General features: G+C 46.1%; 1 protein-coding gene across 1 annotated transcript; it reads right to left on the reverse strand.

Moving 5' to 3' along the window:
- Positions 1-36,403: 36,403 nt before the first annotated feature.
- On the reverse strand, positions 36,404-41,371 carry IRX1 (iroquois homeobox 1). Its single transcript, XM_090278923.1, has 4 exons — positions 41,029-41,371; positions 37,195-38,230; positions 36,778-36,850; positions 36,404-36,484 (listed from the first exon to the last, which is right to left on the reverse strand). The coding sequence occupies exons 1-4, from the start codon at positions 41,302-41,304 to the stop codon at positions 36,427-36,429; spliced, it is 1,443 nt and encodes a 480-aa protein (XP_090135049.1). The 5' UTR covers positions 41,305-41,371; the 3' UTR covers positions 36,404-36,426.
- Positions 41,372-72,089: the final 30,718 nt, after the last annotated feature.

A 72,089-nucleotide genomic window follows, 5' to 3' on the forward strand; every position in this document is an offset into this window, starting at 1 on the left:
GCTGAGGCTCAGACTGGGTTGGATGCACAGATCTCCACTTCTGAGTAACAGCAGCTCACAAACAGCAGACATAGAGCAACCCTGACTCCAGACACTGCTGAATTAGATCCCTTAGATCTCCATGGCTGCACCAAACTGCAGCCCCGAGAACAGGTGGAAATGCCCAGGCCATTGTGGCTGACACGAATTTAACTCATCTGCACTCATACACCCACCATAGAAATGTGCAGTACACTTGGGCATGTTAGAAGCTCTGAGAAGTCCTACAGAAAAGATATACTTACCTAATTTAACCAAATGTTTCCCAAACTCACAATATTTCCTAGTGATCAGGTGCTGTTTAAAACATTTCTGAAGTCAGGGAGCATGTGGGAAGTCTGTTAGCATTAAATGTCAGATGATTTCCAGAAAAACTGTTATTAAGTTAATGGTGCATATTACAGTTGTCAGCACCTTAGAATTAAGGAGATGTGTTATTTAATTATCCCCTGTTCTACCCTATTTCCTTCACACACTAAGAACAATGTTTAAGAGAAGCAGTCTGCATGAAGAAGTGAGCTGAAACAGAACACCATGACCATGTTGACAAGGGAGGAAGAAACTAGTGCAGAAACGCAGTGTTGGATAAGTGGGCTGGTGCCTGAAAGCTCCTCCTCACACACTGAACTTGGGAGCTGTGCCCCAAAGAGCCAGGATGTCTCCCAGGGCCCACCCCTGCCTTCCACACTGCTGCTATATCTTCTGCTTCTGAGTCCCAGGTCTCCCTGGGCAGCAGCCCCTTCACATGGATGTATTGGTGCTGAGACCCATAGTACTTACCGCGTTTGGCTCTGGGCTCAGTCTAACCCTAAGTCACTGTGGTTTAATGACCTCAGAAAAATGACTAGTAAGACCTTAACTTCAGCCCAATATAGGAATCCCAGCCTCCTAGGCCACTGTCGTAGGCTCCTGCCGGGCCATGTTCCTCAGAGATTTGCTCCAATTCTACCAGGGTCTATTTTGACAGGTAAGTGGGCAAATCCTCTCTGGAATTGTCACACCTTGATCCTCCCAAGCACACTGGAAAGCTTAAGGGACCCTAGAACCTGCTCACTGTGCCAGGAACATGTAAGGAATCACTTCCCACCACTAAAATAGAGTGTTTCTCACTTTTTATCTGAACCACTTAAAAATAAACTAGAGACATAAGGACTTTTTGTCCCTAAACCTTTCATCAAAGATGTCCCCTTATATATACCAAATTATTATCACACCGAGGACTTTAACATTGATTTAATAGCATTGTTTAGGATAAAATTCATGTTCATATTTCCTCAGTTGTCCCCCAAAACATCATTTAGAGCTGTTTCATTTTCAGTTCATCCAGTGAAGTCCCAACCATGGAACTTGGCTGCTTCTGTGTCTTTACTTCCCTGGGCTCCCACTGTCTCTTTTTATTGTTTTCTGTTACCTGGTCTGGACATTTTGGAAGAATATTTGACAGTCTGATTCATCTTTGTGTTTCCTCCTGATTTGAAACAGGTTCAAGATTTTCAGCAAGCATCATTCATGGATAATGTCCTATCCTTCCCACTGCATCTCCACAAGCAGGTGCTGATTTGATCTCTTGGTTGAGGTGAAATGACACAGGTACAAATTCTCAGGTGGCAGGTTGACTAAGCGCTTGTACAGCCCCGCAATGGAGTGTTACACAGGAAGACAAATCAGGAAGATCTCTGTGAGTAGATGTGATTTCCAGATTTGTCTTTAAGCAACTTGCAAAAAAGTGTAGATAGTATAAATGAATGTCTGAGTATATTTGCCAATTTTTTCCAAAAGTAGCACAAGAACAATACCTGAGAATGAAAATGACCTATAATAAGAGACAGATGGGATGGGTGGAAGACATAGGAATAATGCTAAGATTTCTTTAAGAATTCTTCGGCATGTGGCATAAAATGTTGATATGCAAGTGTTTTCCATAGTCAAAATAGTAAAATTTAATTTTAAAGGGATTAAAAAGTGAACTCTTACATTGCCTTTGCCAAGAAATAAATCTAACTGATTCAATGAATAGCATAACTACAAAAAAAGAAATAGAAAAAAGAAAAGAAATACAGCTGATTTAATGGATAGCATAACTACAATAAGAAAAAAAAAAAAAAAAAAAAGATGAATGGCAAGCTCAGGGCCAGCAGAGGACTACTGTGTAAGGAAAGAGCCATGGCTCACAGAGACAGAAAGAGCAGAACTGGGAATGTTGGAAAGGGAAGCCTCTTTCGAGTGTGTCAGCTGGTGTTTTGATAGACATTCTCATTTCTTTGTCAGGATGTACCTCATGGCATGACAATCAGATTTTCAGACCACACTGATCAAATTGGGAAGGGCACAGGGTTTTGTCTCAGGAAAAAAATATATTGACTGTGAATCCAATTAGCATGAATTGTCTGGGAGCAGACTGGTCCTGGGAGGCAGACAGACTGGGTCCGCAGTAGCTTGCACCCCAACGGGCAGCAGGCAGGGCTGTTTCATGCTCTATGTAGAAGGAGGGCCCCTGCAAAGAACTGAGACAGAGCCCGCTTCACATTGCCCTGACACTTCCACATTCTGTAACAACTGTGCAGACGCAACGTGGCCAAATGTCCCGGGAATAGCATTTCATCTCAACAGATGTGGCTTAGAAGCATATAAGTGGCACCTACTGAGAAGGTAATGGACTTATTTCCTGGGCTCTAAATCTTGACATAGCATTTACTATCTGGATTCAGATGAAGACCATGAAAACGTACAAACTCAGACATCTCTGTCAGACAGGCCATAAAAGGCTCATGTTGAAGAGCTTTTCAATATTCCCAACCTCCTTTCCCCACTTTGAGAATTAAGCGACACTGTTAGGACTGGCAGGGCGATGGGAGAGCATATCAGCATTATCACTGAGTTCTGACTGTGGTTTAATGAAGAGTGAGAGGCAGGCACAAAACGTACAAATTCTGACATTTTCATAACTACAGGCGATATTTCACAGTGGGTTGTGCATTAGCGTCTGGTCAGATGTGCAATGCAATGGAAGAAAATGCCATTTTCAGACTCTAACACACCTGGGTGTAATTTCGGGTCTGCCATATCTTCAGTGACACCTCGACTGTGCGTGAGGTGCTTAAATGTTCTGAACCTCAGTTTTCTCATCTATGAATGGGTTATTCTTTTATTTCCCTCATGGGGTTTTGTGAAGGTTGAATGAGATGATAATTAATGTGATTAGTGAACGCCTGATACCTAAGAAGTATTTGACAATTGTTAACTCCTTTCCTTCTGTTTCCTAAGCCAGTCCTTTCGCAAGGCAGCCAGCCACACTCCAAAGCAGAGCAAGCAGGGCAACACAGACAAAAGAGGAATAATAATTCCTAAATCATAACTTATCAAACACTAAAAAAATCAGTCTTCACTTCTAAGTTCATAAAACAAATCTCGAACACTATGTAAGTTCCCCAAATAAAACTACTTCTCCTTTCAACTTAGTCTTGTTGTCATATTTTCCCCACTCTAAATTTTCACCAACAAAATACACGGAATTAACCAGAATGTTTTATTATAGTGCAAAGTAGGCCTGATGTGGCAAACTACATTTCAGGTATTTTATAGTTCTGAGGTAGCAGTCGTATGGCATGCCATCTATTTATCTGGCGTAAAATGTGGGCACCTAAACATAATTATTAAGTGAGTAGTTCTAATCTATGGCCGTGTCATCTAAACCTGGGCCAACACAAAGGCTCTTTCTGCATCCACACCTCCCACTGCACATAGTGGGAAGCACCTCCCTGTGCTCTGGTGTGGTTTCTATGAGGTAAGCAGTCCTCACAACCCATGTCCCAATTTTCTGCCCACTGCTTCCATCTTTGGTCATCAGCCCTGACCAATACCACAAGATTTTGTTGGGGGGAAAACAAAGCAGACTCTGGGGAAAATATTCACTCTAAGATTACACATTACAGAAAACCTTCAATTAAGGTAAAAATGGTTGAAAATTCAGGGTCTGAGGTGACTTATGATGCTTGACACTGACAAAGAAATATGGGGCTGGAAGTTACAGATGGCAATGTTAACATGTTTTGTCCCTTCAGGGAACTCTTGGGACACCAATCAATGACTGCTTTCCATGCTTTCATGTCCTACCTACTGGAATCATTTCAGGGGTGAATTTCCCAAGTGAAATAACAAAAAGCAGTAACTATGAGTCTTTTGTCAGGTATGGTAACAACTCGAAAGGGAACATTTGAGGATAATAATACTAGCAATGGAAGGTAGTGCTGCCATCTTTTCAAGGACATCCCAAATATTAAAATGCTGAATTCTATTGCTGCTGCAAGTCCTGGCATGGGGGCTGCCATATACTGTTATAAAACAAAAACAATTGCAGTATGAATCAGTTGCCTAGTTGGTTTACTTGCTTAAAAAGTGCATTTACAATAAATGCCAAGGCTAATTAAAGAGTGAGGTTTGAGGTCTGTGTCCACACCCCATGATGCAGAAATCATGCTACACAGCTATAAATATATCAACAAGTTTAGAATGCAGCCGAGATGAGATCCAGATAAAGACAGATGGGCATCGTTGTTTGGCAGCCTCCCCCAGGGACCTCAGAGTCCAGTGGCCTTGTTAAGGGAGACTGAAGTAAACCTGACATGGAATGGATGGCTCCTTATATGTGTGCTCTGCTTAGACACCATAGCACCATGCAGGACACAGCGAGGGCCACACAAGTGTGTCCCTGTCCTGTCATTTCCTAGCTGTATGGTTGGAGCAGACTCCTTATCTCCATCCTTCTCAGTTTGCACAACTCTCAGATGGGTTCATACCACCTGCAGAGTTGCTGTAAACAGTCAACTACATTTTGTCCACAATGGACTGGGTAGCACATCTGAAACATGGGACACCCCCCTTTGAGGTGGCCCCCAAATTCAATATCAAGGGACATCTTGATCTTCCCACCATTTGTTGTCCTGACCACTCTCCTCCCAGGACCTTGTTTCAAACGTACATGCACACTGGGTCATTACCGGGACTGAGGGGTTTTCATGGATATCCTGGACATGGAGTATTCATAAGAAGCAATGAGCAGAAGACCCACATGTGCCGGCAGCATATGAGCTATTCGGGATCCTGACCCCCTCCACTTCCTACTGCAATGCATCTTCTTTGCAAGGGCTGAAGTTGTCCTGTATGTACTCCCTATCTGAAGTGTAGCTCCGCATAGACTTCTGAGGGCAAATAAATACCTGGGGGATCAAGTTCACCATTCTTGGAAGGTTCTGAAGGGCTGCAGTGATGTATATTTAGGTGTAACCACCAACTGAAAGCACAGTGGGCCTAGAATATAATCCTGGTTTTCTCTAAGAAAACGGTGAGGAAGGACAGCAAGGCTGGTTGCATCATCCAGACATAGAACAGTAACCTGTACCCATCTGCTCCATCAGGCCAGCTGTCAGGAAGGAGAAGTATTGTCAACAAGCAGAGCTGTAAATAACACTAAGTGTCCATGTATACAGAGGGGGAAAAATCCAGAGGAAATTTCAACCATTCCAAAAATTAAGCTCGTAAAATATTTTTGAGCAAATGACTGCTTTTAACAGTTATTTACTGGATTTTATAGCCCAGTGTTAACCAAAATCATAAAAACATAATGACTTAGACTGTGCAAAAGTAGCAGTGTTTTTTAATTTTCATTCCCAGAATAGCAATGTATGACTTGAATGTTTAGTTGGGATTATTTGAATGCCCCCAAAATGTGTAATGAATTGTTGTAGAAATTAGAATTAATTCAATAGAAAAATAAAAACCATTACTTCTCTCCCCTCTTTCCCACCCTCAATTGACAACAGTGTCCTTTGTCCTCTCTCCCCCAAGCACCAACCCAGTTAATGAGGCTGGTCCCAGGCAGGAGGCACAAACTGGAATGACTATCCTGGAATCACCTAACATCCAAAGCAGCCATTTATGTGACAGATCTTCTCATGGAAGAGGTTTCTGTTTTTGCTAGCTTCCTGGCAGATTTGACTCTTACAGCTAAGACAGGCATAAGATAAGGTTATTCTCCAGCTAGGGCAGCATCAGCTCCTGAAAGGTAGAAAATGCCCTCAGAGGGCAAGGAATTCTGTGCCTTGCCTGGAACAGGAAGCAGGAAGTGATGTTCCTGCAGGGGCCTGTGGAGCCATCCCAGCTCCAGGTAAAGGGAGGAGGGGTTCTGACAATTCAGCTGGATACTCCCAGACTAACAACTCCAACATAGCCCTCTTTGATCCCCACCAGTTACCCTTGGACACCACCTAGTTCCTTTCACTCTAATTTCTTCCTTTCTCACTGCAGACCTAACTCCCAGACCCCTGTAGGCATGGCTCATGGTGACAGATGGTGTATGGTCCTGAATGCTCTGTTCCCAAAAAGACAGATGTAAGAGGAAGAAAGAAGAAAGGAACATACAGGTGGAAAACAAACTCCCCACTAACCCTGAAGGCGAGATGAGGGTTTAGCTAGCATCCTCTTGGGACCCCAAATCTTGAGGGAGGCAACAGAAAACAGCCAAATTTTGCAAAGGCGCTGATGACCTGTTAGAACACACAATAGTCCTTACCATGAAGACTTTTCCAGGACCTCTCCCTCCACCCCAAGGAGAGCAAAGTGCAGAAAGAAACCAACATTTGTCAAGCACCTACTGTGCTCCAGGGGCTGTGCTAAGAGCTGCCCGCTGCTCCTTCCCTTGCAGTCTCCCCTTGGGTGTTCAAAGAGATAGAAGTCCCCAACACTCAGAAATGCTGACCATTAGGTCACCTAAGAGGGAACAGCTGAGATTCTTACTCATGTCTTTCTGGTTTCTGGTTCCTTCTGCCCTATGGCATGAGTTCTCCAGAGGAGAACACACCTTCATGATAACTGTGGCTGAGGGGTACAATGTTCGACCCTGGTCTGCACACAGGGAGCAGGAAGAAGAGAGCAATTTAAGTCTTAAGGTTGAGCCCCATCTGTATTTCTGAAGTTGTTGCGTATTTAAAAGGGTAAACTGAAAAGCAGTTAAACCCACAGGAATCACACTCATTTTCCCAGGACATGAAAGAAATAGCCTATCCTGGGATCTTCTCTGTCACAGATGCAGGTGGATACTGAGCTATTCTTGCCGTCAAACAAATCATTTGTGTCCACAACAAATGGCTACATCCAGACTAAGAAAAAGACCTTCCAAGGTTTCATGAAAATAAAAAATCCCCACTAATATATATATATTTATTTTTATTATTATTTTTTTTTGTACACAAAATATCTATCACAAAACAGCAGGTCACACATTGCTTGTTGTGGGTTGAGAGCTCTCTGATCTCCCACTTATAAACTGAAGGCTGCAGAAGAGCTGTCACCTCTCATCATGGACACAGCACTCACTTTGACACCCTTCCTTAGTGCTCCTGGATCAGGTGCAGAAGAGCACTGGGTGCTTCAGCTAGAGAGGACCTCAGGAGTCATCTGGAGGGCAAAGAGAGGAACCCTTCCAGGGCTGCCCCTGGCCGAGGTGAGGACTTTGGCCTGCAGGAACCTAACTCTGAACACTTCTTATATTACAAAAGTAAAATTATAAAGGCAAAAACATAGGCATCAAATTTTAAGAGTGTTAAGCCTCTCCAGCTAAGATAGTAGTCTTTTTTTTATAATCCAGATTCTAATGTAACAGTGTAATTTAGACAAACAGTGGGCAATTGTCATCCTTTTCCTTGTTGGACCATTAATCTATAAATGGAAAAGATCACCTTTGAGGACTATACTTTTATGACATTAACAAACAGATTAATAGATGTGGAGCTCATCGGAGCCCCTCACTCCTGGTACCAGTGTAAAGAGGCATCATTTGGGCCCCCAGAATCCACTGCTAGCTGCAGGATTTCTAAAATCCTGACAGGATGCCTGTGACACCCACTGCAGAAATCATTGAGGTATCTCCTGGGTGCCTGGTGCTGGCCTGAAGCTTCCTGGGACAGAGACCATATATTCAATCACAGTTGAACATATAATGAGCAGCTGTTGAGGTATTTGATTGGCAGATGATAGATGGATTGGCGCAGTGGATGAATGAGTGAGGGAGTTAATCATCCTTTTTGGGTACCAGTATGGATGTCTGCTTCTCCTTGGTGAAAATGACAAAGACAACAATAAGAATGCCTGGCCCTCCCATGTCCATGTCTATGGCCAACACATCACTATGGGGCTTACTGAGAGGAAGCTGTGTGGACCAGAACTGGTCTGAAAAATCCAGAACTATCCAGGCTCCATCCATGCCCATCCTGAGGAATCCAAGATGTCTGGATGGAAAAGAAGGAGAACAACCCAAATCTTAAATAGCCTCTGGACCAGGGTGAAGAAGAAAGAGCAAAATGAACACATTTTATTAATACCAGGAAGGTCATAGGGCGACAGTGGTTCCACCTGTTCATGTAAGCGGGACCTAGAGGAATGAACAGTGCTCAGCCATCAAGTACCTCACCATCCATAGCAATGACAGTGGACTTCTAATCCTCAACCTTCTACTATGCTGTCTGCTTTAAACTTCACAGGAACTTAAAGTCTTGGCATCTTAACAACACTGACTGCCTTAAGGAGAACCTGACCTCCAGTGGCAAAAGGCCCTTTCTCCATCACCACGTGACTGACCAGGGCCCAAATTGGTGGCCCCAAGGAGATTGTAGTCAATCCTAGATACTCCTCGAAGGTCTCACATTACAAACACACGAAGAAACATTGGCCATGGAATGGTTAAGGAGGGCAGGAAAGGCCAGAAGATGGCAAGATGGCTCTCCACCAAGGTGGCCCTTCCAGTTCAGAGGGCTCCAACTTCAGCCCAAGAAACAGGAGGAGACAAAGACAGTGCACCCAGATTAATCAGCCCAGCTAGTTTGTGCAAGATGGTACCACTTAAAAGCAACATATTGAAGAGAAATTTGACTAAATCCCTTCCTTCATCATTGTTTTTATCACCCTTCATGAAAGATCTACATCAGTCGTGAAACTTGCAGGGTCTGCACTCTACAAGGGCCAGTCTTGATCCTGGAATGGAAGCACTCGAACCTGAAGAGGAAAGGGAGAGGCAAGAGGCAAAAACTAGACAGAAGTAGCCCTCTCCCCTCCCATGGTCCCCTCAAGATCACTCCTTTCCCCTTCCACAGACCCCCAATAAGAGTGACCCTCCCTTCACAAGATCAGGCCCCTCCCTTCACAAGATCAGGCCCCTCCCCTTCCACAGCCCCAGACTCATGGCCTGACTCCTTTCTGGAGCAGACAGGGCCTAATGCTCTCTCAGTTTCTTTCTTCTCTTTTCTTGTTGCCCTTTTCTCAGCTCCACAAGCCCTGGGGACAGCTCTACATGTCCTAGAATCCAGGGAGAGGATAAGCCCTCTGCTCCTGACCTGCAAACCCAGGCCCATTCAAGACTCCATATCTGATTCCAGGTGTTGCCAGGAAGAGTGCTGCTGAGTGTCAGAGGGAACATCCAGACTTGCTCCAGGCTGGCCAACAGCTAATTTTTGCTTTCTTCTTTCTCTTCTTCCATTGTGAGTGGTTGAATATGGGATTAGTTTAGAAACTGGCTCCCTCCAAAAAAGACCTTTTATGAGAGCATAAAGTGTCTTCCTCTTGGCATCTCCCGGAGCAGCACGAATTCCACCATATGGGAACATAGGTGGCCCCAGGGAGGTTTGTTGAGTGAATCATGGTTGTGTAGAGGGAAGGGACAGGGGTCAGTTCTACTCTTTCTCCCACTTGGCTCTAGACCCTGTCCAGCTCATATTAGGCCCAGAGGTTTGTTTCCTTCAACAAGGTGGTACCAACAGACCCTCTGTACTCCTTCCATAGGGCGAGAGTGGAATGGGGGGTGTCTAAATGCAAGTTCCTGGGACATAGGACAGACCTACAAATCAGACTCTCTGATGGTGGGGGCACAGAAGTCTGCATTTCAAGAAGCTTCCTAGGTGGTTCTTCTCCAGCTCTGAGTCTGAGAACTGCCATCTTTCACTCAGCTAAGAGGGCAAGACTGGGAACCTGGGGAGGGAGGATTTTTGCAAAAAAAAAAAAAAATGGATCAATGACATGTGAAACTACACAATAAGAGCCTCATCTCTGTCTATGAAGCAAACTCCTCCGAGAAGACCACCTTCCCTCATACCTCGGTGTGAATGAGGACAACAGCTCTTGGTAGGATGTGACTTACATGGCAGGCATAGACTGTCCTGAGATTCAAGAGGCAGCCTGAAACAGAGAAGGAGAACTCAGGAACAGGGGGCTCTGGAGCTACAGGAAAGATCTGCCCAGGACCAAAGGATCACCTTGGACAACAGTTACAGTCCTGAGGTTTTATGAGTGAAAAGACTCAGCAAATGGCTCCTGACTGAAGCTGCTCCTCCCCTGAAATTCCTATTGCTGTGTTCATTGACCTATCTACTCGGCGTCTTGCTGTCTCACACGGTGGTCCTGATACCCTCTACACTAGCACATTCTGGAGTCACTATGAGAACAGTGACATGTTGACATGTACCAGAATGCTAAGTGGGACTGTCCTCTAGTTTAGGAACTTCTGCTAGAACCCCAGAGATGCAAGGCACAGGAAAAGGCACGCTCACATTTTAAAGGGGGCCCTGGGAATGCCAAATTCTTCTCCAAGACTCTCCGAGTGTAGGGGGTTGAACAGATGTGAACAAGTCCCAGCCCCCAGGACTTCATTTGGAAAAAGGATCTTTGCAGATATAGTTAAGTTAAAGATCTTCAAATGAGACCTTTAGAGGTGAACCTTAAATCCAATGACAGGTGTCCTTTTAAGAGTGAATGAGCTGGGGATTTGAGTCTCAGACACACAGGGGAGGAGGCCATGTGACGTCGAAGGCAGAGATTGGAGTGAAGCAACCTGCAGCCAAGGAACACCTGGAGCCACCAAAAGCTGGAAGAGGCAGGGAGAATCCTCCCCTGGTCCACCAAAGGAGCATGGCCCTATGACCTTATTTTGGATTTTTGGCCTCAGAGCTCTGAGAACAGAAATATCTGTTGTTGTAAGTCACCAAGCTTGTGGTGCTTTGTTTTCACAGTCCCAAAATGCTCATTCGAGACAGCTAATAGTTCCTGATCTGCACCCTATCCACCCTCCCAGCTAATAAGAAGACTGGATCCACAAGAGGAGGGACACTGGGGAGAAGGCAATGCTTGGCCAAGGGAATGCTGTGCATTGGGGAAGGCAGGGGCAGAGGGAAGAGGTGTCAGGGAAACTGCTGGGAAGACTGAGGAAGTTTCTGCAGGAAGTGGACCCTACCTCCTGAACTCAACCCTGATAAGCTGCAGAAATGCAGCTTCCATCAGGAAAAAGGAGGCCCTGCTATTTGCCCTAAAGTAGCTCCCTGGCTAGTGGCTGTAACTCACACAAGACCGTGATTCCATTAACCACATAGGAATGGAATGCTGTGTGCCTCTCTTTCAGGGCTGAATCAATTCTCTCTCTAACCACAGCACAATTTCCTCTCTTAGACAGAAGTAGCGTCGGGATGAGGGCCTCCTCTGGCTCACGGGCTATGGCACCAAACACAGCACTAGTGAATGAGTCATTAAGAAAGTCCATGGGCTGGATCACTGAGATGAACGGTAATAGTTACGAAATCAAATGAAACAAAGGAGAATCTGTAAACAAGCACACTGGAGGTTCACATGGTAATGAGTTTTGACTGGTAATGTCTGTGGTGGGGCAACCCCAGATGCTACAGAACCTCTGGATCCTGCCAAAGGCAGCTTCAAAACCCAAATATCCATGGCAGAATCTGACTGCCGGAAACCAGAAAGTTTTAACTTAAGAACGTATTTTCTCCCCATCATAATCTTTGTGTGATGATTATAGGAAACCTCCGTGAATGTCTTTATAATAAGCTTCCATATTAACTTAAAGAAAGTATATAATGTGCTGCTTGCTGACTATAATTTCATAATACAAATTAGACCAGTTTTCAATGTCCTTTAAACATAGCATGTTAAAAATGATATGTACAGGTTAAAAGATACAGATTTGGAATGCCAGGACTTACATGGAATTATCACACAGACTTTGATAGAGTTCGGGACTGATTCAAAAGAGCAAGTTTCATATGAAGCTGTCTCATTCTCTTTGAAAGTGCCTTGATCTCTGCACAGTCATCTATTAATTATATTACAGATAAGGTAAATAAAAGTGTTGCAATATGGAGATCACAGCCTTCTTTTTTCTTGTGGAGACAAAAGGTATGGGCTCCTGTGAAGTCTGTGGGCAATGAAGGATGATAAAGGTATTCTATAACCAAAAGCCTGTATTTATTTTGACACATGATGGAAAGATCTGAAGTTCAAGAGCTGAAAGGGGGCAGCGCAGATGTGGCACAGAGGAAGGAGGTCCAGGGAGGATCCAGATTTTAGACCAGAGCACAGTTAGGGGAATCTCTGTTTTACAAATGCTGTGAGCATTACTGTTGTGTTTATATTCTAATAGATTTTTACTTTTAGAGCAATTTTATGTTTACAGCAAAATTGGGTGGAAGTGCAGCAAGTTCCCATATACTCCCCGCCACACATGCAAGGCCTCCCCAGCCATCCGCATCCCACACCACAGTGGTGTCTTGTTTCAATCAACGAACTTTTGTAGACAAGTCATTAGCACCCAAATTCGTAGTTTACATGAGGTCTTTTAAAATTACTTTAATTATACAAATCGTGGTATATGCCTTTAACAGCAATCGAGTGTTCTCCCACATCTGTGCCTGTTCCGGGCAAATAGGAGAATGCCAGGATTTACATGGAATTATCACACAGACCCATCACTCACAATCACATGTTCAGTGCGTGTGCCACTGACATTTTTTTAATGGCTAAGGAAATTGGGAATATCTTTTCTAAAATTTTAGGGACAAAGGTACCTTCCCTTACCTATGCAGCACAATTTTAGAATCTCCAACAATAACTGATCAATGTGGTTAAGTAAAGTCAAATTTGTCTTTCAGGAGAATGGAGAGAACCAAGGATAGGTCTTAGGTTTGAGCCTGAATCTTTTAATCTTTACACCCTCAGGCCTTGGCCCAGAGGCTAATACATAACATAGTTTAAACAAGTGTTTGTTGATTGAATGGGTCCTATGTTATTTTTTTTTTTTTTTTTTTTTTGCTCCCGATTTTGGGTTCAGTCATTTCACCTATATCAAACTGGGGTATTGGTGCATTTGTTTCTACTTCTGACACTCCTGATTTTATATGCATTATTTATTAACCTTTTGGTACATGTGCCTTTACTCTAAGCATTTGAGACCACGTTTAGAAATAGATGGAGAAGAGGAAATAAACTGAAGCAAATGCATGCTTTGGATATTGACATTAGGCAGAATATATTGCATTTAAGTAGAAGCCAAGTTCACAGCCTTGTGTTTAACTGCGAGTGATTATGTTTTTTGATTGCTTCAACTTGATGTGCCTTAAATAGTTATTCAGAAAGCCCCACATTTTTGGGGTTCTAAAAGGTTCTGAATGAATCATTTCCTCACACAGGGTTTCCCGTGACTCATGCAGTCATTCATTCTGCAAGTGTATGTCAAGTGCCTGCCCAAGTCCAGATGCCAGAGAAAAACTCTGGACCACAGAATCATGGCTTCTGCTGGGAGGACGGCGCTTGTGAAACTGGAGGTTGTGAGTCTGTGTACATGAGTTAGTAAAGTCAGGATAAAAATGTTTCCAGAAAATAATTTTTATCAGCAATAACTCGGGGCTAGTTTTTGACTATGCGAATGCATATTTCAGAGAAAAAAATTAAGAGATGTTTAGAGTATTGAGAAATAAATAATTACTTCTGATAACAAAGACTTTTTTAGCACCGTCTTAAAAACTGTGCATGTGAAGATGGATCTTGCCACAAAAGAAGAGTAAGAAGTGGCCACAAAGCTAAACCCTGGTCCTTAGACCTGAGAAAGAATGGCCTTGGCAGTCAAGCAAAGAAGACCTAAAGGAAGCTGGTTGACTTCCATGCTACTCACATCAAGTTTTATGTTGCAATGTTGAGAAGATATGGGGAGAAAGGCTTCCCTCTTCCATCCAACCAGTCCGCATGTATAAGGGAAACCTTGGAATTTGGAAATGCCCATCTCTATGGAAGCCACAAGGAGAAGAGAAAGCAAAGCCACAGCCCATTGAATCTCCAACAGTTTCCCAAGAAAATACCAAATAAAAGCAAATAAAGCAAATTTATTTCCATAGAAACACAGATTCAAGACATGGCGTTAGTCCTACTTCTTCTCATAATGCTACCCCTGAAGTCCAGAATAATTCAAGATTGACCATCCCACTGCCTCATAAGAACAAAAGGCCTGAGATCCCAGGAAGATGTGGAAAAATCTTTGATCATCCCCCTGAGTATTATACAAACAGGGCCCTTATTAACTCACTGATTAAACAATTGTCTAGCTATCATACAAAACTGCTTTTTCACTACGACTTTTCATTTTATTTATGTTTTGTTTATGCCAAACCATGAAGATAAACTGCAACAATTATCCATTTGTAGCTACAGAGAACCCAATTTCATAAAGATTTGTATAGCCAACTAATTAATCTTGATCTTTTCATTAGGAAAAAAAAAAGCTAAATGAATTCCAGTTGACTACAGTGGACACAGCCTACGAAGCTTTATAATCTCACAGCCGTCTGTTATCAATGTTATGATGACATTTTGGATGAAAAATCAATTTTTTTCCCTTCGCTCCTTTTAACCTATTGAGCCATCTCCTTCTTTCCCCAGACTCAGATAGCATAACTTACCATGAAAGCCAGACAGAAGCGGCCTTGGGCATGTCCACAGGAAACTCAAATCTGTGTCATCAGCACAAGGGCCCATGTCCTTCTGCAAAGGCTGCGTTACCCCAATGACCCAATCACACCTTTCAACCCTCTTCATTAATTCTTAAAACTCCCTGATAAAGAGTCAAGTTGTTTCTGTTAATAATTCAAGAAGGCGTGAATGCCAGATGGGCAGTTTTGGATAAAGGGGTTACAACTCTGTTAAACAGATGCCCAGACCTGCCTGGGCATGAACTGCTGAGTGAAATGTGATGTGTGGGATGCCCTCTTTGCCTGTCAATTGAGCCTGTATCAGCCACAGGCACTTTTCCAAGCTCCAGGCCCTTCACCCGTCCCAACAGTGATATAAATAAGCCTGTGCTCTCAGCGTAGGGATTATGTGAAGGCTCTAGAGCCAACAGCATGGGATGTGTGGTGGACACGGTGATGCCACTCAGATACCCAATGAGGACTGGGGGACCTCTCCTGGTTATTGAGTCCTGCACAGATCTCCTCAGCCTTTGTGTCTCTGCCTGTTTGAGAGATCATTTCACCCAAACTAACACGCCCTCCTGTGACTCCATTACTGGTTGTACTGAGGGGACAAAAAGTGGTCCCCTAACCCCATCCCTGTGAACACCCTTCTGAGCTCCTGTGAGGTTGGTTGCTCCTTCTCCTGCACAGATTGTTCACCTGCAGAGCTCTCCCTATTGAACTTCCTGCACATCCACCTCAGAGTCAGCTGCCTTGCATAAGGGGCCAAGCCTAATTCTAGCATCTATGAACTATGTTACCTAGGCAGGTCACATAACCTTTCTTCACCGCAGTTTCCTCATTCGCAGAGTGGAATGATAATGGCATCTACTTCCTAAGGTGGCTGTGAAGATACATGACAATGTTTGTTACACTTCCTGCCATCAGGAACTGAAATGTTAAAAGGATATTAGTTGTTACTGCACAGAAGATTGTGTGGTGGCCTGAGCAGGTTATTGCTGTAAAGGGATAGGCTTTCTTCCCATTTCTGAAATGGACACTTCGTGCTTTTTCTTGTCGACCACTGTGTGTGTGTGTGTGTGTGTGTGTGTGTGTGTGTTGTTTTATTTTTAGTAAGTGACACCATTGGGACTTCATAATGTTGGGAGTAAGGTGATATGAGTTACATTTTTAAAAATCCCTCCCAAGCTACCTTTACCATTCAGCAGAGACAAGAGGAGGGTTAAAGTCTTTTCCAGTGATCTGAGTAAGAGATGGTGGATGGGATCAGGGCGGGAGCTGGGGAAAGGGACAGGAGTGATGGAATGCAGGGCTTACTGACCTACAGGCTGCGTGGTGAATGAAAGAGAAAAATTAAAGATAAGCCTTAGGTTCCCACACACCTAAGGGAGCAGCAGTCCAGCTTCTTTCACAGGACATAGGGCATGGAGCCAGTCTAAGGAGCAGGGGAATCAAGAACTCCCTGTGAACACCTTAGTTTTGATGTTTGTTAAGACACCCGACCTGGAGCCCAGATAACAGGGCACATATTTAGAGTCATCTGCACACTGATGTTATTTAAAATCATCAAGTGGGTGAGATCGCCTAGGGGCAGTGGAACTGGAAACAGATTATGATCCATGGGATGCCCCAGAATCAGCAGTCAAGAGGAGGCAGTAGAAATGACTGGGAGGAGATGGCCAGTGTGTGGGGAAGGACAGGGGAAGTAAGCATTCCTGGGAGCAAACCTGGAAAGCGATTTCCAGCTCCCAGGATTAGGGAGGTCAGCTCTGTCACCTGTGCAGAGCAGAAGAAAATAGAAGCAAAGGGACAATGAACTGTCCTGTCTGGTTTGCACAATGAAGGTGCTGGTGAGTTTGGTGGAACTTGAATAGGAGGAAGATGAGAAAAGCAGCCTCACTGGAGGGAACTTGGGAGACAAGAATGGATGGTGGGAAAGTAGATTTGAGGTAATAAGTTCTGAATATGGTTTGAGTGAAGACACAGTTAAACAGGGGCATGAGATTAAGATAGGGCATTTGTTTGTTAGTTTTAGAAAGAAAATATTAAAATATCATATTTGTATGTAGATGAAACTGACATAGAGGGGAGAAAAATAAATCTAATCCTGTAGGAAAAAATGGGCCATGCATGGCAGAGCTAGTTGAGTCTTTAAGTAGAAGAAAGGACCCCAAATCCTCAGCAGGGATGGGGATCTGGTCTCAGGAAGGAATGCTTTCTGCTCCTACCCTCCCTCCCAATCCCATCAGAGGAATGGTTATAACCAATGAAGGGGTCCCAGGCTCAGTGTTAGGTGGTTGGAGGTGGTTCTTACCTGACTGGAGTGGCTGGCAGAGAGTGGTGTGTTGAGGCTTTAAAGGGAAATGTGTGAAGTTGCTGCATTAATGGGAGCACAAATCCATGAGGTGCAAAGGCAGTGGACTGTACTTCAATTTCAACAGTGGCTCACCATGGCCAACCACAGGCTTTGAGGGGCTCCATACAGGAACTATGTTTCTCAGAACGCCCTTTCCTGTTCCACATTCTTCTGTAGGTAGGATGCCTGGAAGGGTAGACACTATGACTAACACCTCAGCCCCTCTGCTTGTCCCCACCCCACCTGCCTCAATAACACTTACCCCCTCCTAAAGACAGAGCTCCCTGGCCACCCCAGAATCTTAAAGAACTGGATGTTTGCTTTTGTTGTCCCCACAACAGCCTCCACATGGCATGGGATCTAGTCTGGACCAGTGCGACCCCAAAATAGTAATTTTATATGTTTATTTTTAGAAACTAAGGGATGCCTTTGGGGGCTTTTATCTGAGATAGTAGTGTGCTGACTAACACTGAGGGTTTGGAGACAGTGAGAACATGGCCACTGTCACTGGAAGAGTTTCACTACAAGTGAACAAACACATAAAGGTGCTCCATGTAGTTTGTCAGCTATAAGACATGCCCTTGGCAGGATCCACATGTGCTGGTCCCTGAGGAGGTACAGCTTCAGGCCTATGTATGTTTAGATGAGATAGCTTTTCATCTTCAAGTTGTACTTGGAGTACTGAGTTCTGTATTCTTTTCTGCATTCTTATGAGGGCTGTTATCTGTCCTTCATGCACACCCACAATGGGGTGGGAGTGAATCTGTTCGTGACCTCCACACATTCAATCAGTACCTCCTGCAAGGGCTAGAACACACACATAAACCAATCATATCTGATTTTAAAGGAAAAACTGGGTTTAAGTCTCAATCTCAGAAAAATCCAGTGCAGGTAAGTTAGTAATTTTAAGTAAGTGTAAGGAAGAAACATAAATCAGTGCTATCTCAATCTTTAACAGGAAAGGAACAATTAATAGTTTTGTGAATTTCTTCTTAAGCTCTTTTCAGTGTATATGCGGATAAATACAGAGATATGACTATATCTAGACTTTTCCAGTATTGGGATCAAATCATTAATACAGTGAGTATTCATCTTTTGTCACTTAACATTAAATTATAAATATGTCCATACTGTTAATTTTTTTGAAACTTGCTTTTCAATGACTGCATATCTTTTCCATTGGGTTATTGGATCAAAATCTGTTTAATTAATTTATTGCTTTGAGACTTCTGAGTCCATGTTTCACTCTCATAAATAATATGATGAATGCAGATCTTTCCCTTAAACTCTTAAGAATTTTTTAAAACCCTTCTCATCTCTCCTTAGAGAGTGCTTCCATATACTCTTCTTTCTTATACGTTTATTCTTTTCTCTTCTCTTTCTTAAAAAAAAAAAAAATACAAACAGGAAAGATGCACCTGGATTCCTCTGGGGTTTCAAAGTAAAAATTAATGTTGTTGCCTTTGGGGAAAGATCAGGATTAAGAGCAGAAGCAAATGCAGAGCTGGAGGCCAGGAGGTGAAGTCTAAGACAGAACCATGGGCATGGATGCTGGGCTTTCCATGGGTTTAGAAATGTCAGCCTCTTGGAGGTAACAGAACTGGCTCTTTATACCCTATCTGCTCCCCCAGGTATTAACAATGATGAAACTCAGGAGTTTGCCGCACAGAATCTGTCCCGGTGACACTATAACCACAGATGTCACACGGGGTGGGGAGTCGGGGGTCAGTATTTCCTTTCTCCATGGTTATGGTTGTGAAGTTATCATGTTACAAATCTATAAGTTAATTATTTTGCTTTAAAAACAACTCCTCATATTTAGTATTCTTTACTGAAATGCAAACAGCAAAAATGGAGCACATTTCCTCCAGAAGCATGCCTTCTGGGCTGATATGAAAAAGCCCCAAGGAGCAATGCAGGTCATACATATCCAGCAGGTAAGACTAGTAACCAGTGTTCTCAGCCCATTGGCCTGTGGGGCTGTGCACAAAGGGACTGTAATGGTTATGCCCTTTACATGAATTCATCCTGAGCCTCTTCACCTGTGTGTGAGGGAAACAATATACAATACATCCATTTCATAAGTGCTGGCTGTTCTCCCTCAGGTTTATGTCCAAGAAGGGTGGGCTCCAGGCTGCACCCATGAGTGGGGTCATCCAATTCTGTCAGCACCCTAGAAGTTCACATTCCCATGACAGGGGATTTCACATATCCCAGTACCCAATTTTGAGTGAACTGAGTCCCCCTGAGCTCCTGGGGGTGCATGTGGTTCAAGCTGCTTGCTGACAACCCCTGACACCCAGTGGTTGGTCCAGCTAAAACCTCCAGACTCACACCACTTCCCTAATAAGTGAGCTGGCTTCCCTTCTAGGCTTTCCTTTGTAGATGCTTACTTCCTTTCTTGATTGATTGCTCAGTGCAGGTGCCTTTTTTACCTTCTTTGCTTGCAATGCAAGCGATATGCATTGCATAAAGATAGGCAGGTCAAGTCTGATTAGCCTGCTATACAGGTTGGAGACCAAAGAGCTTTTCCAAGGGTTTCCTAAGGACGGAAAGGCAACTGGTTCACCTCTGCGTCTTTGTGCCTCTTTATAGCCCTGGTGTAAAGTGTGAGTTGGCCCTGGTTTCATTCACAGCCTTGACCTTGTGTTTTCTTGCAACTGATTTAAAAGACATTAGCTCCTGCAAACTCCTTGGTGGGAAATTAGGCAAAACTTTGTTTGAGAAGAAAACATGAGGAAAAGAATTATGCCAAGAGACCTGGAAAGGAAAGGAGGCTCCAAAAGGCAGCTCCTCCCACCATTTCCTTGGCAAAATCGACAGTCCCTGTGGTTCTTTGCTCCTCAGTGTCTGACTTGCCATCTGGCTTTTAAGTGGTGACTGTGAGTTGGTATCAAGACAGTGAGTGGCCTGGCTGTGGGTGTGCCAGGTTCATGGACACATCTGTTGAACAGTGTGCATCGTAGGTGATAGTGCTTGTTGCTTTCACGCCTCCTCCCCCCTGAGGCTGACCCAGAGCTCTCACATCCCTACCCTACTGATGTCCCTCCTGTTTCCAGGAAATGGACTATGGGTGGAGTAATCCCTTCTCATCCTGGGTACACAGGATTTATAGACGAGTTGTGTTATCTTCTTTTCTTATGCTCAGAGACTGTGGAGCATGACAAAACTCCATTGCATGGAGTTATAGCATGAGGCAGGCACTGCTCTCCAAGAAGCCTGGTCCCCTCATGAGCTGTGAGGCTTCCAGAAGCTAACTCCCACTTCACTCAAAATCATTTTCAGTCTCCATGCAGAAAACATGACGTCAGGAACACATTTATTTTAATTTGGTAACATTTCTGTTTGATGAACATACCAGTGATAAGGAAATTTGGATTGCCATCTCTTTGCAGTGATTAATTACTGGACACAGTAATTGAGGATCAAGTGGAATTTAGGGGCCTTTGATTCCCTGTGAGCTAAGCATACCTACTGGAGATGATCACAAGGGCAAAGTCCAAATACCTCACTCTTGCTACTCTGGGCTGAAGTCGCACCCAAACTAGTTTGGGCGTACTTGTTCCTTCTGTCTTTTTTATATTTCAAAATGCCCACCAGTCATTACCATGTGGATGGGCCCTTAGAGCCAAATGACAGCAGCCTAGGAGGCATGAATTTGGTTTAACATGGAACATTCATTCACCAGTAGGGACATCTCATAACTCTGTAATGAATTGGTATCTGGAATATAGAAGCAATGAAGCAAGCAGAGTCATGGACTAAGAAGCCCATCAAGCCTGGATGCCCCCAGGAAGCCCCTGGGGATAAGCACCTGTGTGCCATCAAAGGTGGATATGGACCACACTGGCAGAGTTAGGGGGCACAGAAAAAACAAACTGGGGCTGACAGAGATAAACACAACAATGTGTATTCTCAGAAGGTCCAACTGCAACTTTGGTGTAAATACATTTTATTGTGGCTTAATGGTATTTGCCACTGACCAAAGCCTATTGCTGGAATCAGGGAGCCTCAACTCCCCAAAACTGAGGTTTTTGGGAATATTCCTGTGACAGAAGGTTGGTTTCTGGCATAATCCCCATTGTAATAAATCATGTTTTTGACTACAAAATTATACACCCTTCAACATCATCCTTATGGTCAAAGATACATTGCCATGATAGAACTATCAGCCTGCCCCCAAAATAAAACTATATAAGCATCCTTATATGATTGACATAACATTTTCACGTATGGGAAAGATCAACTGTCTATCTGGATTGGGAACTGGATTATTTTCCATTTGCTATGGTACATTATTAAAAATATACTCATAAAACTTTAATATTTATTTCATGTTCTGTTATTAGGACACACATCTTGGACACATCACAGAAGACGAGAAAGAAATAAATTATTGTACTTATTTTGTAGTGACCTGAATTTAGCATCAGATGTGAAAATCATGACATGAAATTTTGGTAGAGAGATAAAAGTCGGACCACATGCGGCATGATATCCGTGGCAGATGTGATCTTCAGAGGGGCGATGGCATTTCCTCCGAACGGGTGGATGTTCTCCTCCAACGTGGATGTTAACATGATTAGCAATGAAAATATGCTTTGTTCCTTTGCCTTCACATGGTCTCAATATTGGCAGTTATCGTTTACTTGTATTTTTTAAATCATACATTATCCCGTCCCATGGACAGATGCTGCCTCAGTGCCATTTAGAGCTCAACCATACAGACGGCGGTTCATAAATTTCCAGATCCATGTGCTAAAAATAAGTGCAGTGGGGTATATGTGTTTCCTTTTTACTTAATCCAACTATATACCTATGCATCCATACATTTCTACACATACATTGAATAACTGACTTTCTCTGTTGGTTCCTATGGTTGTCGGCTCTAGGATGATTTTTCTTAGCGTCCACACCCCCTGCGCATAGCTGTCTGCCCCCAGACACCCATTAATTGACTGCAAACACAACTTTATTGTGAAATGACTGCAGGTTTATTAAGCAACTGGATTTACAGGCAATAACATAATCAATATAACATTAATATAGCACATAATTAAATAAAATTCCAACAAGGTCCTGCCTGTATCCTGAAATATACAGAAGTTAATTGTTTCACTGATGGCATTAACCAGAGGGATTTGAAACTGACTTGGAAGAACAGAATCCCCAGTTGTTCTTATTTTTTAAAGTAGTTCATGGATGCGAAGAGGAAACCATCCCCACTACCCACAGGAATGCTGTATCAGCAGGAGCCCCCCACCCCCACCCCCAACCACCACCCCACCAGACCTCTCTCTCCCAGGCCCTGGGGGACTGTAGTCACTTGGCCAAGTAATTTTCTCAGGATGGACGAAGGAGCAAAATGCAAGTAACAAATTGCATTTAATGTGTTTCCCCACCAGTAGGAAAAGGGCCGACCACCGCAGGCTCTTGGAAAGTTACCATAGAATGGACCACATCTGCTCCAACATGGAAGCACATGACGCTCTTGGAGTGAAACCAGCCAACATGGTCTCCAGAGTCATGTGTTCGTGTTTAAAACTCAGGGAAATCCCCTTAAAATGATTTTTCAATGGGCCCAGAAAGCAAAATACTATGAGAAAGAAGCACGTGAGGTGGGAGGAAGCATGGCACATGTATGGTCCCTGGGACATTTGGAAGATAAACACCATGGATGGGAGTGTCTGAAGGAAGGTCATTAACTTGCTGCCTCCACACATCTCTCAATTAGCTCCACCTCTTAGCTCCATATGGCTCTGAGTTGCCTCCGCAATTTCAGTATCTTGGAACTCACTGCCCTTGAATTCTGTCTCCCTCATTACCACCTACCCTGCCACCAAAATTAAGTGTTTAGTTTAAGCTAAAGTCTGTGTCATTCTTGAACATGAATGTACAAAACCATCTCAAAGCCATTTAGAATAAAGTAAACTAGACATGATGAGGAAAACTGAGGCAGTACCCTCACTCCTACTCAGGATCCACTCCTATGATACAAACTGGCTGCTCTGCAGAAAGACTCCACCTGAGAAGGTCTGGGTCTCAGAGGGAAAGTAAAGCATCAGAAGTCTTTGATCAGGCCCTGGATGCTGTGGCTCAGTGGATTGAGCATCGGCCTGCGAGCCAAGTATCACTGGTTTGATTCCCAGACAGGGCACATAACTAGGTTGCACATCAGGTCCCCAGTTGGGGGTGCGAGTGAGAGGCAACCACACAGTGATGTTTCTCTCCCTCTTTTTCCCTTTCCCCTCTCTCTAAAAAATAAAATAAATAAACAAATAATTTTTTTAAAAAGTCTTTGATCATATTTAGATACTGAGCCCAGTATTGCTCCAGAAAGAAAGCAGTTGCTATGAGCCGAGTGAATTTCAGCAGGTCCTTGCAAAGTCTGTCTGAGTGAGAACATCCTGGAGGCTCAGTATTTCAGGAACAAGACACCATTCACATGAGTTGGGCACAAAGATGGTATTGCCTGCATTTGGACCACAGTGATGGTGATGGTGAGTTAGCACCCTAACAGCAGTTAGCCAGGCCATGAGACCCTGGGAGGCCAGGAGTCTAAGATGACACAGATGGCAGCTATTCTGGCCCAATTCTAACTGAAATGAAGGCTACCTGATCGGTCATGCCAGAGTCACAGGGGATGAAGGCTGGACCCAGGACAGGAGGCATAGGAGAGTCCCTTTGGGGTGGAAGTTGAACTTGACATGAGTGGGCCAAGTCCTGAAGACCAAAGGGCAGCAGTCAACTCTGCTGATGTACCCAGTTCACTCCACGTCTCCCCAGATCCTCTGACTCTTTGATCAATGTAGATGTCTTCACCTTCCTGAAGTCCTGCTGGATGGGCTGACACTGGGGTGGGGGGGGGGGCGGGGGGGGAGCTGTCTCATGCATCCTTGTACAAGCTCATGTGCTCCCACTGACCATCCCGGTTCCCTGACTGAACATTCTTCCTTTCAGCATCCTTGGAAAGACTTGTGTGTCCTGAGACTGTTGACCTGGTAGGATTCATTCTCCTACCTTTAAACTGAGGCTTTTGTGACTTAAAGAGTCCATGAGTCTATGAATATGGGACACAAAAAGTCTGGGATATGAAACTTTCTCCAGGTAAACACAGCTCCACCCTGATAAATAAGAATGGGGGAGTGGGTCTGTGAGCTTAAATGATTGGGGTGGCAGCAACACTGACCACATTAGCAATGCTGACCCTTCCCTCCTGATCTGTACCTTCCCCATGCCACCATAGGCACACTCACACGCTCACACATGCAAACATCACATGCACACTTCATTCACTGAACTATAAGCACCTAAAGTTGAGGTACCATTTAGAAAGTTCAGTAGATCTCTCACATCATAGAACAAAACTTACAGTCATGAGGCTTCATAACATGTTCCAGGTTGGACTGTGCCCATTGTCTGCACCTGACTGGCTCCCACAGAGCCTTGTAACCAGCCTGGACACTTTCAGGGATGCCCTGCTAGCATGAGAGGAGTCACAGGAGTTTAAGAAAGAGAGGCAAAGAGATAGGGAGGGGAGCACAGAGAACAGGATCATCACCCTAGGTGAACGGGAGACCTGGGGAACCACGATGTTAGAAGAGACTGCACATTTTCAGAGCAATGGACACCCTGTTGCAAACAGCTGTATCCATGAAAGACAAGTGACTTCTCCCCACAGACAGAATGTGAGAAATGATGTGCTCGCTTGGCCTATTTATCATAAAAAGACATCATGAAGGAAAAAAACAGCATTGCCTACTGATGCCAAAACATTACAACTCAACTTTGAGATGACATTGGCTTTGGGCTGCACAAGCTGCATCCTCAGGGGTTAGTGGTGGATCTGAGGGCAATGGAGGTTCACCATAGGAGCTCTTTCGGATGGAGGCACACATCATAGGCTAGTTTCCAAAGTAAAGGAGTCCAAAAACCTCAGACAGGCACAGGTAGTGCCCCAGGAAGGGTGGAAAGAGCCAGAACCTTCTCCTGTTCTAATGGAAGGGTTGTATTCCGGCAGCACAGAGGGTAGCAAGAAACCCAAGCTTCGAGGTGCTTCCTCACCCCAGTCTTCTCACCCTTAAAATTAAATGAATAATAAATCTAATCTCAATGCCTCATCAGAGGATTAAATCTTCTATTACATGTAAACTACAAGTAGCACCTGGCGCCCAGCCATTGCTCGTTAAATGGCAGGAATTCTGGTTACCTTCACTTAGGACCAAGATAATAGTTTGTACTTGTGAGTTCTAATACGGAGTTCGCTGCTGTCACCTCTGTCCTCTTACGTCTGTGCATATGGCTAACAAGCACACATGGGAAGATACTTTGAAGTCACCTCCTCAAGGCCACTCAATGGTAGCCTAGGTTTTAATGACCCATCATACGAATCACTTCTACCATAGCATTGATTCTGGCTTACCAAAATGAGAATTACATCAAAGAAATTCTATCCATTAGTGAAATTTTAGAGAGCATCTCCATCTATCTGAACAATGATGACCATCACCCTCAGACCAGAGGTCAGCAGTTACTGCCATCTTTCCTGACCTCGCTTTTCCAGATTAACATGTTCCTAACATGAAAAAGGCATTTTTACAAGGTTGATACTTCCTGAAATGCATGAGTTAAAAAAAGACTTGCAATGTGCAACGTCAGGATGAGGAGGCTGTGTGACGCTGAGAAGGCACACCCTTCTGCTGCTTGCTGCTAGCTGGAGGAGAGAAGCAGAGATTTCTGAAGCCTCAGAGGCATTCCTGCACATCAAAAGCGACTCCAAATGAAGAGCTGACTCTGATAATTGTAAATAGATCAGAAACATGTGCATTGAGTCCATCCCCTTAAATTATGGCTGGGTGTGCCCAACTGCACAGCGTTTGAACACCTCAAACTTTCTAAAAATATTTGGGGTTCAAAGTAAGCCTTTTAAGGAAAATCAAAGCCACATGTTTCTGATTCATTTATACAGTTTATCAAAACGGTGTTTGTTTGTTTGTTTTTAAACATATATTTGATGTCCAAGAAGATTTGGGGTCTTTCTTAAAGTTAAAAGAAATAATAAAAAAACTTCTTAGAAATGAGAAAGAAGTATTTCCCCAGGGAAAATGAACTTCAGTCCCCAAAGATTAGGCTAGTTTCAAACCTGGCTAAAAATTTGTTTTCTCTATCTTTATTTTTAAATGAGGGTGGGAGAGGTTGAGGAGGAGAGTGGGAGCAGGGACTTAAGGAACTTTCTGTCTTGGCTTCTCCCTGGGAGGATGTTGTTCTTCGTCCTTCGTCCTTCGTCCTTCATCCTTCGTTAGGTCAGCTGTGGTCAGTGTTCAACCCTTCTCTCTCCCTCAGGTGACCCTGCGACAGTAAGCTTTTTACTCCAGTAACCTCAGGTGCCCTGTACAATCACTGTCGATCAAACACTTTCAGGTTGGTTATGACCGGATAAGAAACTCTTGTGCACACATCCTTTAGCTATGTCTGGGGTAACTGCCATCTACATTTTGAATTGTCAACTGCATGAATAGTGAAAAGGAAAATGTTATGCACAAATAAAGGTTAGGTATATGTACAAATAATCAGCAACACTCAAATGAAGGGGAGAGCCACTGAATGAACTGTCGGGAGACTCGAGGGCCCAAGGCTGCTGCTGCTGCTTGACATGCATCACACATCATGCATTAGGTCCCTGCCATTAGCAGGGGCAGGTAACATTGTATTATCTTTGTTTTTACATCTGGGAACTAATTAATGGCCTCGCTGGCCATGGTTGCAGTGAGATGTCGAGAAAGGTCTGCTGTCCTGGGCAGCTCTGCACAGCTATGGATAGGACACATTTGCACTGACCAGTGTGGCCCCAAAGGTCCTGCAGAGAGGCATAGCGTTGCAGGGGCTCCCCAGATGATTGCCTCCCTCTAAGAGCATAATTCTTATCATTGAAGATGAACTGGTTTGGTTCTGCAATCCTTTAGAACCTTCCAGGAACTGTGATGGACACTAGAGCTTTTGGTAGCTGATTCTTTAACAGAAGCCATTTACAGCAGCTTAGGATCCACATGGTGTTTCTCTAAGTGAGGCTCCACCCTCAGCTTCAGAATTACCCTGATTTAAAATGTAGATTACTGGGCCCCACCCACACTTGCTGAAAAAGGGATTGGGGAGGGGCCTGCTGGGGAATATGCATTTTTAACATGCTTCCCTAAGGGTCCTACTGCACCCTGCTCACAGAGTAAAGGGGTTGAGAGGTATCTAGGAAAGAAGACAGAGAGGGCAAGTCACCCAGCAGGAGACACACAGTTCTAGGTTGTCCTGTCTCTCTCTCTCCCTCTCCCTCCCTCTCTCTCTCACACACCCCAGTCCCACTCAGGGCAGCATCCTGAGCTCAGCAATCAGATCACTGTAAGTTTCCCTGGGCTTTCTGTCTGGTCCTGGAGGCATACCGCCAGTCTGGCCTCATGCTCTGCATTCTCTGGAGAACAAGCGAAGGGTTCCTTTGTGTCTCCTGTGTGTGTGTGTGTGTGTGTGTGTGTGTGTGTGTGTGTGTGTGTTCCGTGTGTGACTCAGCCAAGCGGATACAATCTTTGTCCTATGCTCTCTGTGCTGTGCCCAGACTCAGGTACAAATTAATGAATAAGGTGCCCTTCCTTTTGTCTACCCTTCCATCAGACCACTTGATTCCTAAATTCTGGGAGCCCAGAACTCAGGAAGGCCTGGCCATAAGACCACTGCAATCTGCCGCATCATGGCATTCCCAGAGACCACTAGCATTCTCCCATCCACAGGGCCTCACAAATGCCGTAGTAAAGGTTCTAGCATCTATTCTCATTGCTGCAGAAATACCTGATGCTTCTGTGGATGCACATAAAGTTAAAGCAATGTGTTCTTTTGCATAAGAAACATAGTTATTTTTCTAAACAAAAATGTTACACTATCACCATTACATTATCTTTTCCCCGCACATAAGGTGTTGTCTGCTAAGTTAACAGAGCTGAAATTTATAAACTCCATCCCAACACAGAGCTGAGCAAGAAAACCAGGCTTCTGACCTCCAATGGCCTCCAAAATGATTCAGAGAGAGAAGTTCATGAAACTCCTCTAGGAAAAAATAAATAAAAGGGATATGGGAACCAAACCTAAACCGCACTGACGGTGATCCATATGGAATAGCCAGCAATGAACTACCCAATGCCAAGAACAGAACATACTCCTGACAGATTTTAATTTGGGGGCCAATTAGTCTAAAAATATCCTTAAACTATGCTCAGTTGGAGGAGTCATTTGCAATCTCATCAGAATTTAGGGATCAAGTGATCTCATGAAAAGAGCAGAGAGGAGAAGGGATGCCTTTTTATCTTACTTATATCTGAGCTAGTAGCAGTGCAGAGAGCATAGGACAAAGATCTGTCCACTCGGCTTAGTCACACATAGAACACATACACACCACATGCAGAAACAAGAATCCACACAAGACCTACCCACCCAAGGCCACATGAGGCTCCTTTGGGTGCACCGTAGAAGAGCAGATGAGACCAACGTTTCTCTTGGTGTCCTCACATGGTTGTAAGGGCACCAAACCACTGCCCTCAACCAGGGACCTTGATGTCAGGCATGGGGTAGGGGGATTACCCCTTCCCACTGCGTGTATATTACTCTAAGTAGATCTTTTAGTCAGAAACAACTGCAATTCCAGCCACGTCTGCCAGGAAGTGGTTCCACTTGAAAGTAATAAATAAATAAATACATGCACATATAAACAAATAAATAAGAACTCTGTGAAAGAGGACAGGAAGGAAAAGGTCTCACCAGAAACTCGGACTTTCTCTGCCCAGCCTCCTCGGAAACCCCATGTTTTCAATTATGCCAGACTGAATCTATATTGATGCTAATATGTTTGCATTGCTGGCTTTCATTTTATTTTTTTTTTACAACTCACCACAGGACAGCAAAGTCAAAAATATACCATTCTGATCAACAGGACACATCTGTGGTGGATCCACACAGAAGCAATTAATTTCCTGGTGGTATTTTTACACTGGGGGCCTGATGCGGGTCCCCATTATACAAACAAAAACTCCAGACAGCTCCTGCTGCCTGATAAAAAATAAATCACATTGCGAAGGGCCGTTTGGCCTAGGACTGCTACAGGCTATGACTTGTAATGAGGCATCCCAACACTAATTATGAAGCTTATTAAAGAGAATTGTCCAACTTGTAGTAAAGTGCATGCTGTAATCATGTTAGAGCCAGCAGAGTGGACAGAGGGTGCAGATCAAATCACAGAAACAGTGTGATTGCGTCTGGCAAATTGGTCTGCATAAACCTGATGGAGGGGCAGGTGACAATGACAACCTCTTGGCTGTAATTCGCATATCAGAGCCTTCCTGCCTCTGAAACATCTGCCTGGGAGGGGCCAAGAGGTCTCCAAAGCAAACATCCACAGCACAGTGTTTTATTTACTGTCACCCTTATTCTGAATTTTCTCTAAGGTTGCAAAAGCAATATTTCAACATACTCGTTCAGGAGGGTGGGGGGAAGATTAATAAAGATGTTAAGAGGCTGAACTGCTGTGAGATTTGTTTAATTATTCCCCACAGGACTGCCCCAGCAATCTGCTGACATTTAGTCCCGACCTTGCAAATCCTCAGTAAATATTAATATATCAACTCAAACAGGGACGGTGATTCTGTTGGTTCTCGGAGATTCGCCACAGCGGTGAAGAAGAATGTGTGGGCTGAGGAAGCCTGCGCTTTGATTCACCTTCTGCTGCACACATGAGCTGGGAGCCCCACAAAAAGGCAATGTTGCTCCTCTGCCACAGCTGCCGAGTGACACTTTAGATGCCTGTGCGCGTCCCTTTGTATAGCCTGCTGGAACCATACCAAAACCGCAGTGGCAAGAGATTAGAAAGGAGGGAGATCGGAGACTGGAGAGGAAAAATCTCACTTTATTATCTGGAAGACTGGAAATTTTAATAATGCTGAAGGCCCGCCCTCCAATATGAGTGGCTTTGCCAGAGCTTGGCCCAGGATGAGAGCCCCCATGGGCCTCACTCCAGGGCCCTGAGGCTGTGCTCGTCCCAGGTCACCTTCTGCTGCCCTCCATGACGAGGTCCACGCCATCCCACTGGCATATCTGAGCGTGGGAATGGCTTGTTTTGATCAATGGTTTGCGAAAGAAATGATGGTTTCTTTTCAATGTTGCCCTATATGCAGCATTGGTTATTTTGGGGGGTTTTGTTTTCCTTACCTCGAATTTATATATCTATTACTGATTGTCCCCTCACATTCTGCAATTGCCAGCAGCTGGGTGTTTGCTACCGGCCAAGGCAGCCTCTGAAGTTCCTGGGTGTAAAAAAGGGGCTGCCTTTCAGAGGTGCTGGCTACAGTTAATGCGTGATTAATTTTATTCATAAAAATGTTAATCACTTTATTGTAGGATCTTTTTAACATTCCATGCAGCAAGCACCTTTTTAATTTCTCTTGCCCACTGTCTCCTAGATGTATTTAATATTTTCAGACATTGCTGGAGCTAACCCAGGACCTGGCAATTAAGCATACGTTTAATATTCAGCAACAAGCAAAGCTACAGCAATGACAAACAAGCATACAGAGAAAGACAGGCCAGGACTGCAGGTAACCAGCTGGGTTGTGCCCCCAACCCCCACACCGTGTCTTGTGCCCCTTCCCAGAGCACCTGAGCTCGAACAGCAAACGCGCAGCCTTGAAATCCAGTGAGCTCTTTCCCTGGTCCACAGGGCAGTTTGCAGTAGAAAGAATAAAGGATAAAAGCCTTTAGGTTTAAAGAATTTAAACTGTAGGCGTGATTCCCACCGCTTCATTCAGCCACCAATCCTGAACATGGAACCCTGCGGCTGGTGAGGAGGGTGGGGACAGGGGAAATGGGGTAGACAGACTGAGGCTGGGGACTCGCTGGGTGCAGCACTGTCCCCAACCTGGCGCCCTGTTGCAGCACAGGCCATTTTGTCCCCCACATTCAGCGAGAGAGCTCAGGAAGCCCGATAAAGGGATTAGGGGATCAGAGACACCCGCGGTGTCCTCAGAAGCCAAACAGCAGGGAGCCACCCAAAGGACTGCCACTTGCGCCCCACCTGAGGTGTATAGGGGCTGCTTGGCCTCTGCTCTGACCAGGCCACTGCCCTTTGTCTGCCTCTCAGTTCTGGGAGTAGTGGTCTTTCCTTCCCCGGGACGCCTTGTGGGGCAAGGGCAGAGGGATCCCTGTTGACACCAGCCGCGTGCTCCCCCAGAGCCCACAGCTTGGGAGGCTCCCAAATTTGGGTCCAGTACCATGGGTCCCTGCCTCCTGGATGTGCAATGGTGAGGTCAACCAGGCGCAAGGGCGGGGTCCTCCCTGGTTCAGGGACACCTCGATTCTGACTTTCCATTTAAGGCAATTCCAGGACTTTAGACCAAGAGTTCTCCTCAGCCTGGGCCACAAGCTGACTTTCCTGGGTGTGCAGCCTCTTCCTCCATTGTAAACAAATGTTAAAAAATAAATGTCATGGCTGCATTGGCATAGAGATGACTACATTGATATTATATATTAACAGATTGTCTTCCACCTGAAAGTTTGTTGTTGTTGTTGTTTCATTTCAAAAGAAATTAAAACATTAACAGTAGTGGCTCCAGGCCCAGTGCTCACTGAACTGACAGGTCAGCTGCCCTCAGAGAGCCCCTTCTCAGATGTCCTTGGTGGGAAGGAAGGGAATCTGTATCCAGCTTCAGAAGCAGTGACAGAAAAGGCCACTAGCAGTCCCCACGGGATGACCTTCTGAGGTCTTTCAGCTCCAAAGCTATAATTAGAACCCCTGGCTCCACAGGGCTCGAAATGACTTGTGAAGCTCTCCCTCCCCAGCTGAGCAGGCACCAGATCACTGGGGACTTTTCACTTGGAGACCATTCATCAGATGTCCTGGGGTGGGCTGCCACAGCCCAGGAAACTTTGGAGGGGGTTACTTCCTCCACACAGGTATAGGCACATTTCCAGGCAGCTAGGAGCTGCCATCACTCCCGAAGCACACAGGACCCCACCTCCTAGCTCTGTCTCCTGACCACCCACCCTGGATTGGAGACTCAGGGCCACTCCCTCTCCTGCTTGCCCTCTATCCCTGGAGCCCTGATCCCAGACAGCTAGATATGCAAAGCTGTCCCCCGGGACACCCTGAGCCTGTCAAGTTGCTGGGCCATAAGTCCTGAGCTCAGCACAGGGTATCCCAAAGCCTCCCTTTTGGGGTCCCAGTAGCCTGAGAGCCTAGATGACCCATATCACAATGCTGGGTCCTGCGACATGGCCCATGCTACACAGGGCAGAGACCACTGGAGGCTCTTAGGGCCTTCCAACTCCCAAGATTCCAAGACCCCAACCCTTTAAGGAGCAGCCCTCCACCCAGAAACCCTTTTTGGACTGGGCTTCCTTCCCTCCTTTCAGACTCCCCAACTTTTTTGACCCCAGGGTCAAAACCATATTCTTGCTGGCAGGCTGAACCCTGTCACTTTTGGGAGAGCATTCAGGTGTCCAGTCTCCCCAAATCAGTGTCCATAAATCCACTGTCTCTGCCTGGAAGCCCCAGCACCACCATGCATGACCCTGCCTAGGGCAGTCAGGCAGCCACTCCTCTTTGTGGAACCATCTGGAAGGGAAGAAAACAGGGAAGTTGGGGAGAACAGGAATGGAAGAGCCCAGGTGGGGAGAAAGGTTCTGGCAAAGGGTCCAGGGTTCCGAAAGCCCCATGTAGGGCCAAGGACACCCTGTGAACCAGAGCCTAACCTGCCTTCTCTCCCTCTTTCCCTTTCCTCTCCCTCCCTCTATCCTCACTCCCTGCTCCTGGCTTTCTAGCTCTCTGGTAGAGTCCCATCTACAAGGACGATTGAAACTTTATAGGGCATGATTCATCGGGTGGCGCGCCCCTCAGCGCGATGGCGAGTATGACATTAATCAGTGTCAGAACACTAAAACCGAGATATGAATATGAATTCTCCATACTGCAGGCGAGATAAATGTGCTGGGGGATATAATTGATCAGAGGGGGGAGAAGAGGATAGTGGAAGCAGAGATTTCATAGAGTCCTGCAGGTCACAACTGGGGCGGGACCTAAACCCACTTCCTTAGTGCTAAGGTCAGGACTTAGGGCAAACTGATGTAGAACTGTGTCTCTGATGATCTTGTCACCTGGGCACCGCCTCAGCTGGAGCAGAAAGAAGAGGGTCTCCAGACAGAATTTCTTACCCTTACCCCACCAGAAGACTCAATGAAGACAGAAATCCTCTGTCCTGGACACGGGGGGTCCTTTCTTGGTGTGGAGGAGGGCGCACCAGGTTGCAAACATTAATTCTGTGGACATAGCTCACCTCTCTACTCCTTATAGGGCCCAGGCTCCTCCTTGCACATCAGAGACCTACTACAAAGCTCTACAACTGTCCCTGGGCAGGGATGGAGTGGGACAGCACTTTTGCATGTGCAGAAAGCTGCAGAGGAACTTCTGTTTTGGCTTTAGAGAAAAAGGGGGTGTGGGGTTCTATGTCTACTCCCAGGTGTTTTAGGAGCTGAAACACTGTGCACAGGCACTACTGGTGCAGCCTCCGGCCCCCAAGCTGCACTCAACTAGGTAGCTGTGAGGCTGGGAAAGATGCAAACAAATAGCACACAAAGATCAAAAACTGCTCTTTAATGCTTGATTAAAAATTTATTTCTAGCTTTTATTTAGAGAAAAATAATTCTGCGGCTAGCAATCTGATTTCTTTGTAGAGGAAGCATCTCCAGTCCCCAGAAGGGGGGCAAATACCCTTCATACCTATAGGTCATTGGATTCTGCAGCCTGGAGCCCGTGAGCACCTGGGGCCCAGCCACCTAAGCAACAGCGCTGGGGGTCCCAAGTGTATGTAAGAGATTTTTAAAACGGGCTTATAGGGTAAGCAGCAGATGTCTACATGGACCATCCTATTTGATTCTGGGAAATAAGAGAACCCGGGCCAGCCAGAGCAGAGGGCTCTACCGCCCACCTGAATCCTGTCCACTGCTTTCAGCAGTCACCCAGAAGGGGTCTCCCAGCACACTGCATGCCAGAATAGCATGTCCTTGGGCCAAGGATGAGATTCCTCCTCACAGGCGCAGGACGCCGCTGGTCAGAGCTCTCAATATGCGCGCCGTCACTAAGAACTCTGAAATGGGGAGCCCAGGGTTGTGACTCCCGAAGCCCTAGCATCTGAGACAAACGAGGAACTCCTCTCTGAACTCACAAGCCCCACCAGAGACAATGAAAACGACATGCTTGGAACCTGGCAGCCATTCCGTTCCCCCAAATGTCAGCGGCCTACCCAGCAGGCCAGGCACCGCACTCCCAACATTCAAACAAGTGGGTGGTGCCCAAGAACATAGAAAAAAATTCCGCAAATCGAGGCAAGCACCCAGGGCATCCCCAAGGCTGAGCACTCCCAGATTCTGCGCCATGCCCGGTGAGCGAGATCCCCACCGCCGTCAGGCCCCTTTCCGTTTTCGGCCCATAGAGGGCACCTCGAGCACGTCCATTCGATGGGAAGCGCCTCCATCCCGGCCCCAGTCGGCCCTCCGCGGGACTCTTAAGCTGCTTTCCTCCTCCCGCAGCTCTACCCGCCCCGCCCGCCGCCCACCCCCACCTGCCAACCCTTCAGGCTGGCCCTCGCGGCGCCCTTCACGCCTCCTCCCCGGGGACAAGAAGGGGACCGTGCATCTAAAAGGATGTAGTGGAGCCGGGGGCGGCTGGAGACCCCAAGCCTTCAGAGCGAGTCGCCCCCTTTCCTCAGCCGCAGAGGAGCCAGGATCAAACAGCCGCGCCCCTCGCCGCCACTAGCAGCCCCGGACAGCGGGTCCTGAAGGGGCTCGAGTGCCTGTAGAAGGCCCGGGGTGGGGGTGTGGAAGGGGTCCTCTAAGACGCGAGGAACCCCGCCTCTTCCCCAACGGGCAGGTTCCCCCGCAGCTCACGTCCTTCGCTCACTGGCAGTTTTGACAATGTCTGCTTTCTTGTTTTCGCAAATTGGTTTTCGTCTGTGCCCTGCTCGAAGTGCAGGCTGCTTCGGCGCGTCGCGCTCCTAGCACACCGCGGTCCCCTAGCCTCCCGCGTGCACGCGAAACCGGAGCCGGACAGTATTGTTTCCTCACCTTGCTCCTAGCTGCCAGCAGGCCCGACCTAGGCCCTCGGGGGTTATTTGCTCCAGGGTTCGATGACTCGGTGCCCCTAGTCGAGGAAGAGGCAGCTTAAAGGGGGCATCCCTGGAGATTAATGCCTCCTCCTCTTTTTGTCCCAGCTACCACTACTAGCCCATCAGCTCCCATGCCCAAAGTACACCCCAGCACTGTGTTCCTGCCCTCCATTGGGAGAGTTTTTAAAAACCTTCCAAGTTCTCCACGTTTGACTTAACCAAATAACTAAGATACATTCAAAACAAAATTTAATACTCCATTATGTCCCCATGAACGACCTGATGCCACGATGCACTATCGAGGCAAGTAGGTATAAATTTATTTAAAATTTGAAGTTCTCCTTTGGGGACACGCTTGGAAATCCCGCTCCCTCCCCCGTTTCGCACTTGAAGAAAACATCTTATAAACCACCTAAAATCGAACTCATCTGTGTCCTGAGAAAGGCATGTCCCAAATATATGTGTAAGAGTTGTTAAGAATCAAACTGCCAACAATAAACTGCCCTAGTGACAACATCATAAATTCAACAACCAAAAGACTGAGAAAGAGCCACTTTCTGGGTGGAAAGTTTCTGAAAGGCCTCTCCTCTCCAAGCCACAGACAGTCAGGCCCTGCCAGAATTCCAGGACTCAAGATTCCAGCAGCCACACACAGCAAGAGCAGTGGCACCATTTCATTTAGTTTATTAGACAAAAATATATGATTTAGACAAGTTCGCTGACGCGCTATTTACAATCTGAAATCACTCTATATACAGAAAGAAAGGGAAAAAAAATAAAAGACACAAGCACGTGGGGGCATTTACCCAACCGATAATCAGCCAGAGCAGGGTGGCAGCCACCAGAGCCCAGCCTCCGGGGGAGGCCAGCTGTCTGGACTCGAGCTCGGCCGGGACGAGCCCCTTTCTGCAGAAAGCGATGGATGGGAGTCGTTGACGTCGTTGCCATATTTGTCCTTTATACCAGTCTGAAATATTTGTCTTAATTCCTCCTTCATCCCTTCCCCTCCCGAACTCCTCCCCCCTCCCACCCCCCCGCAAAAGTAAAAGAAGACCCTGAATCAGGCGGACGGGAGGGCTGCTAGGATCCGAGGCGTTCCCTCCTGCGGGGCCAGCGAGCTGCGGGGAAAACACAGCAAGACAGAAGAAGGCAAAGGGACTGTCAGAAGATGGACGCTGGGACCCGGAGTCGCCGGTTCAGCCTTCTGAACGCTAAAGGGGAAGCGGGAGGAGGGGTGGGGGGCGGGTCGCCTGACCCGCGCGGCTCCCGGCTTAGGAGAAACCCGGGTAGACCCGGCGGGCCCGGCACGCTGAGCTGGTGGGCAGCGTCCCATCAACACAGACTGCGCGACCCTACTGCCAACCGGACCTGTTCCCTCCCCTGCCCAGTGGTAAAAGCAAACGACACTCACTTGTCGCGCACCGGCTGGAAGGGCGACTTTAACTGCTGTGGCGGCGAGTCCGGCCTGGGGACAATGTCTCTCTCTGCAAGGGAGAGAGAGAAGCAGTTAGGACTGGGAGACCTGTTCGGGGTAGGATGGGGGCAGAGGTGCGCAGGTCTCCTCCACACCCCACTCCGTCTCGCCCCTGAGGCAGGGTCTCCGATAGAAACATCCCGTCCTCTGCCCTACAGGCAGGCTGTGGAGCAGAGCTCTCTCGGGAGAGCCCGAGGGCCTTGGCCTGGCTCTCCTAATTCAGTCGAAGATTACTACTCAGCCGGGCTCTTCGGCGAACGCCTCCCGTTCCCAGCCCGATGCCCCCCGCCCCCACGCTCCTCCCAGGCTCCGGATTTCTGGCCCGGGACGGGAAGGATGCTCCCTGCACCTTACCTGGGAGCGCGGGGCTGCTGCGGGCCGAGGCCTTGTCACCGTGGAGCATCCCCGCTGCAACGGCGACGGGCTGCTGCGGCGGAGGTGGCGGCGCGGACAAGTGCGGGCCGTGAGGCCCGGTGTGGGGCGTTCCGACGCCCAGAAAGGAGCGCATGTTGAGCAGCGAGCCCTGTGCCAGAAAGGCGCCGTTGGTCCAGTTGGAGAACTTGCCGATGTGGCAGGTGTACAGTCCGTGGCTGGGCAGGAAGGCGGGGTGTTGCAGCGGCGCGCCCGCAGGGGGCCCATGCGCGCCCGGATGGCTGGCGGGCGGCGGTGAGGCCTTGGGCGCGCCGTCCGGGCTGGTGGCAGTCTCGGCCAGTGACCAGATCTTAGGCTTGCTGTGCGGCGCGCCCTGCAGGCCACCCGCCGCCACACCTGGGCTCAGCAGACGCGTGCTGCCCGGCTCTGGGACCTCCTTAGCCAAGCCTAGGGGAGAGTCTTGGGTCTTGAGCGCGTCGGCGGCCGCCAGCGGCGATCCTTGCTCCCGGGCGAGGGTGGCCGGCACTGTGGGCGCTCGTGGCGCCTCAGCCTTGTCTTCGTCGTCCTCGTTGCTCTGGTCGCCGTCGTGCTCGTCGATCTTGTCGATGTCGATACTTTCCAGATCGATCTCCTCGTCGTCCTCGGCCTTCTCGGGATCGCCCTCCGTGTCACTTCCGAAGAGGGCGCCGTCCTCCTGGTCCTTGCTGCGTGCGCCCCACGTCACCTTATTCTCCTTCTTGAGGCGCCGGCGCGCGTTGGCAAACCAGGTGGAGACTTGCGTGAGGGTCATCTTGGTGATGATGGCCAGCATGATCTTCTCGCCCTTGGTGGGGTAGGGGTTCTTGCGGTGCTCGTTGAGCCAGGCCTTAAGCGTGCTTGTGCTCTCCCGCGTAGCATTCTTGGGCCTCCCAGGATCCCCATACTGGAACTGGCCGTAGGGGTAGTAGGCCGGGGCCGTGTGGGCAGCGAAGGTGGCAGGGTGCACCCCAGGGTTGTCCTTGAGTTCATACTGTGATCCCTGTGGCCACAAGGCCCAGCGAGGGAGGAGATAGCAGGGGTGGAGAAAGAGATAAAGATAAAGATAAAGATGAGTCCCCGGAACTCAGGGGTAAGTCAGGGGCAGCTGCTCCTGTTCTCTGGAAAGCAAAAGGCCCCAATTCACCACCCGAGGGGCGACGGGGGAGAGGGGTTAGTCAAGTAGCTGCCTCCAGGAACTGCGCTTCTACCGACCTTGCTTGCCTAGCTTTTCTATCACTCAAGAAAAGTTCTAGAATCCTTGCCTCTAAGGAAGGCCACAGAGGGAGCCGAAGCCGTTAGGATTTCCCTAGGCCGCTTTCTGTCCCCCCCTCCACCCCCACGACAACTCCAGAGGCCTGATTTCCAAGTTTACCTCTAGGTAGAGTGGAAAATCTTTTAACTAGGTCGATAAAACAGCTTCTCCAAAGGTGTAGAAGCTAGAGCCCATGTTCCCAACCCTCCAACCCCGAGAGGGTGAAACAAACAAGCAAAAAAAAAAAAACCCTCCTGATTTTCTCCGGGCCCAAAGCAGCCAGCAATTTAAAATGAAAGCACAACTCCTTTTTAGTTTCCATATTAATCTGCATATAATGGCTCACCCACACTTAAAGGTATATAGTGGTGACAGGTAATTTAAAATTTTAATCCTGGTCATCATGGACAACAATAACAAAAGTACCATTTGTTGTTTTAAAAAACACAAAAGGAGGGCTTATCCGGTAAAATATTAACGCGAGGGCTGAAGGGCTGGTGTAGAGGCGTGGAACCGGTTTCCTGGGCCTCTTCTACTTTGTCTCTGAAGTTTGACTTTGATCTGCAGCAAGCGGCACGAACTGTGTGCAGGCATTTAGAGGCTCTGATTTATTTGCAATCAATATTCTTTTTATCATCGGTAGTAAAACACTGAAAGTCAAATTATCCCATCAGGTTTTTTGGTAAATAACATTTTATCTTTCTAACAACCTCATTAGGCCTCATTATTACTATAAATTGCCCAGACAGATATTCCCTTTACAATTTTATCTTTTGACTTCCAAACCCCCAGTCCTAACAGCGTGGAAATCCAGGCCTAGCATCTGAGTTTGGGATTAGGCTTCCTTCCCAAGACCCCAAAGAAGTCCACAGGAAACACATATACACCTAGGGGGGGGGGGTTCTCTATAGTACACCCTTAGGGGGAGAAAAAAAAAAGCTTCTGCCTTTCCCCGTGGCACTACCTTGGAAGCAGGTTCTCAACACAGAGCTTCCTTCCTCCCCCACAAACACAGGGGGGTGTCAAATGGTACACATCTGCATTCAAAAATTCCGTAAAAAAAATTATAATCCTTTGCGTACAATCATCCAGTTGCTATTAGCAGAAGTGGGTTACAGACTCTGAGAAAGTTGTAAAGAACAGAAGATTTCTTTGAGTAATTAGTACGGTGGTCCATGCCACAGAGAAAAAAACGTCCTTGGCCAGATTTCGTTTTTGCCTAATCGTTACAAAATGTACTTTGCACTTTTCTAATGATTTTGCTTATGACTGAAAAGAATACGTTAAGGCCTCTTCTCAGCTGGGAATTCTTTTTGAAAGGATACCTTGTAAATCTCTCATCGCTTGCTTGGCATCGCAGACGCCAGAACAAAATGGGAGCTGATCTTTTTCGACAGCAAGCGATCTGAAAGGCAGCTGGGGCTGCTTTCAGAGAAACAGGCTTTCTTTCCAAACAAGGAAAAGTTACAGGAAAGCCCACCGGCCGCTTTGCACGCGGAAGGTTGGCGGGTATTTATTTCCTGTTTCTTCTTTGAGAAGTGAGGAGACCTGGGGGTGCCTGAAAACTGCGTTATCCCGCCGGCAGCAGCGCAAGAGGAGGCTGCTTCTCTGGTCCCCGCGCCTGGCACAAAAATCACCAGCAGCCCAAGTTTCAATCCGACTTTGCATCAGACCAAGGAAAATGTGCCGTTTGGATCGACAGACTGGCCCGTGCCCGGCAGAGCCCCCGCCCCCCACATCTGACACCCACTGGGACTGAAGACTAAGGACATCATTTATTTTCAGCCCAGGGACTCTGTTGTCTTTAACCTCCCATTATGTAACCAGGGAAGAAAAGTGTTTTATTTCGGTGCAAAAGAAATGAAAACTTTGGCAACTTACGAAAGTCAAAGCTAACACCATTTTAGACGCCAAAAAATATTTCAACTTAATTTCTCCCTGTATCTCAATTTTACATACACACACCTTTTAAGAGACCCCTACGGCCAGTCCGATCGCCTTTGTTACCTTGATTTTGACAGCATTCACCAGGCTTTAAACTTGGATACGATTGTGTGAGCTTTGCCAAAGAGGAGAGAAACCACGTCTCCCCTGTCCAGCCCAAAAAGCCGCGGAGATCGTTCGAGCGGGCCCCCGGACTGGAGGAGACTCCAGGAAAAGCGGGCCGAGATTTCGGAGTTCCTCCGCCTCCACCCTGCCGGGGCACCGGGTGAGCTGGGCCCTGGCCGCCAGCGTGGGCCGCGCGCCCCGGGCCTGCTTCTGCGGCCTCGGGACTCCCGCCGAGATCCCCCTTCTCGGCCTGGCCTCCAGCCTGCCACGCTGAGATGGCGGGGCCATTGCCCGCTGGCCCCTACTCGCTGCCCAGGTCCCCGCCGCCACGGACCTGCGGGCAGGGAAGCGCGCACTCCTCGTCCCAGCCCGCTCTGCCCGTCCGTGGCTCTCCCTCCCGCGCACCACGCCGCCTGAGCCCCTCTGCCCTGGGCGCCGGGTCCAGAAGGGAGAGGCCGCCCCGGCAAGAAAGGCGTGCAGCTGCGAGGCGCACTCACCATCTGCGAGAAGAGGCTGAGGTCCGCGGCGTAGGGCAGGAAGGCGCTGTAGTTGGGCGCGCCCGCGTAGGGTCCAGCGGCCGCGTACATGCCCAGCACCGAGGTGACCGCTGCCGCGCCCGCGCCTGCGCCCAGCTCCGCTGCCCCCGGCCGGCCCGACGAGGCGGCCGCGGCGGCCGCTGCGGCGGCGGCCAGCACCCCGGGGCGCTCTCCGCCGTAGGCGCCGGGCCCCGCGGCGCTCAGGTACTGCGGGTAGCCCAGCTGTGGGAAGGACATGTCCGCGGACTCGGAGGCGGCGGCGGCGGCGGGCAAGTATTAAAGGATCGAGGGAGGGAGGCGGGGGGTTGGGGGGAGGCGCGGCGGTGGGGTGCGGGCGGCGGGCCGGGCGCTCTCGGGCCGGCCAGGAGGAGGGGGCCGGGGGCTGCTCCTCGGCCCGGTGCTCGCTGGCGCCCGGCTCCCGGCTGCGCCCGGATCCACGATCCCGCGCCGACTGCGCCGGCCGCCCTCCGCTCGGCGGCGGGGCTCTCAGACACAATTTGAAGTTGATGCTTTGATTGGCATCCCCTTGAGCGCTGGCCCCGCCCCCGGCTCAGCTCCCGTCCTCCTCCCAGCCTCCCGCCCGCCCTCGCCGGCCTCTCCCGCCCCTCCCGGCGAGCACGTGGTGCCCCGCGCCGGCCGGGCCACCTCCGCCTGCGGTGTGCGCGCGAACGGCGGGGCAGCCGGTGCGGGCCCCGCGGCCGCGGGCTCTTTCCCGACCAGCCCCCGCAGCTGTCTGACAACCTGTCGACACCGGTTTACAGCTGTCGGACACCGGGGTTTGCTGTTTCGCAGCCGAGGTGTGTCTACTATTTCACAAAAACAAATCGGCTCCTGCTTTTCCACCGTTGGGGCTGGCCGGGGCGCAGTAATAGCCGATGGGGAGAAGCCTCTCTTCAAAGGTCCGAGCTGCCTTTGCTTCCGTGGACGTCTGGCAGAAGTGCACCCAGGTGCCCTCGGTGCTCCACTAAACCTGCGTGTCGTGACATCCGACGCGGTCGTGGCGTCCAAGGGAGCCCCATTAGGTAGTAAGTCATCTGGCAGTGACCGGCCTTGCTGCACTTGGAGAAGCGGAAAGAGGCCGAGTTCTGCACGTTTTCGCTGTTGTGGAAACTTTGAGAAAGGGAACCCTGGCTGAGAAGCCGCTTGCTGATGGAGGCAGATGCCGTCTATGATAGAGTTTGGGGGGCGAGAGACGTTTTTCTTTACAACTACAGCATCAAAGCAGCGGGATGGAAACATTCCGATGCCCAACCTGGCGACAGGAGAAGCCAGTGTGGCTTGGGCGCCCCTCGTTTGTCCCCTAGATGTCCAGATACAGAAAATAAACGAGTGGAGGACGCCGGCCTGAGGCTGCTCCAAGACCAGGCTGGGGACAGGACGTCCCTCTTTTCTCTCCAGCCTCCGCCCCGCGGAAAGAGCGAGCCAATAGAGCCGGATGCGTCGCTGCGGGTTGGCTCCGGGTCGCCGAGGGCCTGGCCACTCTAGGGCTCAGAGGCTGAGTGCACGCTCCTCTCTCCTCGTCTCCCTATGCTCGGACAGGTCGAGTAGGCAGCCCCTGAGCTTTGCTCGCTAGCTTGGTCCCCGTGGCCCAGGTTACCCTCCTGGACTTCTGGGGCCACTTTGCCTCGCACCTCCCACGCGGCAGCCAGAGCGCGGAGCGGACTCCCTGCTGCCGCGGTTCGGTACACTGGACCCCGCAGGAATTTCATCTACGGACTCCGAAGTCGTACTCAGTGTGGGCCCGTTCCGAGCCGCCGGACTGAGGCTGATTACCGGGCCCTGTCCCCAGCATGCTGCTGGTGACCTGGGGCCACCCGTATCCTGGACACCAACTGCCAGGATCAGGGAAACCTAGGGACTTCCGCAGCATTAGAAAGGCTCCCGTTTTCCCATTTTAAGGTCTGAGGACAGACACAGAACTACCACGTAACAGTAGTCATCACCAACTCTATAATGTGGCTGTAATTTCTCTGTTGTCAGGTTTTCTTCCTTTTCATGCTATTGTGTCCCCCCACATTCTTGCCGAAGCCCCCAAATCTCTCCAGAAACCTCCTGAAACTGCCTGGGCTTTTTTTCTGCTGTGACAGATTGGGGGTGGGGAGGGGCAGTGAAGAGGCAGGCACTTGGCACTCCTGCTTAGGGAAGTCCCTAACCACAGCTTCCTCCTGCTCCCCAGCCTACCTCTAGGCACCCCAACTCCTTCTCCCCTACATCCAAAACAAACGAAAGATCTAGCTTCAGCTCTGTCTCATTTAGCAAACTTCAGTGTCACATTTCAGGGCAACAGGTAAACACAGCTATGGGCTGGGATCCTAGCAGACCCTGGACAACTTAACTCACCTCTTCCCTTCTTTCTCCTTGACCCTTTACCAGAAAATTAGAACGTAGAGAACTAGAAAGCAGTAAGAAAAATGCCTCCAAAGTAGCCCATTGGAGAGAGGGAGGGGCAGAGAAGGCTTGAGAACTTCCTGACTAAGCTTTGCCAAGGAGAGTGTCCTCTCGCCAGCCCTCTACTCATTTTTAATCATCAAATGGTTAAGCAGGGTGATAGAAGGCCCAGGGTGCCTGAGCCAGGAGAGAGGCTCTAACCAGATACCTTGGCCCTGCCTTGAATATCCTCTTCATGCAGGTCCAGCTCACTTTCTCAGCCCTCCAGGGTCTAGGCCCATCCTACTGCTGATCCTAAAGGAGCGGGGCAAATAGGAGGAAGTGCCCGGGTCTTGCGCGCCTCAGGCAAGGGAGGGGGGACCGGCAGTGGGGCTCCAGCGCCCGCCTTTGAAAGCCGATAGCTTCCAACAGTGTAGCTCTAAGAAGGCAAACCTGAAGAGACCAGCTTCCCAGACTCTCAGCCAAGGTCCCTGCCTGGCACGGGAATGACTTGGGCAGGCCCATCCAGCGTTATGGAAGGTGCTCCTAGCGGGAGTGGCTCCCTTTCCAGTCGCCACCCAGTCTTCACTGAGATAGAGGCAGAGCCGCCCAGGGGTGCAAAGCCACCAGACCTAGGAGTCCATGCGCGGTCTGATCGGAGCTCCGCCTGGCCAACTTCCGGGCTGGGATCTGCGTGCCCAGGTGCTCCGTAAGGACCTCCACTCACGGACCAGTGGCACTTGGCACCTGTCACCAGCAGCGCAGCCCCACAAAACTCCACAGTGGCAGCTGACCGGGACCTTCTAACGGGAAAGCCCTGACTCGACACGATCTGGCTAGGATGTGGACCTTTGGGGGCACCCGTGGGTGTGCGGGGTTCCATCAGTGTGTGGCCTTGGCTATGAGGGAGGGAGCAGCTATGGTGGGGAAGAAGAACGTTCTGAGGCCCCGGTGAGTGGGGGTAAGGCTGGGGCTGGGATTGGGGAAGGATTGGCAAACCTTATGAGTTTGAACCAAGTTGACTGTTAAATTGATTTTAAAGCCTGGTGGAAAGTTTACTTGTTATCATTATGAGGATAGGGTGAGTAGTAGTTTTCTAAACAGGAGGGAATTGCTGTTCCAGTCCTAAAAAAGATTGTGTCCTTTTCAGTCCCCGGCCCCTCAGTACAGTTAGTCTTGGATCCCTTCCCACCAACCAGCATATTTACATTAAGAATAAAATTAAGCAAACCAAATAGCAATCCTCACTTATGATTTTACTTATTGTAAAATAATTCTTCACTGTTTCAAAGCTCCAATGACCTAGGTCTGAAGAAGAGGAGAAAGCTCACAGAGGGACCGACCACTCCCTGGAGCCAATACGGGGACCTACCTTTAACACAAAGGATGGGGATACAGCTGACAGTGCCATGACCTCCTCAACTGCTTTTCAAAATGGCCAGGGGTGGGCGCCCTGACCAGGCCGGGACCTCCGTACCCTAGTCAGCCCCTGTGCCCCAACGTGAGCATCCTGATTTATGAGTCTTGTTAAATACTCATTAGGACTTTGCACCTTTCTCCAGCAGAACTAGGAAGCCACCCAGAGGGGAAACAGTGAGGCAAGTTCCAAACAATCTGAGATAGCAATGACCTGCGAGAAGAGCTCAGCTGTAAGCCTGTGCCCAAGGGCGCCAGGCCAGGGATGGGATCCCGCGGGCTACCGTGATCCAGTGCCCAGACAGCACTCTCCTGCCACGCCAAACCAAGCGCACCGCCACGGAGGTGAGGAGTTGTCAAAGAGGGCTCTGGTGCCTCCTGATGGAGAGCACAACCCAGTGGGAGCTGGATTAAGGGGACCCCAATGAGAGGAGCGCCTCGGTGGGAAGAGCCAAGTACTGCCCGAGAGAAGAGCCTCTTAGAGACTTCAGAAAACGCTGGAAGGAAGAGGCCCAGAAGCAAGAGACAGGGATGGTTAGAATTTCAAAGCAGTGCTTGAAAAGAGTCAGGGTTTGGCTACCTGGAAGTGGGCAGGCAGACAAAATGAGACCAGGGACCTGGAGCTTCTGAACCTGCAGGGGTTTCCCACCATGGCGGCACAGAGAAATAGACCACAGTGGCTGGGAGTGTCTGAGGAAGTGAATTACATGCATGTGCACATGTAAATATTTTTAAAACCTCCCCTTAATTAACCAGATCATTTCCATTATGCCTCCAACCTGATCAACAGGAACAGTGTGAGGGTTTTCAGGGTTTATAATTTGATGTCACCAGACTGCTGCTTGGGGGCAGAGGTAGGATGCTGCACCAGCTGCACTCATGTTTATTTGCTTTATTTGTGTTCCTGTAGGGCTCCATTATGCAGTGTTTAATTAGTTTGTGTTTGTATTTCACCCGTCCCAAATCAATGCCATCCCGGAGCTTGGTGTTGTAAATGCTGGCAGTACAGGTGTACTTCCTGTGTCTGACAAGTGAAACCGGGCCTGCCACTCAGCCCAGCCGACTGTCCGCTCTTTGCAGCCAGGAGGGGAAGATCAAAGCCAGCTGGGACTTCTGCACTTCTCCCCCTACCCCTCTTCCATGAGCAAAGTTGTGGCTGTGGCTCTGGATGCCTTTGGAGGGAGCCACTGGACCACCCGCATGGAGGACAAATGACTTCATTTTATTTAAGTCCTGTGGCCTTTGGGCCACCATTGGCCTCCAGCTCTTTGCACTTGGGGCCTAGTGGGCTGGTGCTGAAACTGTGCAGGGAGCCCCCACCCCCACACTGCCCCATGCAGGGTTGTGAGCATGCAGATAACCTAGCAAGGAAGGTCACTGTGAGTGGCTTCCTGCCTGGTTCCACAAATCCTTTCAGTGGAACCCAGAGTATACAGTCCAAACTTCTGGAATCTCCAGACATGAGGACCCCCCCAACCCTTCTCATGTATGTACTGGCATCGCTTTCTTCTTGAAATGACCTCTGTGGAGCTCCAGTAAATCTCTCCTTCCAGTCATCAGGGAATTCTTTTAAAGCTTTTTTTTTTTTCTCGTCAGGAATAAGAGATTGTTCATCTGTAACTAGACCACATAGAAATTATGATTCAACAGCAGTGTATATTTAATTAGAGTAATCTCACTTGAATTTAATTACCTAATGAATTATTTGTTTAAAAAATAGAACGTCTTGTTTGCCAAGTACGGTGCAGACCTCAGATAAGAACTTGTGTTATAAGGACATTACAGTTTAAAAGTAGGCATGTATTAAGGCTTATATTTTAACTCTTTGCATGTGTAACTGGTACTGTATTAATAAAACAAAAACAATAGTCACCTGAAGGGTGTAGGAGTGCACCAGCACTGTTCTGGCCACACAGTCATCTATTCTGTTATGTGCACATCTCTTTTGGAAATTAATAACTTCTAACTTTTTGTCATGTAAGTCTAGTTTATTTTTAAACTTATTTCATTTGCTTTCAGTAACACAGTTTTTTCTAGTGCAAAATGACAGCTGTCTATTCGAAGACTTATTTTATGATTAGCGTTTGCACTGAAGTAGGGCACCCTTCAGGAAAATTCTACCCCAGCTCATCTGGGTCCCTGAGGCATCCACCCTGGCAGTAGGAAGACATTCCTGTTTATCAAACTTATGGAAATGGAAGCTACCATGGCCCAGACTCTGACTTTAATCCTTAATTCCTAAACTGTGGAAGAATTTTTACTTCCACTTGTATTCCAAAAGCAAAAGCAAATAATTCCAAGCCATATCATCCTTTTGGAGAAGTCTGAAGTTGACGATGTTGAGGCAACCCTAACAATTGGTGCACTAAAACAAAGTTTATAACCAGGTTCCTTAATGGGGGAGTGCAATCTACTGGAAATCTAACAGAATTTCTGTATTTTCTGTGGTCTAGTTGCTGCAGAAGCAGACTGCTTCATTTCCTCCACTATCCCAGATGATGGACAGAGTTTTCTACCCCTACAAGATGGAATTTCAGCAGAGAAATGCATGTATGGACATGGGGCAGAGAGGGTTTCGCCCTCTCACTGAATGGAGAGTAGGAAATAAGAATACCTCAAATCCACTTGGTTGAATTCTACTCTTATTTTCATTAATATTCCATTAATCAAATAATTTAATGGAAAGTTTGGTCACCATTGTCCCATTACTATTAAATATTACTAATATGCTGTTTAGCTAAGCAAGAATAGGACAAAGTAAAAATTCAACACTAATAAGAATTATTTTTTTATTTCTTCTTAGAATCCCTGATCTTTATCATAGCTGTGCATTTTGAAATTGATGCTCTAACAACCAGTAGTGGTTAAATTATAATATAAACTTATTCACATTCCATTATGATTACAGTAGCATCCTTCTTCCAAAGAACCAGATCTACATGCATACATATTTTAAATATATATGAATTTACCTCACATATCCTTCTAAATCACAAGTGACAATAAGAACCAGAAAGAACAAGAGATAATAGTTTAAGAGCAATACCGCATTTCTCACATCTGAGCAAGGACAAGGATGATTTGCTGGTAAAACCCACAAAGGAAATGATATGTGTGGGATGGAAGAAGATGAAAATACTAAATGGCATATTTATGTTGGACTATTCCAAAATTGTTTGAAATTTAGACCAAACGATATTCTATCTTGCATGACTTCCTATCAGTCTTAAATCACTTATATTATTAAAGATAAAAACTACCTACAAGAAACACTTTTTAAAAAATCCGTTGACAAATATTTGCCCACACAACATCCTAAGTAGAAAGTTTTATGCTTTCTGGGTTTCCAACAATGTGTACACTGGAAGTCACTAAAGGCATATCAGCTCACCAATAATGCCCAACCGGGGACCTGCCTACAGGGACTTCAGGGGAGAGCTTCTCAGAAGTTCTGAAGACCCTTAGGGTCTTTTGCCATTCTCCAAAACATCCTTATAGAAAAACACAATCTGGGGTATGAAATGAATCTAACAGGGAAAAGGTAACACTTCTCTAGACCCAGGAGTACCCTAGACTGTTTTTTATTAAATGTCATCTTGAACTTGACTGTCACCCAAAGCTGTCTCCAGAGCTGCTCCAGAGTTCAGGGTTCTTATCTGGGCTCGACTAGCTTCTTCTCTTGCATGTACTCAAGCAAGAAAAGCAGCATAGAAAGGCCTAGGGTCCTGCCCCCTAACTTCATACCAACTTTGAGTACATGACACACTTGTGACCAAAAAAAGAAGCCATCTTGGACAGTCCCCAGGCCAAGAAATTTTCCCTCTTCAGCCTCTAAGTGAGCTTCCCTATCACCCAGTTTCAGAGCCCCTCCCAATGCCTCATGCTGACCAAGGCTGCCAAGATGTTTCTTCCAGGCCACCTGTTCCATGTTCTGGGGGCTCTTCTGGCCCTCTATTAGAAACCCAGATGGCCTAGGGTCTCTTCTGTTGGCCATAAGCTGACTAATGGCAGCCTAATTCTAGTTCCTAATTGTACCTATGATGATGGTTAATTGACAGGGATATATGAACTTAAACTCCTGCACAGGGAATAGTCACTTTTAATAAGAGCCCATCAGTGCATCAACCCCAAGTTCCTAGGAGAGACCCACACTCTGGATAGAGGATGGCTTTGTGCCTTGAGTAGGTGCACCATTGCACTCCTGGCATCACTCATCACAGGAAAATGTCCATGGTGTCAGTTAAGCCTCATTTCCCAGGTTTTACAAAAAAAGAAGCCTACAATAGTTATGCCCATGCTGCAAATCTACCTGGGTCCCTGGCCCTGGTGTAATGTAGGCACAGTAGGCTTTTGCCAAGAAACAATCGCCATGAAAATGAAGAATTTGAGTCCGACCCTGTCTTTCATCAGCGGCTGCACCTCACTGCCAGCAAATGCATTATCGCCATGGCGGTGAGGTGGTAGAAAGCATCAGTGATCCTTTTACAAGTGAAGACTGTGTGACATTATCTCTAGGGTTGAGTTAAGTGATTTGTTGAAGGTCACTTAGCAAGAGTGTAATAAATCCAGGATTAGAACCTGGGCTCCTACTTCCACAGTCTGCATGCTGGGCTAGGGGCACATAGATTTGTTGATCTAATCCTCCTCTGCACCCTTCTCCCAAACCCTGAAGCCCTCTGCTCCCCATGCCCCTAGGTTCACGTGACTGTGTTGCAGCAGTCAGCACTGGTAGGCTGTTGATTCTTCCCTACATCCCTTCCTTTTTCCTCTTTTTTTCATTTATTGATTCCCTTAGCAAACATCATGGAGGGCTACTATAAGAAATGGGCAGTTTCTTGTGCTGAGGGAGGAGCTAAGATGAACTAAACACTTATCTAAATATCTGAGATAAGCATCTATGGTCAATCATACAGTTGAGTGAAACACATGCAAACACCTAACTATTCTACAAGGCAGAAATAGTGCAAATAGGGATATGCCGGTTATTTGGCTTTTGTCTCTCTGCTTCAACCTCCCCTTCCACCTTCCACTGAGCAAGGTGGGGACCAGCAAGCACCATATCCACATTGACAATTTCTCTCTCTTTGACTCTGCCAAAAGTGGGTGCCAGGGTGAGGCTTTGGGGAGGAAGAAGGGAGGTGGCCTTGTTCTCTTGATTCCTGATCACTTCATGTGATGCAGCATCCACTTAGTGGCATGCTTCACCCTACAGCAGCAGGTCCTCTATGGCAGCAGCTGAGTCCAGTTTTCAGCACTCAGAGAGCTGGGCCATTGTGTGTCCTCAAAGCCCAGATCAGATGGCAGCATCTCTGCCCAGCTATGGGGCTTCCTTATGTTTCACCATTTCTATCCTCGTTCTTCTCTTCCTGGCCCTGGGGTAGTAGCTGTTTTCTGTTCCTTTTTTTTTTTTTTTTTTTAACTCGGTCAATTAACTAATTGAAAATTCTTCATACTGAATCCATTTGCTACGGTGACTATAACACCATACTCAGGCCAATTACTTAAACAACAGAAGTTCATGTTTATCTTCTCAGTCTAGAGGCTACAAGTCTAAGAAGAAGGTGTCGGCAGGGCTGATTCCTTCTGAGGCTGTGAGGACAATTGGCTCCAGACCCTTTTCCTAGCTTCCAGAAGTTTCTGGCAATCCCTGACATTCCTTGGCTTGTAGACTCATCATATCAGTCTCTGTCTTCATGTTCACATGGCCTTTTCCCTGTGTGCATTTCAGAGTCCAGATTTCTTCCCTTTTACAAGGACAACATTCATTTTGGATTAGGGCCCACTGTTCTCCAGTATGACCCAATCCTAACTAATTACATGTGCAATGACCCTATTCCCACATCAAGTCACATTCTGAAGCAAAAGGGTACTATGATGTCTCCATATGAATCTTGGAGAAGAACGTAATTCAACTCTTACTGGCATCTAATTAAGAATTATTCACATTAACTTTTTCCTGTCCAAATAATTGTAGTTGTTGTCCTCACACTAAAACTGGACTGATACCAGGAACCAGAACCTTAAGAATCAAAGAATTTATTTTGTCCCTGAGGAAAAGGTACTATGGCCTGTCACTTAAACCAGGCTCTGCATAATGACTTGGATTGGCATATACAAAGAATATGAGTGAAGGGTGTTCTACAGTTGGCATGACAGGTCGGGGGAAGTAGGGAGTACGTGGGTGAGGCTGCAGCACAGCGTTCATCAAGGGCCAGTGTGGGACAATAGGCTGAAGAGTGGATTTCAGTGGCATGTGACAAGTTTAGATGTTATTCTCTGTACAGGTCTCTGTGGAGAATCAGGACAAGATTAGATGTGTCGGTGGAGTATGAATATACTGATTTAGGTCAGCAAAGGTGACTTTGCAGTCCACTGGAGCCATGGTATGCCAAATGCCCCCTGTTCTCTAGGACTTCTGTGCCCCTGATGTAGGTAGATGAGGAGGATGGCTGGCATCCCATTATCCTGCTCTTCCTTGGAAGTCTTCTCAGAAGGAGCTGGGGCAGATAAGAGAAGGACATGGAACACTTTGGGGCCCTTCTTCATATTCTATAAGTAGAATAGCTCCACTTCCCTCATTTTATATCTTGAATTTACAGATAAAAGTTTGTTTGAAATAAATATGAACTTGAAAAATTATAGCATACATTATTTCAGGGTTTTGATTCTGTAGTCTTCAAATGATCTGATAATGCATGAGCATCCACTGGTCTGTGAAATGTGGTATTCTAACACATCTCCTATCTCTGATCAGACTTAATGGGCTTTCTATACATGTCCAGGATACATAGTCACAGCTCTCATGATAGCATGTTTAAATATTTGTCTGATTTTTTTTTTTTTTTTGGTTTTTCAATTACAGTTGTCCCATTTTTCCTGATTCTTTATGATACATAAAATGTTAAACTAAACGGAAATCTGGAATGACAGAAATGTAGGGGAAAATACTGTCAAATAAAAGTAATTGTCATTATTATTATTATTAATGTGGGTGAGCGTAATTTATTTGCAAGCCTTCCTTTGTCATTGAAACATTGAGACCATAACACAAAGACCAAGTTCATGGTTTCATCAGGAGGGAAGACAAATGTAGTGGTTAAAGTGAAATAACAGTCCTCTGTGTTAAATTACTAAACTCCTGATTGACATGTGAAGGAGGAAGAGCTCAACATCACAGGCAATAAATGATGCTTCCATCCAGTTTCCTTGCTAACTCTGTAATTCAAAATATATGTAAAACATATCATCGATGAGCATCTGTCATATAGCAAACCCAATGTCAATTAATATATTTTATCACCACCCTTTGGCATCTTTGCTTGGGAATAAACTCTATTGTTTTCCCAATAGTTAAATTGGTTTTATCTGTGCAGAGGAAGGAAGGAACCATATTGCGGCTATAGTTTTCTTACCAGTTGCGTAGTTTAAAAGCTCATCAAGTCTGTAGTCGATTTCTTGGCAGCTTATACCTAACTGAATTATAGCACTGTGTAACCAAGTTACATAAGATGTTAAATAAAAGAAACTCCATTAAAATCCCAATGTGAACACTAGTCCCTCCAGTAAGACTGAGAGTCTTATCAGAGAAGATGAGACTTTTCAGGGCAGTTTGACTGTGTGGACATCTCTGCCTGTGTAGGAAGTCTCTATCACCACACAGGATGACAGCCTCTGCTCCTCCTGACTCATTCAGTGATGTGATGAAATACTGCCAGGCCATAACATTTATTTATTTTAAGAAGTTGCTTGCTGTTGACTTTCTGTAAATTCTTCCCTGCCCCTTGTATTACCTGTTTTCTCTAAGGAGAAAGCCATTGCTTCAAACCTTACTATCTTCCACCTAAAATGAAAATCTGGGAAAGTTTCTAAAGCCTTATTAAAATGAACATCAAATTTCTGACCCAGAAGACTCATTCTTTACTCTTGCCCTCTCCCCACCCACCAATCTGTCCACCTCTGAAGGCGTTTTCTCCTCCAATGCCCCACTATCATTTACCCAGGAGCTTACTTTTCATCCCTCCTTTACATGACTGCCTACATCCATTTACTGTGACCTATCAATCCTACCCAGTAAAAGCCTTTCAGACCTAGCTTCATCCCTCCCAACTCAAGCCATTGAAATGACTGTCTAGGCTGTTACAAAGGCCTCCAGAGTCATCCTCTTGCTATTTTTCTTTTGTCCTATTGCGCATAAATCATTATGCCACCAGAGTTACATTCATTTTACTCCCCTGCTAAAATATCCTTGGTTCCCTCTTGACTACAGAGTAAAGAGTGCTATCTCTTTAGCACATCATATGTCAACCACCTGGTTGAAACATATCCACTGAAGCTGGAAAGACTTGAGCAGCTGAGGGTCTATTCTCACCTCCTAGAAAATATATTTTAAAGCAATGTAGTGTTTTGTTTAGAAGAGAAAATGTTTTTGGTGAAATTTTGGATCTGGCATTTATCTTGATTTATCATTTATTGCTTCTTATTGCTTTCACTTTCCAACCCACAGTTCTCAGCTCAGAATTGTCTCCTCCTTTCCAAACCCATCTTTCATTTCCTGGTCTTCAAAATCCAGCTGGAAAGCCCATATATTATCCTAGAATTCTAAAATTTCAGAATCCCTTGGGAAGCATGTTAAAATTCATGGGCCTTGCCTAGAGAGCTTCTGATTCATTATGTATGAGGTTGGGTCCAACATTTGAATTTTAAATAAGCACAGAGGTGATTGGGACTTAGTTGGTTGAGAAAAACATTTCATGAACAGGAATCCTAGACACAGTTTTATCCTCAACCCCAATGAACTTCCCTGCCATTCTACCCCACCCTGTGCATTGGAAAAAGAGATCCTGTCCATGTTCTTGACCCATGGCCAGTCTAGCTCAGGCAAGCCCTTTATTTTCCTATGTTGTCCTTACATGAGCTTCCAATACTTCATTCTACCTGGTGCCTTGCCTTTTGCTTTTGCCTGAAAGTCATTTCCCCTTTCCCAGTCTGTTCAGTTTGTGCCATTGTTTACCATCAGTCACCAGGACTTCTTCCTCCAGTCCCCTCCCCTGAATTTCTACATGGAGATCATCATGCCCACTGCAGGTAACCCAGAGAGACCTCATTGTATCACTATCATGGACCTAAATGGGTTTTTAATTTTTAATGATAGAAGGGATCCATAAATATATTTTGTGATTAAAATTTTCATGTAAAATAAAAATATTTCTTGTTAAGCTCACCCATTCCATATCTCTGTCCAATCTCTATTCTGTCCCCAGAGGTAACCATTCTCCAGTTCATGTGGTTATTCCTTCTGCTGCTTGTCCCTGTGTTAACATACGCTGCTCTGCACCCTCACAAATAGATATACACGTAAACATGTGCGTGTGGTAGCTCTGTGTGTTTTTGCACAGTGGTTCCACCCGCTTTGCAGTTTGTCTGCAACTCAGTTTTCCCCTTAATGACCTCTTGTGCATTTTTTTTGTTGTTGTTGTTCACATTGGATCCTCACCATGTTTTAAAAACTGCTGCTCATGATCCAAGAACTATAGTTTATTTAATTAGCTCCAATTAGAGGGTATTTGAATGGTTCCTAATTAGTTATTAGTCCTCCTGGGGCTGCAGGAGCAACCTTGCCCTGGCATCTTTGTGCCTCACTGAGGGTGTCTCCAGGGCAGATGCATTAGCACATATGTCTATTTACGTTTCTGTTGAGGACAGCGTCAATGTCTCCACCATGAGAGCTGGTGGGCAAGTCCCCAGGAGTGACCTATTGTGTGAAAGCCATGGTCCCTGCTGAGATGGAAATCTCAGCTGCATTCTTTGCTGGGGTTTGTTCACTTTTGATGGTGTCTGTTACACATAGGAGATAGTTCTTGCAAAAGTGTGAATGGTGCCAGGAATAGGGGGCACCCCTGGATCATCACTCATGCCAAGGCAAGAAGGGAACTTGCTCCCCACCTGCAAAGCAAACTGGCAGGCAGGGGGCAAGTCTGATGATGTCATGATGCCTGCTGTGGCATTGGTCTCCTGGACTGGCCCATTGGGGTCACAGCTGAACACAGAGGAGCATAGGATGCAATATATAAAGTGGGGCAATCTGAGATGCCTTGAGTGCTGTGGCACCCAGGCCCTTCTGCATCTCTGGGGAAGGTTCAGAGGACAATGGGAAGAGCGGTTGCCATTGAGGAGAGTGACTGATCTACCCTCAGGACCACTGGAGGACTGGCAAGTAGAAGGGCTGAGCCTATGGAGTTTGGAAAATGAAAGTTGGAAGGGGACTGTGCTCAGCCCAAAGGTCTGCAGTTGGGTGACCAACGTCCACCACAGGGTGCTCTGCCTGGAGGATCCAGACCAGGGGCAGTACCCAGGACCCTGAGAACAGAGGGTTGCAGGGAAACCCAGCCTCCCTGTGTCAGCATCCCTGCAGCTGGCTCTCCCTCTGCCATGCAGTGAGTGCTCTTGAGTCCATGTGAATGGCAAGACCAAATAAGTCCCTTTCTAGAGTGGCCCAGTCACTAGCACATTATCTGTTAAAAGTTTCTTTTTTATTATTATTACTCATTTTCAAAGTAAGCAATGCATTTTAAAGTCTAACTCAAACTTCACAATTCTTCACAGACCTTTGTTGAGTACTTGTCTAAAATACAAATGGCATAATCTCTATCAAGTTTCTGCCCCATCATTTTTTTACTCAGTTTCTCAGATATGTTATAATTTATTTGGCTTCTGTGTTTATTCTCAAATGAGCTCATCAGCTTTTCTCTCATGAATTGACTTGGGTAACTGTTGGTAAAGGTTGCATTTTGATGATAAATTCACAAAATTCACAGAGCTATTCAATGAGAATTCTACTCGTGTGTTTGGACAGATGTTTTCTGCCACACCTGTGGCATGACTGGCACATGTAGAAGATGATGGGGAAGAATTAACTGCCTTAATGAGCCATGGCCACACCCTTAAAGGATCAGTTTGGGGGCAAAAAAAAAAGCATATCAATGCAACTGACTTTAGAAAATGTAGTTATGTCTAAGTAACATATAGACATTATAGGAAACATACCTTAATGCTAAAACCCTAAAGAAGTGAAGTATTTATTATTTTATTCCAAGTCTCTTTATGATTGGCGTATTGCTCTCTTAAATCGTATTTGAGAATTCATGGAATATTCTGGAATTCTTCTATCAGAAAAAGTAGTTAGCTACTTTTTTTCTCTGTTCACTGAATGCCCACAAAGCAAAAAGGTGAAGAGTTCTTCCATCTGCTGTTAGTTCAGTGTTTGGAATAAGGTAACTATGGAGTAAGAGGGTCTCCTGGCCATGTGCAAAGGGGCAGCATCCCCCAACCTTGAATATGGTATATGAGGTGGCAGGACCCAAGTGGAGGATATCCTGACCATGTAGGAAAAGCAAATGGAAACCTTGCATTCAGCTGGTCATCAAAAAAACTAACCTGAGGCTTTAGAAAACACTTAAAATGATGTGAAGAATGATTTTTAAATTACCTTTATGTGTGTTGAAAACTTAAAACCTCAATGACTTACCACTTGGATTTTTGGCCCCAATTTTATGCTTAAGGTGCCAGCGGTGCACATAGTCTTTTTCTTGAGTAGGGTTACATAACAGATTAAAAGACTGCGGTTGCACAAATATTTGTTGAGCGATGATCTCGAGACAAGCATTAGTCTAGGCCATGGATTCAGTGTTTAGGAGAATCAGAGGTATAAATGTGAGGTTGGAACAAGCTGTTTGCTGACATGCCCTTCGAAAGTTCTGAACTCAGATTCCGCATGCCCAGTTCCTTGCACACAACGGTCACCCAACCAGGGTTCTTTGAGGCCTGGCTGGTTCTGTGAGTGCTGGTGAGGCTGCAGCTTTCCTGAGCATTCTTGGGCAGCCTTGGTGTGGATTGTCAGTGCCTGGTCCCAGCTCTGCCTCTGCCAGAGGTCCAGGAAGTGGTGGGGGGGGGGGGGGGTGGAGCTGAGGGCATGATGGAGACTTCTGTCCTCCCCACATTCCAACCTCACCATCAGAAGAAGGGGGGACTCAGAGAATAACTCAGCAGGTGTTTCTGCTCAGCCGGGCTCCCAGGGCCCCTGGTTGCTGAGGGGTTCCTGTCAGCATCCTGGGGTTGCAAAGAAACACTACAAACTGTGTTGTACAGCTTAAAACAACATAAATGTATTCTCTCACAGCTCTGCAGACCAAAAGTCTGAAATAAAGGTGTCAGCAGGGCCGCACCTTCTGAAGCTTTAGGAGAGGACACCTCTTATCTCTTCTAGCTCCTGGGGACTACAGGTGTTCCTGGGCTTGTGGCCACATCACTCCCATCTCTGCCTTTGTCTTCACATGGCCTTCTTTTCTGTGTTTGTATCTCTCTTCTTCCAATTTTTATAAGGACATCCATGATTGGATTTAGGGACCATCTGGGTAATTCAGAATGATCTATTCAAATAGAGATACTTAAATTAATTACCTCTGCATAGACCTTTTGTCAAGATGAAATCACATTTATAGGTTTTGAGGTTAAGATGTGAATGTACATTTCGGGGACCACCATTCAACTTAATACAGGACTTGTCACCTGGTTCTTGATGGAAGGAATCTGGGACACACTCACAGTGAATGGGCCCATGTGGACAAATGGTTTTGGTACCATCTATAGAGACCACTGTCTGGGGCACCTTGGGTACGGGGTGAAGAGAGGACACTTGCAGCTCCTGGGTCTCTGCATGATGACATGTAGTCAGTCTGATAGAGGCTGTAGGAAAATGACAATGGCTCCAGTATTCCTGTGCAAGAGTAGTGGGACAGGCCCACCAGCACCCTGAGCTCCAAGTGTCTGGGAGTCTGTCCCCTCTGTCACTTCCTGGGTATGTGCTGTCATTTCACTACTTGTGCCATGAGTTAGCACTTCTTCTTGTTGTCCCAAATATTCTAATCATAGTGAGGACTTACAGGAAGTTCTTTATTAACTCTTTACATCCCTGTCATGATCTCATGGAATTTAACAATATTTTCTCTTTTCCTTTCTGAACTCAAAATCAACTTGTTTTTATATTTGCATATTATTCTAGGCTTCAGCACTCAGAATGCTGAATTAAAGAGATGGATTCTGAGAACTGGCACCAATGCTGTCTTAATTATAGTTAATCAGTGAAAGTGGGTAAAACTACCTGATTTTAATGCTGTACCTTCATTAAGGACATGAGAGGAAGTGAAGTCCTTTGAAAGCTACATCAGTTGCTGTTGCCAAGTATGGACTTCTCAACTTTTCCACAATTAATTATGCTCCAACTTTCTAGAGCTGCTTTCATCCAGGAGTTCTGAAGAGCATTTGACATACTTAAGCAAAGTTAAGTGCTGTAGGCTGTTCTAGATCAAAGTGGGAGTCAGAGCCCACTGGGGGACAGCAATCTCATCTAAAGGGTGGACACAGTGCTAGATCTGGGCACATGGAACCAAATCAACGTGAGGCTGTCTGCCACCTTCTACAACACAGGCTTGGTTGGGTCCCATGGCCATAATGGTCACCCCTCTCTCATCTCTCTTCTCTGTTTTTCCTTGTGTGGTTCTGTTGTCAAGAACTTGTGGCCCAAGCACCCAGCCTCTCTGTGCTTTCATTCCAGTAGTTTCCAACTAAAGAAATGAGAGCATCTTCTAAGGCCATGGAAACAAATAACCTACCTTAATCCGCTGCTTCTCCACCCCCAGAATCTAGCTCAGGCTGGCATGGGTTTAGCCTATTATCAAATGAAAGGTGAAACGAAGTGGTGGTGTTCCCTCACAGGGATGCTGCAACAATCTCCTTATGTTTGTAATTGTTCCTTCTCATCAAGAGAGTGTCTCCAACTGCTTGGATGAGATTAATTTCCCTTCATTTTCCCTTCACTGAATATTAGATCTCCTTTGCAATGTTGCTGATCATCTACATTGTCACTAGTCATTTGCAGAAGTGTGTTTATATCAATTTAGATTCATTCAGCTACATACCACAAAACATCTGCTTAGTCTTGGTTTAAGCAAAAAAGTCGCTCCATTGTCTCACAAGAGAAGCCTGGTGTGCAGTTCAGGGTCTGGGGCCATGGTTGTGCAGTATCATCAGTGCTCAGGCTTTTCTTTTTTCCTCCTGCATCATCCATAGCTTGTTGGTGTGGTCTCCTCACTTCAATACAGCTGCCACAATCAAAGCATCACATTCTCATACAAACACATTCAAACAGGGAGAAAGACAGAAGAAAAGGATTCTCTTATATATGAAAGAATGATTACTTTCAGGAGTCCCTCAACAGAGCTTTTCATATGTCCCAATTCCATACACAAAGGAAGTTGGGGCCTTGTGCATTTGGCAGAGGGAATGGATTTTCCTGAGTAGCTTAATGTCCCCATCCTTGGCCCCAGGGTTGGGCACATTCTTATGCTTGTCCTTAGGTTTGTTCACACTCTTGGTCTCTTTTCTGGGAGCAGAATGGGTGGCTCTGACTCACTCACTAGAGGCTGGATGTGGCTGTATGATTTCTGGAACAGTGAACTGTTAACAGAGGAACATGTCCCGCTCCCTAGAGCAGTTTAAAGAGCTGGTACACGATTCACAAAGAAGCCTCCATCAGCTTGCGGACCATGGTTAGAAGTAGTGAGCAGAGGCCTGTGTCCTCCTGATGTACACTTATACCAAGGAGAAAGATGGCTTTGCTACATGAAGTCACTGTGAGTCTGGACTGTGGGTTACCTAGTGATTCCCTACCATCCTTGACTTGCTACACCAGTGAGCCTTTGCTAAGGGTAAGGGAGTGCAGGCTGTGAGTGGGCACCTCAAGGGCTGCCAGGCCCCTCCATCATGCCACCCTCTCTGTCATAACATATTAATAGCTGCCCCTGACATTGTTTTGCATTTAATTAAGAATCACATTTATTTAAACTTACTCATCACTGTCTTAAGGGGATAAGGGGCAAGTGTGAAAATAGAGATGAAAGAAATGTAGAAAGGGAACTAAGCATGGCTAATGCAGCTTCTAGAACAATTTAAGCATGTGAGCACATATGTTACATTCTCCAAATAAGACCAAGAGTTTTCTTCTAACCACCCCCACCCTTACCCTTTGATTCTGTCCACAGATGAGACCCTATTATGGTGTGCCTGTCTCTGTGGTTTAGAGATTTCAATTTGAAAAGAAAATGTGTCTGCCAGTATGTAATGTAAACAAATTAATTTAAATACAGTTGGAGGCTTAATATTTAAATCAATATAATCATGAATATGTTTGAAAAATAACCTGTAACTTCTCCTTAAAACATTAATATATTCGCCTCAAGTAAGTTCTGCCTATAGTCATAATCAGAGCCATTGACACACTACCAGTCCCCCCAAAATATCTACTTCAAAATCTGGGCTTTCATCTAAGATCACTTTGCCCACAGGAAATACATTAAAACATAAAAGTTCACTCTCTGCTATATATTTTTTCCCTTTGTTTCCTTTTGGAATTATTCTCTTGATGTCAACAAATGTATTTTTGAGATTAGAATGGAAAGAAAAGGAAATTTCCAAGGAAATATTCTTCAGGCTGACTTCACAGCTCTCCACATATGTGGAATTTAATGTATTTTTTCCAGCTTAAGATACAGACTATGGAACCCAGTTACCATTTTTACAGAGCATTAAATGTGAGGGTACAACAAATTTGGATGTTTGGCTTTGCAAGCCCTACTTTGCAATATTGCAGTTTTATGAACTCTGACATGAAATTTGCCTCCAAATATGAATGAGTAAGCTGAGCTTGCTGCATGAATGTGGACAGGGTGACAGCAGAGACACCTCCTGGGCTGGGGAAGCCAGGGGCTCATTTCTGATTGACAGCAAGAGACTTCGTCCATCAGTGGAATGTACTAGATGAGTGATCATTCATTTATTTATTCCAAAAAGTAGCACCTTCCTCCAAAAATTGTTAAATAGAGGAAAAATGGAGTCTGTGATTTAAAACTTATTTTGCTAATAATTTAGATTTTGGTGGCTTCCTAAAAATAACAGACAATGGTTGCGTCAAAACTGAAACTTCTGTGAAATTTGAGGGTCACTACTTTTTTTTAAAGTTTGTTTTCATCAATTATTGATGTGAAGGGATGTTTACTTTCTATTGGAAGGAGAGGCTTATGGAGAAGGGAGGGAGAGCACAATGTGACAGCAGGAGAATGCTGGGGGGTAGGGGTTGACAGGGGACTGGGGCACTACCTCAGCAAAAAGCCACTCTCCTTCTTGACACCTGTCTTGGGTGGCGAGGCTCAGGCAAGACAGGCTGATGCCTGGGGCGGGATGTCGATTGGGCATCCTTCAATTATCCAGCAGCTGATAAAGAAAATAAAGTTTACAATTTGACATGATTCACTGAGTTAGTGAGTCATCACAAGTTTGCATAAAAATTCAGTTTTGGAGCCTGTGCCCAGCCTTCCCAGAGGGAAGAAATTGGATTGTGTGCTCTGAGAAGCACATCAATTCTCCCAGACATGGGAGCTCAGTTCAAGCTATGGGCACCATCAAACAAGAAGGGCTGGAAGGACCTGGATCCACACAGAGTGAGCTTCTGTCTCCACTTTCCAGAACTTCCAAATGTGTATCTTGCTACAAGGTGTAAGTGGTTATTTCTCAAAGTCCATCAACTCCTATCATTGGCTTGTTTTGAAGCAATTATAATTTTAAGTAAATGAGTGTTCCTCCATGTCAGAATCTACACCATTTCACTCTTAGAACCAAAGAGTTTCCATGGGACACACTGCACACCAGGGAGAGGAATGGAATATCCAACAGGGATCCACACATTAAGCCAATAGTCAATTAATTTATTTAGCTAAGAATGCACCTAAGTGATACCCTAATGGCTTGAAAGAGTAAGTGCCCAGAGCTGTCTACTGAACTCCCTGGGTACCATTTACTATTCCAAGTGTTCATCTTCTGAATGACACATTGGTGGACTAAGTGACTTAATGCCATTGATTTTTTTTTTTTTTTTTTTGGTAAAAATCATTTAGGGATATTTAAGCAAATACAGAAAATTGTAAAAGAGAAATAATTTTCCAATCAGATATGGCTCTAGGCAATATTTTTGTTCATTTTCTTTCTGTCTTTTTGCATGTGCATACAAACATAAATAAACTAAGTATCATATTCTATATACTGTTTTGTATCCAGACTTTTTCAATTAAAATTATATCATATACATTTCTCAATGTTCTTTTATATTTTTAGAAATATACTGTCTTATTCGATAAACTTTATCCATTTAATCATTTCTCTCTTCTTCAGCATTGGGTTGATTTCAGAGTTTTAAGATTATTGTAAGTAAAATTATTGATCTTTGGGACCTCACTTAGCTCTTCAGGATAGAGTCTACAAATAAAGTTCCTGGGACAAAGAATATACACCTTTCAGAATACTTTTGATAAATATTATCAATTGTATGCCCTCAAGTTTGTATCGATATATACACATTCTCTTGGCTTATGAGACTCTCTTTTCTTTTTCTTTCTTTTTTTTTTTTTTAAGATTATTTGTTTGTTTGTTTGTTTTTAGAGAGAGAGAGGAAAGGAGAAAGAGAGGAAGAGAAATATTACTGTGTGGTTGCCTCTCACTTGTGACCCCAGTTGGGGACCTGACGTGCAACCTGGTCCTGTGCCCTGACTGGGAATCGAACCAGCAACACTTGGTTCACAGGCCAACACTCAATCCACTGAGCTACAGCAGCCAGGGCCTGATACTCTCTTTTCTTTATATGCTTACCAACGTTAAGTATTTTAATGGGGGAAAAAACAAAAGAAATACTGCAAATATATCTTAAGTAAGTTAATAAAGAGTTACTTATTTTATCGGCATTTCTTTAACTATAAATGGTCATTTTTCCTACTTTTAGTCCAACTTCTTATTGAAAGTTGGAAACTATGTTGTCCAATATGGCAGTCACGTGCCATACATGCAATCAAATCTAAATGTAAACACAATACAATGCAATGTTAAACAAGTTTCTCAATTTCACCACATTTCAAGTGCTCAAAACCCACATGAAACCAATGGCCAGTGTAGTGGGCAATATAGATACAGGACATCTCTATCCTCGCAGAAAGTTCTGTTGGGCAGTGTTTTAGAATCATAGTCAGATGTGGGCTGGGGAGAACTGCCTGGATTAAACAGACATTGGCACCGGGTCTTTTATAGGACACTGGCAGCAATGGGTAACACTCCTTAACTGGCTAATCAATGACTGAAATATTCACCATGAGGTCTTCCCTTCCTCCAGAAGGGTCTCAGATGGTTCAATTCTGGGTAAGAACTGTGCAGCATCTACAAGTCAGTAAAGCAGACACCACTCAGTAGGCTCAAAGACAGTTAGAGGTTTGTCTTACATTTTGATAACTTCCAGAAATGTTCTCATCTCTACTTTGAGTTAAAACACAGACCATGGCCCTGACCATTGTGGCTCAGTTGGTTAGGCATCATCTCGTACAGCAAAAGGTCACCGGTTTGATTCCCAGTCAGGGCACATGCCTGGGTTGAGGGTTCGGTCCCCATCTGAGGAGAGTCTGAGAGGCAAGCAGTTGAGGTTTCTCTCTCACATTGATATTTCTCACCCTTGCTTTCTCCATCCCTTCCCCTCACTCTAAAAATAAATAAATCTTAAAACAAAACACAGGCTATGTTAACATGACAGATAGTTAACAAAACATACCATTTTTTGAAGGGTCCTGGTACTCAGTTTCACTGAAAACAGTTCCGGTAATTGTTTCCTCGCAGCTAACAAGAAGGCGAGTACTATTAATTTATGTATGAAGTTCTGTGTGGAACAGGTATGTTCACATAAAGACCTTTTCCCTACATGTGGCCTTGGTTGTAAGTGGGTTGGACAACCAGTGCCAGACAGTGGACTGAACTTGCACAGTCTGCCTGCAAAAGACATCAGGCCAGGGTTTGGGGATAACTGTCCTTAGGTACAGGAGTCATGGTTTGAAACTCACATGCCCCCTTGGGTCCCTGCCATACATGGTTACATGGACAACTGAACCCTAACATATGTGAGGGTAACCAGTTAATCTGGTTTACGTGAGACTCTTTGGGTTTTCCCAGCAAATATCTCCAGCCCCAAGAGCATCCTCCACCCTGGGAAAATTGGGACTGTATCTTGGCAAGTGTGATCTAAATTCTAAAGACTTCCCTTAAAAAAGTGTCTCTTTTTTTGTCTGATTGGTTGCAATCTAATGTACATAAGACAATAAACTTCTTACCTCCTGCAAATTAGTGTTACTTACACAAAACTCTGGCTTTCTGGCTGGGGAGATTTCGCAGGGTTCAGTGCAAACACTTGACGAAAGAAGAGCTGAGATTCGGGGTTTACTATTGGGGAGGTGGGTAGGGGCCAGAAGAAAAAGTCTCTATGAGCTGAACCCAGGGAAATACCTCAGTGTCTGTCCTGGGCTTTCTGCCTGGCACTGGGGACGGCTGCAGGGTTGACTCTCTAATGGAGGTTGAAGTGCAGATTCAGCAGTAAGCTGTGGGAGGATGGAGAGGAAGGCGCGGTGTACCCCAGAGTGAAACTCAGTAATCCTGGCCCCAGGTATATGAGTCATGCGCCAGAGGGAGAACAGGCAGGGGAGAAATCTCCTCAGTGTATTTACAAAGGGCCTGAGAACACTCTGTCTTCAAGGAAATGCTCTCCAGATTCTTTATAGTTCATTAAAGAGTGTAGAGTATTAAATAATTTCATCTGAAATCTGAAGTGCCCGATGAGTAGGATGAAGTTTTGGCTTTATTTTTGCGGCGTTGAGAGATGTCTTTGATTTCTAGTGCTTGCTAATCTTCTCATTTTCCTGAGTACAGGTATTCTATTATAAATTAACAAGGGAAAGTAAACGAACAGTGGGGTTTTAATTGCATATAATTACTTGGTATGCCAAAGTATTTTACAATTGAGATAATTTGCCTGAAAGTGTTGGTATTTAGTGAATAGAATTTATGGTAATTCCTTGATTTTCCCCCAACTGCCTAGTAATCTTTATAACAAGAAAGTAGAAGCACAATGAGAATTCTGAACTGAAACAAAGCTACACATGAAAGTGCTTAAAATGTATCTGTTTGCCTTTGTTTCAATAGGAATCCAAAACAAAGTTAATCTGATCAACAAGGATCAATAGAAAAGTGAGTGAAGATTCACATTTCTTTGAAGCTGGTAGAAGCAAGGAAATAATCCTTGCAAACAATGGAGGCCTTTAATTCACAGGCTCCAGTGCTGAAAGCCATTGTGAAGTGGGATTTGCTGCGTTCCAGGTTTTAATGTGAACTGTACAAGCAGGTGCAGTGGCCGAGGCAGAGCTGCACTTACACTGCTGCCACTCCCGGCAAAGAAAACTCACCAGGAATCCGGCTTCTGTTCTGATCATGGAGATTCTGCTGAAGCTGTCCTCCTTATCACGTGGTTTTTCTCCTTAGGTACTTTTCTCCCTTTGGGACATGGTATCCCAAGGGAAGAACCAAACAAGTGGAGGCAAGTTCAGCTTCAAATCTGGAAGACAAAACCGCACCTAAAAACATCTCATCTAACCATAAAATGATGTGGACAGGAACATTCCAGGAGCAGCTGTGGCACAAAATGCCTATTTCTAAAGCAAAGGGCTCTGATTGTTTCTCTAGCTGCAACTCAGGGGTCGCAAACATTCAGGGCAGTGCCCCTGCCCACTATGTTGTAAATACTGTCCCTCCTAGTCTCTAATACACTGCCCTGTCTCATTCTCAAAGTCAGAATGGCAGATAGTTAGGTGGGAGACTTGGAAGCTGTATTAGTACTTGTGAAAATGGGTGAGACTCTCCCCACTGCACTCTCCCTCCTGAAAGGGGCTTGGTCAGGGAGGTTATGGACTCTCTACACTATCAACTGTAGAAGTAAAAGAGTAGGAGAAATGACTGTATGCAGGCTTCCTGAGCTCTGGAAAAGATCCTTTCCATCAATCACAATTAGCATTTGCTAATGCCCACCGGCCATCAGACACTGTGGAATCTGGAGACGCCAAAGGGACAGGAGCTTGCTCTTCAAGTGTAGGGCACAGAGCACACTGGAGACCACCCATGATGCCAGGATGGAGGGGTGCCTTTGCTTTGGGCAACCTGGGCTCAGCTGACTGCCTCCTCTGGGGCCTCTCAGGAGCTGGGCTAATGAGCTGGTCACGCTGGATTGTGAGTGTCAGTCATGCCAGTGACCATGAGAAACTTTCTGGTTAGAAAGCCATGTGCAGAGGCTCAGAGGACCACAGAAGTGGAGGCAGTGTGAGAATTAACCAGGGATTTGGTATGGGAGTTGGGGCGGGTGAACACAGTATTGTGGCAGTGAAGGTTCCACATGGTTCCGAGCACATGTGCCAGGCCAAGGAGTGCACCCCACAACCACTGCAGGTCATCTCAACCTGGGAGTGAAGATGATGTTTCCGGCAATCACTGAGACAGTGATGTGGATGGTGGTTCAAGATATGGAGGGCTGAGGCCAGAGGCTGTTCTAATGTGAGATGGCAGAGACGACCAGACCCAAATTCTTCTTTGTCATTTTGTACTTCCATGCATTTAGACAGTTTACTTACATCTCTGTTGAGCCATATGGACCCTAAAAAAAAAAAAACCTACTAAGAAGTGCTTCTGGTAACTAACTAGGCTCAAATTAAAAATAAAGAACTAACAAACAAACAAATCCTAGCAGCCATTTTTATGCAGGGGCCTCTCATGCAAATTACACTTCAGAGAAAAGCCTGCACTGAACTGTCTGCCTGCTCTGTGTTTCTGCCATCTGAGCCAGCCCTTATAAAGGAGTTCCTGGAGTCCTATTTCAACCAATAGGACTGAGGTTTTCCCCATCCAATCAGGCCTGCACAGTTTTACTCCCACAATATCTTCACTGACTAATCAGAACATTTCATTCTGACCAATAAGGACAGTGACTTTTAGATCAAACTGTAAAGATTTGCATGAGGATGGACCAATCAGGGACAAGAGGCAGAGACCTCTGTCTATATAAGCCAGACCCATCCTCTCTATCTGCATAGGCCAGAGCAGACTGGCACAGAATGGAGCATAGTAGAATAGACCACAGCAGCACAAAGCAGATTGGCGCAGAGCAGAGCTGCCTAGCTGGAGAGTGGCCTGGCCCCAGGGCTGCCTCACAGCCATGCTGTGCTGTATCACAGTTGAGCTGTTTTGCACTGAATAGAGATTCCTTCTTTATCACATCCCAAATTGCGGATTCCTATTGAAGTTAACTTGGCACCAATGGTTGACAGCTACAAATTTTATTCTAAAAGTTAAAATTAAAGTAACCTTTTCTAGCTCTGAGAAATGAGTGAGATGTCATATGTAAACTGATGAACAGATATAACTTAGGATGCTCACTTAACAATGCAGCATCTTTTCTTCTCCTATTGCTTGTTCTGCCTGATGGAAGGACCAGCTCTGAGAAACATCAGCAGAAACGTGAGGCTGAGCAACTCTGACTAACAAGGATCAACCCAATAGGATGCTATCAACCACCAAAATCCTTTTCTGTTTATTTTTTCTTAGTATAACCTAGAAGGGTGCTTTTTTTCCCCTTAGCATGAACTAGCCATTGGGCCATGATTCCATCTGGGGAGTGACCAGGGCATTACCTGAATAGATCTGAGCAGAACAGTTATTCAAAGCACTACTGTGGTACACAGCTGCTCAAAGGACTTTGCTGCCAGCAACCACAGCTTAGCTCTGCTGTGAGGCCCACTCTGCTTGCCCTCCAGGTCCTTCCACTTATACATAAGGAGTTGATCTTTAGAGCAATCTGGCCTCCCACTGCACCTTTACCCTCCTTGCAGTCTCTGTGTGTACCCTTTTCGGCGTCCTGAAGCTTGTTCTTCCTGAGTGGCACAATCATGTGATGTGAGAGCCACCTCTTTTGCTGGAGGAGGGGGAGGGTTATAGACAGTGTACCTTGATAGTAGATGTAAAACCTGCTCTTAAATCATACTAAAGACAATGTATTTATTCAATTCTTTTTCTTCTTCCAGAAACAGTGCAAAGCACTTCTCACAGTGTTTTTCTCTTCTTGCCTAGAGAACCTCATGAGATTTTTCTTATCCCATTTTAAAATCCAGAGGTCTAGGAGGTAATAAATGGAGAAACCAAGATTTAAAACCGAGCGGGTCAACTCCAGAGTCCTTGTGCTTAAACATCATATTGGCAGGGGAAATTGAGATTATTTGGTGAGCAGCTCTAAATGGTCAATATTCCTGAAAATGGCCAAAATGTCTGTATTTCAAAATAGAAAAGCAAGTCCCATCACAGAGAGTTTACTAATGCAGCATAGTATCTAAAGCCTAGTATTTATGGCCAGACCTTTCGCTCAATAGGCCATTTGCTCTGGATTACAGCTTTTCGTTCTTGAGAACTTCCTTCTTATAGGAGCTTCACTGAGTAAGTTGCCAAGACAGCAGATCTCTGCGTTCTTGTCTCTGCTGTGTGGAGGCTGCTGTCTTCCAGGCTCAGCTCCTGAACTTCGGGCTCCTGAACATATAACTGCCTTGTAGTCTTGTTTGAATTTGGTTATGCCCATGTGATTTTAAATTGTGGCCATTTACAACTAGCAGTTTATAAATGACAAAGCAAGTGTTGGTTGCACTATCGCTTTCTATGAGTTTCCTCATTAATTACACCAAGATTTTAGTGAGGTGTGCCAGCTCATCAATCTTGGTGTGCCCTCTGGTTTTCTGTATCTCCCATTAGCAGCTTCAACAGTTTTACATTTCCAGGTGTTACACACACACACACACACACACACACACACACACACCCCACAGGCACAAAACGGCATCACTTGTGCTAAAAGACTGTGATGCCAAAATTAGATTTAATATCTGGTATAATTGCAGTCTCAACTTCTCCCAGAAACTTAATCTCAATCAACCAGTTTAGAATGTTCTTGTCAAGCACCAGCAAGGTGATCTGTCCCTTACTTGGGTCCTCTCCATCCCCCAAAGAAAGAAAAGACAATCTGTAGGATAAAACCCTTTCCCTTTCTCTTCCCCCTAAAACAAAACAAAACAAAACAAGTGTCTAGGCCCAAGTATAATCCCATTTTTTTTTTTTTTTTTTTTTTTTGTTAATAGCATTCATGCCATGCCCTTCTTCCTGTAAAATGTGTCCATTCTGTACCGCCCCCAGGAGAGCCGTTCTGGTCGCTAGATGGGATGCTGTTCATTTATGGATCACTTAATAAAGCCAATTAGGTCTTCAAATTTACTCAGTTGAATTTTATTTTATTCATTGTTTATTTATTTATTTATTTTTGTGCTCACCCAAGGGTATGTTCATTGATTTTAGAGAGAGAAGAAGGGAGAGAGAGAGAGAGAGAGAGAGAGAGAGAACCATCAATGTGAGAGAAACATCAATCAGTTGCCTCCCATATGTGCTCTGACCAGGAATAGGACCTAAAACCTTTTGGTATATGGGACGATGCTCCAGCCAACTGAGCTACCCAGCCAAGGCAAATTTTATTTTTGAACAAAGGCCTCACATGTTGAGAATTGAAGCAGGTGCTATTTTACTCCACTTCTACACCTGCAGAATGTCACACCTGTTCCAGCTTACTTTGCCACCCTTGAGTTTGTAGAATGACCCCGAAAATCTCTTCCATTGAAGCTCTTGTCCTTGCAGTGGCACTGGGCTCTTTCCCCCAAGGTGCTTCTGGAGTGAGTGAGCATTCATTTCATGGGGGCTCTTACCAGTTTTCACCTGGTCCTTCCTTCCTGAATACCTTTCTTGTCCGTGCCTCCTTGGGTGATTTGGAGGGCCTTGGAGTCACAAGCCATGCTTCTTGTTTCACGGGGAGCTATCAGAATTTTTCTTTAACTGGTTCGTCTCCCACTTTACAAATGCCTCAGCCACTTTACATTCTCGTCTGAGGCTAATGAAACACTGTGCTGTGGTTTTTCTTTAAATGCGCGTTGCTTAGTGGGGCTGAGCCACTGCCCGTCCTGCTCACACAGGCAGCTTCTCTTCCCTGCCCTTTAGGTTTGCATTTCAACCTCTCTGAGCATCTCATGTGTTGTTCCAGTTGCTTTTATAGAGCCTCCAAGGTGGTTCTATATTTTCTTAAGATTTTTTTTAAACAACTTCCCCCCGCATAGTCTGCTATTAAACAACTTCTTCCTAGTTTTAAATTTGTCTTTCTGAAATTCATTGTTTCCATATTGTTCCCAGGGGATCCCCAGTGCTTAAAATATCAAACCTGATTTTGCATTGGCCACTGATCCTAATGGGACGCAAACGTCCTCTCAAGCTATTTCCTGGATAGAGGGTCTGAATACTATTTGAATAGTAAGTGATGCATTAGATTCTCCTACAAGTCAGAATAATGGGTTGTTTTCTTAGTAGTCTTGTGAACACAGTGGTGGATTCTTTCCAGATTGGCTGATGATCAACCAGGGAAATGCATGAAAAGGCTGCAGTGTGCCCTTTGCTTTCTCTCCAGATGCACATTCCCCAGCTAAATGGGCTGGAGGCCGTCAGGAGAGCTGGGCTCTGTGTGGGGACCCTGGACATAGCTACCAAACCTCTGAGCTCACGCATGTAAGGAAGCCAGCCTGAATAGCTGGGGCCGGGGGGTGGGGGTGTTGCTGTTCAACTCTGCAGGCAGCTTTGTTCTGTGATGCAGGTGTTGTCCCCACAACAAGGGGCTGTGTGAGGGCCGGAGGCTGGAGGTCCCATTCGAGTCCCACCTTGGCTTCTGACCCTCATATCAGGGCTGTGGGAGTGGCCAGAAAGAGGGAGCACCTGTGTAGATTCTGAATAACAGTTCTCAGCTGACATATTCCAGACTTTCTGTCTAGTATGAATGACTTTCATCATTTCCCCCAAAATGCTCCACTTTTGCAGATAAAGTATGAACACTTTGGAGAACATATGACTGAAGATAATTGAAATGGCTACAAAATCTGTGTTTTTTTTATTTTTTATGGCTGCCTGAGCTGACTGAGATAGCAAACAGAACAAGGCCTGGGTGACTTTCTGAGGCCAGGGATTATTTCTAGAAACCTCAGGCCAGAGGGATCTGGATATTCGGGAGGAAAGCACAGTGCCTTAGGTGTAGAATTGAGGGCTGAGCATGCAGAGGAGAGAGGCAAAGATAAATCCCACAGGAAGACACTAGATCCTGTTGCTATCCCCTCATTTTTGCCTTTGAAGCTCAGTTCCTCCCCAGATCAAGCAAATCCAAACACGCCTGGGAGTAGGAGTGTGGGCATCGGAGAAGGGGTGTCAGGGGTGGTCAGAGAGGAATGGGAGCAGCTGGCAGGTCCCAGCTGTGATAAAGGATGCCGTCTCAGCATGGCCGCCTGCCCTGCCATGCTTCCTCTTTGGACATATGTGCCACATCAGGGAGGACTTGCTTTCCCCTGACAAATAGCCAACCAGCCCAGAGGAGCTGCAGAATAAGCCAGTCATCCACACAAGATAGAAACCAGGATGTCCCACCTTGACCACTCCCTGGCACCAAAGGAGAGATGAGTGTATCTGGAGTCAGGATACACTGGCTCCACTCCATGTTAACTGTTATCTCTGCAAAATTCTCACCCTCTCCCTGCCTCAGCCACCTCACCTGTGAAATGGACTTCACCAAGTGCTGTTTTATTCTGATGATATGAGAAGTAACTGAGCTCACACTGCAGACACCTCAGAATGATGCCTGCCCCCATGGTGATGAGGGCTCCAGACAATTGTTAGGTTTTGTTATTATACCCAATGGATACAGGGGAGTTCTGAGGCCTGGGGGAAGGGGTGGAATCTGTAAGTGTTGGCATGAATGAAAGGACAAGACTTTCTCTGGGGAAGATTAAATCAAACCTATTCAAGTCAGATATGTAAGCAGAAGGGCTCCTTTGGAAATGTAAGTGACAGGGTGAAATGAAAATTCAACAAAACCATCAAGATGAAAACTTTGAGAGAAATGAAAGAATCCCAGATACTAGACACTAGGAGCCCTCAGCGTGGGCATTGCCTACCTGTTTTGGCTCAGTGAGGGCAAGCTGACCTGGATCTGGGCCTGGAATTCTGTTCTGCAGGTTTTCTACCCAAACTACACATGCTCCTATCCTTTCCCCATTGAAGACTCGGGCAGATGAGACAATAGAGTCCCTAAGAGGGCATTTTCCTAACACCTCTTATGTGTCTGGTCCTTTTGTTTGTTTTCAGAAATACAATGCTACTCTGATCACCAG

This window comes from Furipterus horrens, unplaced genomic scaffold, assembly GCF_987537825.1.
Source record: "Furipterus horrens unplaced genomic scaffold, mFurHor1.1.pri manual_scaffold_5, whole genome shotgun sequence".
NCBI classification, from domain to species: Eukaryota; Metazoa; Chordata; class Mammalia; order Chiroptera; family Furipteridae; genus Furipterus; species Furipterus horrens.

Bases quoted from the DNA above. Each gene is read 5' to 3' on its own strand.
- IRX1 (XM_090278923.1), bottom strand. From the start codon at position 41,304: ATGTCCTTCCCACAGCTGGGCTACCCGCAGTACCTGAGCGCCGCGGGG. The intron at 38,231-41,028 runs GTGAGTGCGCCT...TTGTGGCCACAG, and splicing joins TCAGCCTCTTCTCGCAGATG to GGATCACAGTATGAACTCAA. The intron at 36,485-36,777 runs GTGAGTGTCGTT...TTTTCCCCGCAG, and splicing joins TTCCAGCCGGTGCGCGACAA to CTCGCTGGCCCCGCAGGAGG.